Below are 68,980 nucleotides of genomic sequence, written 5' to 3'. Positions count from 1 at the left end.
TATATATATATATATATTATACACATACACACATATATGTATATATATATAAATATATGTATGTATATGTATATATATGTATGTGTGTATGTCCATCAAAAGATATATACATACACATGTGTGTATTGTGTGTGTACATATATATAATATATATACACACACAAATAAATTATATGGCCATTTGTAAACTGTACGCATCAAATGCGTATAAAAACATTTAAAAAACTGCATGTCACCAAAACATAGCCAGTTCACTTCATTTTAGCACATTGTTCAATTATCTTATTTGATTAATTATCAATTATCTTATTGTTTTGGAAAATGTATAAAAGGCATTTAGTGTGTGGTGGCATTTGATTCTGATGAGGTCTCCAGTTCCTGGAGATGAAAGCGCTAAATCCATTTGTTAATAAAGATGTTGTGACATCTTCGGAATTATTTTTTGAACTTCTGGATGTGGTGTTGGTGCAATGGTGTATTTTTTAGGAAGACAGCCTTCATTGTAGCTCGGACTACCGTGGTATGTGTGTGTTTTACTTGTCTTTGGTTCCTAACTTCAGAACGAGCCGACTCCCCACCTAAGCACCATGTTTATAGTCTCACATCAGGCTTTGTGCCCTCTGAATGGCACACAGTTATCCCACTCCACAAAGGGGGAGCCACCACTGATCCCGGGAAATATCACCCTATTAGCCTGACTAGCCTCGTCTGTAAGGCCATGAAACGTACATCATGGAACTCAGACACTGGTAACCTCCAAACTCTGGAGCCCACCCAGTTCAGGTTTGTAAAAGGCAGATCATGCCTCCTGAAACTGACAAAGACTTTTGAGACAGTCACCAAAGCCATAGACAAGGGTAATGTGGTTCACACAGCCCATCTTGACCTCGCCAAGGCTTTCAACACCATCCCCCATTCTGGAATTATAGCTAAACTCACTAAACTAGGTATAAATCCCTACTTCACAAAAAGGGTTGCCAACTGGTTCACTGACAGAACCCACACTGTAAAAGTTGCAGACTCCAAATCTGACTTCAAACCAGTGACAAGTGGAGTACAACAGGGTTCAGTCCTGGGAACTCATGTTTGGTATCTACTTCTCTGAAGTACAGGCCAACACAAAAAGCCTTTGTCTAACAAAGTTTGCAGATGACTGAAAATGGGAGTAGAGTCCCCAAATGATGTGGACATCCTACAGAAGGACCTCACTGAGATAGATGCCTGGTGTTAGAGCCATGGCCTCAAGCTCAATGCCAAAAGGTGCATGGTCATCCCCGTTGGTAAAAACTCTGTACCCATGAACTACTGCATAGCAGCAGTCTATTTAATACCAAAACGTGTGATAAGACACCTTGGAACCTAGGTGGACAGTAGTCTCCCTTTTGATGATCACATCGCCACAGCAGTCAGGAAACCCTTCTATGTGGCATACCTCATTTACAAAAGGTTCAAAATCCAGGGGGGGGGTCATTGTTCCCTCTATTCAACACTCAAACCCAGAGTAAAACACCCCTTTTGGAATGTACCTAAAGACATTTGCAGCAGCTGGAAAAGCCACAGAAGTACCTCACACAGAGGATTACTGGCCTCAAACTGATCTTAAAAAAAAAAAACACACACTACAGCTTTACTCTGTAGCATATCGCCTACTCCAAGGTGATCTCTGCCCAACAAACCCAGAGCTGTTGGACATGCTACACAAAGAAATCCCAATCCCTCCAAGCTAGACACACTTGGGACCTAAACCTTATCACCACAATAAACAGGACATGCTGGAGGGATAGATTCCGGTCCCGGAGACGCTCCATACTCTGGAACAAGCTATCCATCTATGTCAAGCAAAGTTCCTCATTAGCACTCTTCAGGAAAAATCTTAGGTGTGTATGGGAAATAGGAAATACACTCCACGGATCACTTCTGCGGCTCTGCTAGACAGGGCCACAGGAAAATAACTTTCTTGGGTGGCGTAAGCCAGGGAACCTTGTTGGCTAGACTTACTTAGGCCCTTAGCCTAGTACCTACCTATGAACCTATAAAAAAGGAAACCTATGCAGATCACCTCAAAACTCCCATTTACTCAGTACCACATAGACTTCTAAAGAGATGATCTTTGGCATAACAAGGCTTTCCTGCAACCAGTTTTGAGGAATCCTTCACCCATCCGCAAAAGAGCAAAAGTACTAGGCTAAAATCTCTTATTTTACTTGCAACATCAACCGGACACGTTAACGAGTTTCTCAGAAAATTCCCACACACTGAAACAGGCTCCTCTACCAATGTGAAGCACGGTTCCTCCCCATTCCTATTGGATCACAACTTGGGACAAATGGATAGGTAAATCAGAAATTCACCCTTGATCTAGCTTCATGTTTCTGATGGACAGATGCAGTCAAGAGAATCACCCCCTACAAATCAAATACATGACAGGGTTACATATGGACTACATGGTTAGGCTTCCAAGAGCCCGAATGGCCACTAGCCTAGTATACATACGATCCTATACAGACATGCCTTCAAAAAGAACTTTTCTTAGGCAAAGAATACCCACCTCATCTAATTTCCAAAGACATCTACACTAGATCCAAAAGTGTACAGACCCAAGATACAGGTAAGTCAGTTATTAAACCTGCAGCTTTTGGCATGTGTTTGTCAAATATATCATACAACTTGAGACCTGAAAAATTCATAACTATCAGTGGTCTGAAAAATCTTAGTATGGGAAAAGTAGTTTTGTACCTACCATAAATGTAGATGTCCGATAGGTATGCATCTGCAGTCATAACATATGGGTTGTCCTGCCTCAGGCAGCCCTTCGGTCGGCCGGATTCCAAAGTCTGGGTCTGGCCTCTGCTGATGTCGCACTTCACCCGACGTCATAGCTCCTGGGGTATAAAGGCATCAGCCGACGCCATTTTCCTCAGTGTTTCTTGCCCCAGATGCCAGGTGCCCTCTAGGAAGGCTAAATTTGGATAAATGTAGAAAATTCCAAACAGTAGTAAGCAAAATATATATATACATACAAACAAATACACCATAATAGATTCCCCCAGCTAGCTAAAAGAGGGGTAAGCACCCTAGGAATACCACAGAGGGGAAGGAGGGTGGGTAATCCTGACTGCAGATGCATACCTATCGGACATCTACATTTATGGTAGGTACAAAACTGTACTATGTCCTTCAAGGATGCATCTGCAGTCATAACATATGGGTAGAATACCATAGCCAAACTGGGGGAGGAGGCACTAAGATAATGGTGGTGTAGTTAAGATCCCCTGTAAAACTGCAGTTGCAAAACCTGCTCGGGATCTAGAGTATAAAGGAAGATTGTAATGCTTGGCAAATGTATGCACGGAGCTCCAAGCAGCAGCTTCTAAAATGTCTTTGGTAGCCACTCCTTGTAGGAAAGCTGTAGTGGTGGCTGTGGCTCTTGTGGAGTGAAGCCTGATATTTTCAGGAGTTGTCTTTCCATGAAAAGGAGTAGCAGAATCAAATGCAATTTCCTATCCATTTTGAAATTGTCCGTTTGGAAATTGCTTTTCCTTGCACTCCTGTTGCATGTGAAGATTACTGAACCTACACACATTGCCAACATACTGGCTGACAGGTTCAGTGCAAACTTCTCCCCCCCTCCCCCCCAAAAGGAGAGATTATACCAGAGGATTGTAGCCCCCCAAACATCTCCAACGCCCAGGTGAGAACTGCTCTCTCCAAAGCAAAAAACACAGCATCCATGGAACCGGATGGTGTCCCCGGCTGTGTGCTCCATGAACTCAATGAGGAATTAAACCCGCAGTTAGGACAGCTGTTTAATCTTAGCCTCACCTCAGGATACATACCCAAGGAGTGGCGCATGGCGACTGTGGTCCCACTTCACAAGGGCGGTGCCTCCACCGACCCTGGAAATTACCGTCCCATTAGCTTGACAAGCCTTATCTGCAAAGCCATGGAGAGGATCATAATGGAACCCATAAATAAAGACATAGGGAACTTGCAGACTTTGGATCCAACCCAGTTTGGCTTTGTCAAAGGCAGATCATGCCTTTTAAACTTGGTTGACTTTTTCGAGACAGTCACCAAGGCCATTGATGAGGGAAAGGCAGTCCATACAGCCTACCTTGACCTGGCAAAGGCCTTCGACACAATACCCCACTCAGGTATCATCGAAAAACTCAGCTTGAATGTAAACCCATACATCACAAGATGGGTTGCAAACTGGCTAAGTGACAGAACCCACAGGGTCAGAGTTGCTGGAGCCATGTCAGACTCAAAGCCCGTCACAAGTGGTGTCCCACAGGGCTCAGTCCTGGGTCCACTCTTGTTCGGCATCTACTTTTCTGAAGTACAAGCAAACACAGGAGGGTTATGGCTGACAAAGTTTGCAGATGACTGCAAACTGGGCGCCATAGTCGAAAACACATCTGACACAGATATCCTTCAGAAGGGACTCACAGAAACGGATAACTGGTGCCAGAGCCATGGCCTAAAGTTAAATGCCAAGAAATGCAGTCATACCCTTCGGGAAAAACAAGGTTACCCCTAGCTACCATATAGGTGGCAATCAACTGAGCACAGAAGAAGTCATCAGGGATCTGGGGACCCAGGTTGACAGTAGCCTTTCGTTTGACACTCATGTTGCTGAAGTAGTTAGGAAAACCTTCTACATTGCCCACCTGATCATGAAGGGATTCACATCTAGATCAAGGGAGGTCATCGTCCCCCTGTACTCATCACTCATTAGACCTATGATTGAGTACAATGCCCCATTCGGAATGCATCTGACCCGACACCTGCAGCAGCTGGAAAGGCCCCAAAAGTTCCTCACCAAAAGGATAAAGGGTCTCAAAAATATGTCTTATGCTGCCCGACTGAAAGAACTCCAGCTCTATTCAGTCTCATACCGCTTGCTCAGAGGTGACCTGTGCCTGACATATAAGGCCATGTCAAACCCTGACTTGATGAATATGCTTCACCTCAAAAAATCTAGATCCCTCAGAACCACAAGGGCGGGAGACTTAAACCTTGACACGGTTATTAATAGAACATGCTGGAGGGACAGATTCATCACCCAGAGACTCCCTATGCTGTGGAACAAAATCCCGGTACATGTGAGGCAGAGCACCTCGCTGGCCTTGTTCAAGAGGAATCTTGACAAATGGATGGGGGATCGCAGATATACCCCAGGGATTACTTCAGTGTCACTGCTTGACAGAGGCACAGCAAAATAATAGGCATAGTTTTATTCAAACTAAAGGGGTGGCGAAAGCTAAATAACTATGGGCTAGGCTTATAAATGCCCTTGGGCAGATAGCCTACTATGAACCTATATGCTACCAGAAGCTGGTCAGTTTTTCTGCTGGTTTTAGTTCTGTCCAGATAGTAGCGCAGTTGTCTGTGTACATCCAAGGTGTGCAGTAGTTTTTCCCCCGTTCTGTGAATTAGGGAAGAACGTAAGTAAATGAATAGCTTGGTTCAAGGATACCACCTTTGGCATGAAAGTAGGATTGGTTCTCAGAGACACTATCCTGGTGAAAGATAAGGAAAGGCTGCACTGCCATTAATGCCTGTAACTTGGATACCCTTCTTGCTGAAGTGATTGCTAGAAGGAAAGCAGTTTTCCAAGATAAGAACTGTAAGTCTGCTGATGCTGCTGGTTCAAAAGGGGGAAGTGTTAATTTTTCCAGCACAAAATTGAGATCCCATGCAGGCAGAGGTGGTTTCCTTGGAGGTTTTACATTTTTGATCCCTCTTAAAAATTGTCTGAGGAGAGGGTGAGAGAAGATAGGAGGATCCATGCTGTACTCTGCTGAAATTGCTGAAGCATGAATCTTAATGGAAGAATAGGACAGGCCATTGTGGAACAGTTCTGCTAAGTATTCTAGGATGTGTGCTAGGTTTGCCAGTGTGACATTTGTACCCTTTGATGCACTCCAAATGAGGAATATCTTCCATTTAACAGAGTATGTTTTTCTTGTGGAGGGTCTGCGAGCCTCCAGGATAATGTCCTTGACCCTCTGAGATAAACCAGTTTGGTTTTGTTTTATGCAATTTTCTAGGCAGTTAGCTGCAGCGTTTTCAAGTTTGGATGCAGGGTCTTGTAGTTGTTCTGCGTTAGAAGTAAAGGCCATAGAGGTAGAGGCCATGAGTTCGTCCGAGACATGCTTCTCAGTAGCGGGTACCAATGCTGCCTTGGCCAGTCTGGAGCTATCAGAATCACCTATGGCTGTTCCTCCCTGATCTTCAGTAGACCTTTGTACATCAATGGGAGAGGTGGAAAGGCATAAACTGTCAGGGCCTTCCAGCTGAAAGAAAGGGAGTCCACCCTCCAGGCTTGTGGGTGGTATTCTCTTGAGCAGAATTTCTTCAGTTGGTGGTTGAGTGGGGAGGCGAACAGGTCTAGCTCTGGCATTCCCCATTTCTTTGTTATGTTTTTGAAGATGTCTGGATGCAGCATCCATCCGTGAGCATCCGTGGTAGTTCTGCTTAAGCTGTCTGCTAGTGAATTCTCTTTTCCTGGTACGAATCTGGCCTGCAGTTGAATGTTGAGATTCAAGCCTAGGTTCCACAGGTCCATTGCCATCCGGCATAGAGGGTAGGAATGCGTGCCTCCCTGTTTGTTGATGTACCACATGACCGTGGTATTGTCTGTCCTTCTCAGCAGATGTTCTTGCTGCAGGAATGATTTGAATGCCTCGATTGCATGCTTCACTGCCAGCATCTCCTTTAGATTTGTGTGTAGATTCAGCTGGTCTTGAGACCATAGGCCTTGGATACACTTGTCTTCCATGTGTGCCCCCCAGCCTAGGTCTGAGGCGTCCGTGGTGATGGTCTGCCTTGGTTGTGGTTTGTGGAAAGGCAACCCTCTGTTGGTCTGGCAGGCCTGAGCCCACCACAGGAATTCTTTTTTCAGGCATGGAATGATTGGTATCATGGTTTCTAGACTGTGTCTGTGTTGAGACTATACATTCCATAGGTACCATTGTAATTTTCTCATATGCAGCCTGGCATGCGGGATCAAGATTATGCAAGATGCCATGTAACCCAGGGCCTGCAGGACTTTCCTTGCAGTAAGCAGAGTTTGTCTTGTCAAAGCCATGAAGTAGACTGGGGAGTTGCTTTTGTTTTTCTTCTGTGAGAAAAGCCGTCTGAGTTAGTGTCCAGTTCTGCACCCAAAAATGTTATCCTTTGGGATGGCACTAGTCTTGACTTCTGGATGTTGACTGTATATCCCAAGGCTTGTAACAGTTGTATGACATAGGCCAAATCCTTTATTATTTTTGTCTTGTTGTCCACTTGTATTAGGCAGTCGTCCAGGTATGGGTAGATCTGAATTCCCTGAAGCCTGCAATGTGCAATTACTGATGCCAGGCATTTCGTGAATACTCTGGGCGCAGTAGATAAGCCAAAGGGCAATGCTGAGAATTGATAATGCTCTGATCCTGCAAGAAATCTGAGGTATCTTCTGCAATCTGGTCGTATAGGGACGTGCAGGTATGCCTCCTTGAGATCTAGAGTCACCAGCCAAGACTCCTTGCCCAACATGGGAAGAAGTTGCAGTAGGGTCAGCATCTTGAATTTTGGTACAATGAGATATGTGTTTATTGCGGAGGTATGTGTTCAGTGCGGACAAATCAAGAATAGGCCTCCATTGAGTTTCTTTTCTTGGTACAAGGAATAGTCTGGAGTAAAATCCTTGGCCTTGTTCCATAGATGGTACCCTTTCTATTGCTCGCATCCTTAAGTTTATGATTTGTTTTAGAGCCTCTGGCTTGGTGGAAGGTTTGGCATTCCTCTCTTTTTTGGTAAAGTGTGGAAGTGAAACCTGTAGCCTTTGTTTATTGTTTGCAATGTCCATTTGTCTCCTGTAATGCAATGCCAGTTTTTTGAAAATAAAGCTAACTTTCCATCCAAGGGTGCTTCCAGTTGCTCCCTGGTAGGCGGAATCAGAGCCAAGTCATTGTGTCTGTCCTGTGGAAGTGGTTGTAGTCGCAGCTGTGGCGGTACTCCTCTGGTTGGCAGGTTGCCACTGACGACCCCTGTAGGCACCCCTTGATTGACCTCTGCCTCTTGGGCGTCTATTTCTGCCTCTCTGTGCTCTGGAGGTGTCTGGAAAGGACCAATTTTTTGAAGGCCAGTTTCTGCTGAACCTCGGAGGTTGGACCTGCAGAAAATCCTTGACTGTTTGCACAGATTTTAGCTTTTTCTTCCACTTTCTTTAGAATCTCCTGTGCAGGGGAGCCAAATAAACTTTGTTTCTCCATAGGGGGCATCTAGGAGTTTAGACTGGATATGGTCTGGCAAGGATTGCTCTTTTAGCCAGGCATGCCTTCGAATCACTGCTCCAGTCATAGCTGATCTAAATGAAGCCTCCAGTGCATCATAGCCACATTTTAAGAAATGATTACTGACCTGCTGAGAGTTGTGTACCAAATCCTGAAGGGACTTACGGTCTAAAGGTTCAGGAGAGGAAAGCTTTTTGTTCAGCTGATCTAACAAAAATTCCTGGTCCTGGTACTGTATCATGTGAAATTGACAGTTTAAAGCCCTGGCAGAAAGTGTAGCAGATGTATAAACCTTTTTTACCCCATCTCTCTAATGCTCTTGACTCTCTTTCAGAGGGTAGGGGGTTTTTGGCAGTGGCAGCTGAAACACCCTTTGGGCCCTGAGAAATAGTTTCTGGGTCTGCAGCATGGGCCTTACAAGTGGAAGTGAGAATCCGGGACCCTGTAATATCAGTCAGGTTTGGCAGGGGCCGGGGGAAGAGAATCAGGGGCAGAACTGGCATCATTGTATACATCAACAACTGATAGTACAGGTGGTATGTCTAAAGGCCTATGCTGTGGCAAGTGTAAGAAGGTCCTTAGCCTTTTCCGAGAATCAGAAAAATCCTGACCCTGCCATTGAAAGTGTTCCCTCATCGAGTGTAAATTCTCCCCAAAGGAAAATTCTTCTTGGGGGGGGGGGGGGGCAGAAGGAATTGAGTCTTCTGCATCAGAATCCTCATAAGGTGAGTATGGTCCTTCCTGATGGTCTGATAAATCTGATCCATCCGAGGAATAGTCAGAGAGAGGTTCAGAGGGTTCAGTCCTAGGCCTTTTTTCAGGAGGAGGTTTTGAGGCCCTGTCTGGGTGAGGTTGGGATCCCCTAATCAGAGATATAAGGTCCTCAGCAAGGCTGAGAATCTGAGAACCTGAGGAAGGTCTGAGAGAGGAAGCTTTAGTTGGTAAGGCCTTGGAAATTTTAGCTGCTGTAGCCCTGGAGAAGGCCTTAATAGACATAGAAGCAGGGGGTCTAGCTGCCCCACGTGCAGGAGTAGAGATGTCCAACGGAATGGTGTCGGACAATTCTTGTGCGCCTGCTTCTTCGGTAGGAATTTCTGTAGCCGACTCAGCCGGGGCCTCGGTGGCCTCGGTTGTCAGAGGCATGCTTTCGGCAGAAGGAAGAACCGAGGACTCTGTTTCAGCCGAAACAGAGACACTCGTGGTAGGCCTAACCGTGGTTTCAGCCGAAACCGCGGGCCGCGAGTGTCGGTCCTTTTCCTTGCATTTTTTGGCTAAATGTGTAGTCGGAGTCTCAGACGGCATTTTATATGCAAAAGCGGAACCAAAAAACTCTTCTGCAAACTCCGACCGACGTCTAAGTGTCCGTCGGTTGAAGGAAGCGCAGGCTAAACAAGCTGATACGTTGTGGTCTGGGCCTAAGCAAGGAAGGCAGTAAGAGTGGAAATCCTTACGAGGTATTTGTTTCCCACAAGTTAAATTATTATTTACGAGGTATTTGTTTCCCACAAGTTAAACAATTATTTACTTTGTCTGACATCGGCTGATGCAAGAAAGAGTCCCCAACGGGGTACTTAGCTTTTTTAGAAGTCTTCGGTAGCTGAAATCTCTGGATCTGACCGACCGGTACTTGCGAACAGCTTCTGCTTCGGGCACCGCGCGGCAAGAAAGACTGAGGAAAATGGCATCGGCTGATGCCTTTATACCCCAGGAGCTATGACGTCGGGTGAAGTGCGACATCAGCCGAGGCCAGACCCAGACTTTGGAATCCAGCCGACCGAAGGGCTGCCTGAGGCAGGACAACCCATATGTTATGACTGCAGATGCATCCTTGAAGGACATCCTACATGTAGCCTTTCAAGCCATGAAATATTCAAGCCTATTTGACCATATATTCCCTCTCAAAACCAATAGTAGCTCAAATACTGTTAAATGAAATACAACCTTCACTCATCAGCAGATAGAGGCACACTGGTTTACAGGTAATAGGCTAGCTGTTCCTGGGCCTTAAGCAGACACAATTTCAAAGGAGAGAATCAAAACTGGTCTGTACAGTAAACACTTCATCACACCATGTGGTTGGGGGGGGGGGGGGGTTAAGATTTGTATCCAGACATTCCTCAGTCCTGGAGCAAACTTCCACTATATGTCAGAGTAGTGCCCTTTCCACTCTCCAAGGTCAACCCAGATAAATTGGAAAGTCTCAAAAATTTACCCCCAGTCTATCTGGTCTTCCCCTACTTGAAGCTAAAGGGGACTAAATAGCTTTTGTTTTAACTAGGCTTGGAATAATCTGCAAACTGATTGCACTGCTATCAGAACAACTGTTTTGGGGATATAGGCAGGCTAGAAGGAACTATTGCCCATGCCTGAAATGTATGCTAAATATATCAGAAATACAGTGCTGACAGATGTGTGAAAAGTTCAGATACTGTCTCTCCTGCGTACTCTTGAAAGGTGTGAAGTCCGCTCTACCCTTTTATCACAGCCTTACCTTATTTTTGGCAGAAGTTGAGCCACTTCCAAGAGCTGACACAGCAAGAGACAACTGGTTACAAATTTTAACACCAATTTTAATGTGACAAAAAAATTAGTACTGCAGCATCACAACTTATAGTGTAACAGAAGTACCACAAAAAAAAAAGAGAACAGTAATTTTCGGAGCAAACATTAGTGATTTATACAATGGTGGGATAAGGTTAACTACATTGCCCAATGATTTAAATGTTACAGTACCTTCCCCAGACACCTGCTAAAGAGCACTCTATTGTTCCAAATTAAGCAGCGACACTGGGGCACTAGTATGAGGCAACTTAACTTTGTTTTCAATAGATAAAAACATTTATGGCTAAAACTTTTTAATCGGGTAGGTTTTGGTACTCACACCAAGAATCTTCACAAGAGTTCTACTTCAGCCAATGACTCACTTAGAAGACAAGATGGCAGGCAGTACACACCCTCCTGCCCCACATGGCAGGCAGTACACACCCTCCTGCCCCACATGGCCCAACTTATTACAACTAATTAAAAAAAAAAAAAAAAAAAAAAAAAAAAAATCAGTCTTCATAAAAAAACTTCAGGAAACGAACATGAAAACTTGGAATTACCACACCAATGGATTTCTGGGCATTACATTCAGATGTATACATCCAGAAATCTACCCACCCCTTGTGCTCAACTGCCCCTTTCCAGAAAGTACATCAAATCTACCAATTTTTCTTTGAACCCCCCCCCCCATCATCTTTACACCTACGAAAGTAGGACTTGCACAACTAAGCCTCACTACCATGAAATAAACGTTAACTCCACAATCAACCTACAACTTACCTATTCTGATGTGGAGCGTACAATCTACCTAATAATCTATACTGCATCTTCACTAACATCCGCAACCCTTCTATCTTCACACTAATTGTTTGAACCATTAACGAGTTTCCCTCCTGCTACTAACCTTGCGTGCCTTGTCACTACTCTTAACATGGCCTTGAAATTAAGACAGGCCAGAATTATTTTTTTCAGCATAGTAATCTCAAACCCGATTAAATGAGCCCTACCACATCTGCTACTTAACATTTTCTGTAATGCAAAGTCACAGCTTTACCACATGGCTGGAGTCCACAATTGAAACCAAAATAAACCCTGCACCCAGAGCAAACCTGAAATAATGGCTAAAACTGCTTACTTTAAAAGATAGATATACCCATTTTGTATAGCATTTTCATAATTCCCAGCCCCTAAATACCCATTTTGTATAGCAGTTTCATAAACCCCAGCCCCTAAAGTTAAAGGAGAACAAGAACAAGGATCAGAACCAAGTGTCATTTATTGACGTGTACAACTCAAAAAAGAAGCAACAAACTGTAACCAAAAGTTTTAATTCAATCACAAAATCTTTACAAAATGACATCTGGGAAATTTACAATGTTGAGAACCTTGGAATCATGCGAGATAAACATAATCTTAAAAGACAGTGAAGGTGTGCATCAAATAAGCTTTTACAGCACAGACAAGTATACAACCAACTGAATTATTTGATAAGCCCAGTTAAAGCAGGCACTAATGTTAAAACAAAAAAACGTGAAAATAAGCAGAGTTTATTTTAAAATTTGAGAAAATGATCTCTCTTCCAGAAAAACTTGGGGGGGGGGGGGGGGGGTTGAACGAGCAGTAAAATTCATCTTGCACTGCTTTTATTTCAAGCCGTTAAGTGCAGATGTAAAGTGAAAACTACTTGGCATAGCTTTATTTATATTACAGCTTGTATGCAGCGTTCAAAGGCAAATGATGCACGCACAACAGCAGTTTCGAAAAGTAAAGCATCCATACTCCTAAGTTACACATCCAAAAACTGGATCCCAGGTTACAGCGTTCAGTTTTAAATCTCACTTTTGTGACTTGGTTACGAAGTACAATACACAAAAAAATTAACAGCTAAAACATCTTAAAAAAGTGACCAAACTTGAGCTCAAAAAAAAAAAAAAAGTTCCAATATTGACCATCTGTACATACATCTTCTTCAAAGTCCATGTATTTTGCTTATTTTCTGTCATTCGATCTTGAGCGACTAAAAGAAAGAAAAAAAGTTTAGTATACTACAAGCCATGTTTCCAGAATGTACTCCATTAAAACCAACAGCACTAATGCTTTAAACTGCATTTCACAAATCCCAAGAGAGACATCTTTGCTACTTTATACTGCTATTATTCTCAATCCTACTCTCTCCCATCCACAAGGCAGAAATCAATTTTGTGCAACTTATCAGCTGTTGCTACACCAAGTATACATATTTTAAGCTCCACTGGCGAGCTTTACCAAAGTAATGCCATAACCACTTGACAAATACAATCACTCCCAGCCCAGGAGGCTACAAGGGCACAAATGTTCATTCATTGGGAAAAAAGGCAGCAGTAGCCCTTTCACACACGATGCTAGCTACATACAGCAACTAAAATTTTCAAAAAGCAGAATGACGAATTTGTGGTTGAAACTAAATTTAAGGTCATACTAAAAAAGAAGCTGACCAACATACCTTCTTGATAAGGTCGGAACTTGTAGTTGGAAGTGTGAAAATTGTTTTAAAGCACATTAAAAACTCAAACACCGGAGAAAATAATTACTTTTACTATGAAGGGGAGGAGACCTGTACTCATTACACCATTTACTCATTACACCATTAAGTCAAAACATTCACTACACAGCATTCAAACCTTACCCACACAACGTCTAGTAAAAGGATTAACCCCCATTTCATGGAGCAAGGTACCCTTCAAATGCAAACTGGGAGGGGAGAAAAAGAAAAAAAACTCACCAAAAGCCAAGGCTATAGGCTAGCTGTGCTGTACACGGCTGCATAAGAAAAGCCAGACCATTATCTTAGACCAAGTCACTGTACACACACAGGAAGATCATTAAGACAGGTCCATCAGTGTAAGTGTGCTGCAAATTGCGACAAGCACTCTGCATCCCTCCCCTGTAATCTTAAGAGGAGGGAACTGAATCCAAATCTAGCACTGAACAGAGTCAGAAGAGTTACAAGTTGTTATGACAATACATTGCATCAGGACTCATAAGCTTCGATGACAAACCTTCAAGTAACAGGAATTAAAACAAAGCAATGACCACAGCTACAGGCACAGCAACTACCCAATTATTCCAGATGACTGCTGCGTTTAATACAAGTTGGCTCGAGAGCTTTTTGATACAGAATTAAAAAGGCCCCAAATCTGATTAAACTTTTCATAAACGGTCAATTAACGGCTTACAAGCAATATTTGCTACCAACATCCACTAAAATAATGATAAGAGTAAAAGCCGCAACAACCGCTCAAGCGATGGAGGAAGCAATTTCAGCAGAGACCGTGGCGTGGCAGTATACTTTCACTGAATTTCAGGTTACTGCAGCAAGGCATTCCTTGCATTAGTGCCTTCTGGAAATTAAGCAAATACTCTCTCTTCCAAGACTATCACATTGTTTCAGCTCAGCTGTAAGACAGGGCAAAGCTTTGCATGTTGCTGCTGCAAAGTTACCACCACCTTAAACCACACATTGGCAACCCCTATTGCAGCCTAACACTCGTATCACACCAGAAATGGTGCTTCCACAATCTCAGCCTTGAGATGGCTCACTCCCGAAGACAACTAAGCACTTGCACAGAAACTGGCAGAGTCCAGTCCCCTGGCTGGAAATGGGATGTCAAGGGTGCTGCATGCAAATAGCTCAGCTCACCCAAACTTAAATCAGAGTGCAAAAAAGTGTGTTGAACGCTTCTTCAGCACGCATTTAAGTAAAAGCAGGAGAAACTTAAAAAAAAAAAAAAAAAAAAAACAACACCTCACCTGCGTGACCTGGAGAATGAACGAGATGGTTTGTGGTTTCTCTCTCTAGATGCAGACCTATCCCTTCTCCTGTCTCTGGAAACAGACCTAATGGATGTAACAAGTTGTCAGGTAAACAAAGAAAAAGAAACTTAAGCGCTATTAACACTTAAACAGATGCAAATTCTGTACACATCACTGAAATTCATTTGACAGCAGCAATCTTACACAACCCATAACAAAGCAAAAACATTAGTATGTATATATATAAAAAAACACCCCACACACACCCAGACTAGGAACATTTTATCAACAATTTTCCATTTCAGAAGGGTAGAAACACAAGAGAACTAGTGTGTGCCTCCAGATCAACCACTGAGCCAGCATACCAACACCTCAAACGTTCTACTATATATTCAAAGCAGTTTACACACAGCACCTCCCAAAGCTGTAAAACTCCCTGCGTGACACGTGGAAGCCAACAGATTTGAATGGTAAATCAGTTGACACTTTATTCACTTTTAAAGCCTAATTCTACGACAGTGACCAGTATCAGCAGAAACCTATAATGAAGATGTAAATTACATCTGTTAATTCATATCCAGCATCAGGTCACAAGTGGAATGGCCAAAAATTGTCAGGAATTTTAAAAACTGCCAAAATTCTCAAAACTGCAAATTAACAGCACACAGTGTCTGAAGATACCTGGGACTGGAGTAAAGCCAAGTGATAACAGAAGGAATTAAAGCAGAAACTGCAAAGCCAAATACCAATGCACACAAGTAAACAAAACGCACTGCAACTGCATAGAACACCAAAGTACTCACCAGAATAGAACAGTACATGGTCTACTCCAAACATGGACAAGTGAAAAATCTGCTGGGCACCATCCCCTTACACAACAGGAGAATGACCACCATTTCAGCTAGGGTAGAAGGGTGCATACACGTGGGAGTGCCACAAGAATAGAAGTAAAAGCCAAACCCAACCACATGCTAAATTAGTTTGTCAAAGTTTCACTAGAAAGTCCCACCCAGTTAAGGAGTCTAGATCCGGTTTTAGGAAAATCCTTACTGCAGTCATTTGGTCTCAAATAGAAATGACAATCAACCAAGGATGATTTTTTCACATTAAAGTACAACTCAAAAGGAGTTTCTGCTACACATCAAAATTAATCCAGAGTCTCTGGTAGCTCAGGTGGTTGCAAAATACTTCAGGGAAATGTTACCACTCTACATGCAGTGGTAGCCCAACATAGACACTACCCTCTGTGCTACTATACTGCAAGGGACACCAAAAACAAAGTTTAAGAGCAGAAGTTGGAATCGAATGAGCAGTAAAATATTAAACTTTACAAGAACTCCCACAAAAGCCTTGGTTTTACAAGACAAGCAAACTCACATCAGAATTCTGCGCAATATTAGCCAATATACAATATTGGTAAGCTGCAATATTGGCATTCACGGTCAAAGGAACAAAGCTTTAACAGCATCAGTTTAAAACATTTGTCATAGAATTATAAAATGTAGTAGATTAACAGCTAGTGAAGGCTGCAGAATTACGCATCTGGGGCCACAAGGCAATACAAGTGGAAAAGTGCAAAATATGTACAAGCTTACAGCAATTTTCAGACATCAAAAAGTAGAAAATGCACAGCAAGGTCTGCGTACATACAAAACTACACATGCAAATCCTGCCAATAGACAATTTTATGCCAGGTTTACTAGGTATAAAACATTCGTACTTCTAGCTGGTCTCTGCTCAAATTCAACACTATCCACACTATCCTTTAGCAGCCAGAATTGTAGAATAAAATGACCCTGGTAGAGAATTCTGATCAATTTCTATGAGACTCCAAATGCAAGCCTTCACTTGTACAGCAGCATCCCCTCAAACATGCAAGCTTAAAACTACTTTTGTCCATTACTCCTTTTCAAGTAGTGTGCAAGAGGACAGAAGTAATGACCATAGTAAGCAGCCTGCTCCTGTTATTTTAGTATATCCTATTGAAATCAGACAAGATGAATACATTTTACATTCAACTTACCTGCTCCTACTACGAGAAAAGCTTCGCCTGCGTGGAGATCTAAAAGCAATGAATAAATAAATAAGCCGTATGCTAAATAGTAAAGTTTCCGGCATAAAGCATCACCCATTTCCTTAATGCTCAAACAACAAGTAATCCTGGTCCTGTTTGGATTGCACTAGAAAATTAAACAGCAGTTCAGAACTAAAATTCTTATACCATTATTTGCATGTTGCAAATACCTGTAACTACCATGTCAATACCAAGTCAAATCTTAAAACTGATAACACTTCAAAGCCAAAATAACCAGCAGCATAACATTATATATTACAGTGAAAAACAATTGTGAACATGTGCTCAGTAAAATCAAGTCAGTGAAGCCTTTTATGGCTGCTGCTCAAGTTAGAAAATTAACTGCAGGTCTGCAATGCCAGTTTACAAGGAATGACTTGAATATTCAGCAAAATAATTATAAATTAAGTCTCCTACAGGAATATTCAAGTCAAATAGGTTGACAGTTAGCTTTTCTTCAGATACAATTTTTAAAGGTGATAGGATTCAAAATTAAGAAACTTAGCATGCCAAATAGGTGCATGCCTACTTCAGTAAAAACTGCATATGGTCTACCACATGGCAACTAGATGCAGTTTTAGTGAGATCACAACGTTACCCAACAGCAATTCCATAATACTGATAATCTGCTGCAATACCCCCTAAATATAGCTCCTATCACCCTTAAATGTTAAAAAGCAAATTAGAATATCAAATTATGCATAGCCAGCCTTTGATTCACAAATTACTTATTTATAAAGCCACTTACTCCTTAATTTTAACCAGCAGTAAACTGTATAAGCAGGAAAAACTTACTATTTTTTTCAACAAGCTAGGAAATGGTGAGGCTGCCGGACTGACGGCCAGGTAGAATTTGCTGTAAAGATTTGCCAGATGTTGCGTTGTGTTTAGATGGCTGGCGAAGGGGGTGTTGTGGCTTTCCTGCTTTTGTGTTAGCCGAAGGCTGCTGCTGCAGTTGTTGTGAAGACATTTGTAAAGTAAACTGCTGAGCTGATTGGCTGGGGATGTGTGGGCGGTCGAGGAGGCAGCTGCCGATTTGGTTAAGGTTGGAGAGAAGGCTGAGAGACACAGCATGCTCGGGAACCAAAGGGCGGTGCAACCTGATGACTGGCCATGCCTGGGTCATGTGATAAAGACACCAGCCAAGCTGAATGGGGACGCTGGTCACATGACGCTGAAAGAGGGCTAGTTGACTGGCTAATGTAGACTCAGAGGGTGGTGGTGAGAAGAGACATGATGATGACTCTGCAACGGGGTTCATTTTTATTAATACAGATGGACCAAAAAAGCATAAAAAATAAAAAAACAAGCCATCAGTGCAACCATCTAAACAAATAACTCACTAAGATAAAATGGGCAAAACCCCACAGTCTATACGATGCAAGGCTAAAAACCCATACCATCTCAAATGAAAGTATATTAAAAAATGGCTATAATTTAAGAAAACCAGTCTTGCACAGATAAATCAACTCACTAAATTAAATGGGCAAAGCCTTATACAAGGCTACAAAATACCATTCCTAAAGAACATACCAAGACTGGCTATAACTGGAAGACCACCAGTCTTGTGTGGGTACAAATCTTACTGAGGAGACACATTACTTCTGCCTCAAAATGATGCACATTCCAGAAGTAGGCATGGAGTGCAGCAATCAGAACTAGATTCTGGCCCTGTGCTGCAAAATTAGCCCACACCCCAGTTTGGAAAAGTCCAAACATCAGAAGGATAGTCAACTTTAATCATTCACATGCTAACATTCAAGTGTTATACGGTTGTACTCCAGAACAAAATTGTACCTTTACAAGAAATCAGGAAAAAAAAAAAAAAAAAAAAAAAAAACTTGGCAAGAAGCTTGCCATCCCATTTAGTTAACCCCATTCAATTACTTCAAATACTAATGGAGAAAGCAGAGAGAGGAAAAAAAGAACTGTTACCTGCGACGAGGAGGGGGACTTCTCCTACGATAATCGTCTCTAGGACGTCTGCTACCACCCCATGACATGGGTGGGCCACGGTTGCGACTACGTTTCTCACCATTGGATAACTCCACTCTGACACGACAGCCACACAACGTTCTGTAATTATATACATGACAATTACCCAAAATGCAGAATATCATTAGCAACAAAAGGACAAGTCTGCATGTGTGTGGTGAGGGATACACACATCCAGTGTTTAAACTCAACAGTTATTCATTTCATGAAGCTACGGACTGAGACAGAGAAGGGGGTGGATCCTCCGGATCCAAGGCAATTAAAGCAAAACTCCACTTTATTTGTAGCTATTAATTGAAATTGGCTTTGTGGCTTCGTCATGTTCCTCAACCACTCAGCTCTCACAGAGAGCCAATTATGCAGTACACAGCACTTCAGCACCTGGACACCTCACAGCAAATAGGCAAGACAATGAAGGCACATCAATGATTCTAATAAATCTTGATAATACACAATTACTCTTATTTTACTCAATACCTACATTCAACCACTGTTTACATTGCAAGTAATTCTGTATAGGTAAGTAAAATGTAACATTCTGCAAAACAAAAAAAAAAATTTTTTTTAATAAAGAATGTTTGAGCCGCTCTAAAAAGTGCAAAATAAGGAAGAGTGAAAACCTAACAGCAGAAGTAGCGGGAATCCGTAAAACCGACCTCATACTGGAGAGCAGCTTATATGAGTTTCTTTTGCAAAGTTTTCACTCTTCCTTACTTTTCACCTTCTAGAGTGACTCAATAAAAAGCACTATTTTCTCCTAGTTTAAAGGAAAACTTCACCTTAGAACTCAAAAAAAACTTTCATTGTATCTTTGTTTTTGAGCTATTTTACAATTTTAATGCGTTTCTCTCAAAATGGCAGATGGGGCTTGCCTTGGTAATGTGATCTTACTTTCTTGCTTTCCTTCCTTCTTCCCAGAATACATTTAGTCATTTTATAGGACTCATGCCAGTCATAAGGAAGTGGTGATGTTTTCTCATGCCATTAAAATATAATGGCAAGACTGAAGCACTGTCAACTCAACACATTTGCTGTAAAAGAGATGCTTCTGTTTACCCGACAGAGCCTCATTTACCTGTCTGCCAGAGCTTGCTCTATACTATAAATAGAAGTTAGCTACTTGCTGTAAAAGAAAGTAGATACACATTTTTTTGTAAGAGGACTCTTTTGTAGTCCTAACAAACTTGATAAACCCTCCCTCATACAGAGATGTGAAAACTCACTGCAGTAAATAACCCTTGCTGTACAGTTAAGTGACAAGCAGTAAGACTCTAAACAGTGTCTGCTACGTCCCAAAGCCTTCAGTGAGAGGATTTCTCTCATGAATGATGCAGACTTATTACTAGTTCCTCAATTATTTCTGTCATGTACACCCCCCCCCCCCATTTCATATTTATACTTTGGTAACCAGTAAAAGTGAACTGGTCCCAAGACCCTTTTCAGGCACAACATAAGGTACACTGGCAAAGAATTAAATGCACTCATCAATACATAAAAAAAAAAATACTGACAGACATTGATCAAAACTGCATTTGGAACACATGATCAAAGTAAATCACTGATCAACAATTCTAGTAAAACTATACTAGGTTGATTATACATAATTCATTGTATGCACACAATTCCTGTCTTTCAGCTGATATAATTTAGCTAGTGCTGTGTCTCCTTTTAAATAACCTGTATTCAAACTGGAACCTTAGTTTGAGAGACAGCCTTACAGAACTATCTTCAAGTTTATAGAGCTGAGTATATTTTCTGTGTTATTCTGTATTAGAGCGCTAAATTGTCTGCTTGATATCTGTGTCTTACTGCTCTGCAAATATATAGAAAATAGTATATATTTTTTTATAATTTGCAAATTCCTTAAATCTGTGTTGAAACTGTTCCCCCACCCCCCTCATTTCCTGCCTTGTCTTTCAGCTGATATAATTTAGCTAGTGATGCGTCTCCTTTTAATCAACAGCCTGTATTCAAACTGGAACCTTAGTTTGAGAGACAACCTTACAGAACTAACTTCAAGTTTATAGAGCTGAGTATATTTTCTGTGTTATTCTGTATTATAGAGCTAAATTGTCTGCTTGATATCAGTGTCGTACTGCTCTGCAAATATATAGAAAACAGTATATATATTTTTTTTATAATTTGTACATTCCTTACATCCGTGTTGAAACTGTTCCCCCACCCTATTCTTGGTTGTAGTTTAAATTTGGCGGCTGTTGCAGTGCCCGCCCCACTGTAGATTTGATCTAAGACACTCCCCCAGGACATCTCTTTACCACATTCTACCTAATAAACCCTTTCTGCACTTGCTTTTAGTCCATTTTAATTTAATTACATTTTTTCAAACTGTGTGTGGACTAATATTGCTACATATTCAAGTGTGCCAGCTTGCACTGCATGAGAATTGTATTTACTACTGCTTTTGCTACTTTTCTTAAAAAAAAGAAAAAAAAAAATTTTTTCTGCTTTTACTGTACTTGTGTTTCTTCCTACTTTATTTTGCTTTTGCGTCATCTTAAAAGTTCTCAATTGTATTTATTACTGCTTGGTGTAACTCATTCTAAGCCTTTTAGTTTAAACACTTGGGCTTCAGACCAGTTGTTTTACATTGAGAGGGTTTGTGGTCTGCACTGTAGTGGCAGAACAGGTAGCTTACATCCTTCTAAGTTGGGAACTGCTGATTGAGGGCCCAGTGTCTGTTATTCTAAAAGTATATTAATTCTGGTTTAAGCACTTGGGCTTTCAGGCCAGTTATTTTACATTAAGAAGGTTCGTGGTCTGCACTCTTGTGGGAGGAGAGGCTGGACTCTGCCCTTCTGAGCTGGGAATTTCTGGTTAAAGGTTTATAGTGCCTGAATATTTGAACTGCTTACTGAAATTGGTACACCTTGTTTGCTGTAGCATAGACTAGATCCAGGCCTGCTGAATCTAGCTTTGTTTGTATGCTTGTTATTTCCCTGGAACGCTAATTCCACCTAAAACGCGGCTTCTCAGCGCTTCTGTGGATCCCTAGTGATATCTGCATTGCTTACTGTACTTATTTCCTTGCTTCGCTTGAAAGAAAGTTACTGTGTCGTTTTTGCATTTAAGTTACCTGTAACACATTGCACTTGTTACCTGGCACTTGCTCACTAAAGCAATTATAAAAGTCAGCGCTAAAAATTAAAAGCACTACACCCTCGCTCCCCATTGGCCCTGGTTTTCAATTATAAAGGAATTCCCAATATTATTCTAGCATGTCCAAAGGTCAGTTTGTCAATCTCCTCTCCGGTCCAGCTGGTGAATATGGGAATCTTGAGGCAATGTTACAACTGCCTCATGTACACAGACAACCCTCTCCTCCTCCCAACAAATTCCAACACATGAGAGATGCAACCATATAGCCAAACTGGAGGCTAAGCTCTCTCAACTCAGTACTGGCATAACCAGTCAGGAGGAGAAGGAAACCACACTCACTACAATTCCAGTCTCACACAGACCTACCACGACAGCAAACCAAACACATAATCACACAAAAACATACTCTGAGGCTCTAAATAAAGATCTGCCTAAACAGCAGAGACCTCTAAAGCAGACACCCAAGCAACCGCTACCCCAAAACAAAACACGTGCAACACATACCTCACAAAGCCAGTGTGCCGAACAGTCACAGCCCTTAAGGCTAAACAACACACCTGATACACTTGTAATAGACGACTATAGTCAGGCACACTGACGTCTGAACAAGGAGAAGGTCACGGTGAGCAGCCTGTCTGGCGCTAGGATCCGCCACAACACAAGCACTCAGGTCACTCCAAGGCAAGTACAAATATGACTCTGTCATTGTCCATGCTGGTGTGAATGACCCGAGACGTACCTCCCTGGACTACATGAAAAGAGACATAGAGGAGCTCTCTGAGCATGTAGCCCAGGCTGGTATGACCCTGACCTTGAGTAGCATCTTACCCTCACCAAGAATGATGCCACAATATGAAGACAAAATGATCAATTTCAACAATTGGCTTAAGTATTGGTGGCATTCAAAGGGGATCCAATGCCTGTCAGCTTGGGATGATATGCACGACAAGCCACGATGCTTTGCTAGGGACGGCTTGCACCTGTCACCCCTGGGCTTTCAGATATTGGCAAAGGCTCTTGCTACCCCCCATAGTGCCTTTTTTAGGCAAGGCTCAAAAGACAAACCCACCTCCATAGGTGTCACAAGGGATGCTACTCAACGCCAGAAGTCTAAACCTCAAGATGCACGCACTCGAAACTCTCCTTAGCATGGAGAACATCGATATCTGTGCAGTAACAGAAACTTGGTTCAGGACTCCCGAGAGCACCCCAGCACTACCAGGTTATACCTCATACCATGCTTTTCGGCCCCAAAACATGGACCGAACCACAAAATGAGGGGGAGTATCGATATTCAAAGATACCCACACCTCCAGGTTGGTGGCAAAGCACGAAGCATCAGAGACTATCCATGTGCAACTAACAGTGGGTAAAACTGCCTTGCAGTTTATAGCCTGCTACAGACCACCCTCCCAAACCCAGGAACCCCACTCGGCCTTCCTGAGAACACTGGAAAATATGAAGGTCACTCCGAACACCATTATATTGGGCGACTTCAACTACCCAAACATAGATTGGGAGCATTTCTCTAGCTCCAAAACCCTTGCCCAAAGGTTCCTAGAATTCCTAAACTCAAATGCTATGGAACAACTTGTTACCACTCCCACAAGAGGGGAAAACATACTGGACCTGATCATCACCAACATGGGGACTCTATGCTCCAGACCAGAAGTGTATCCCTCACTGGTAAGATCAGACCATAAACTGATCTCACTGGATATTCACATCCCGACCCCACCCCCTGCCCAGAAAACCACAGTGAAAATGTTCTCTAAAGCAAATTTCACACTCCTCAAAACCGAGGTGGAATCCTTCAAAGCCCCCGGGCCTGTGGAAAAAAAAAAGCCCAGACCGCAGAATCCTTTATAAATGCATTCTATGAACACCTTCAGGAATGCATGGATCATGCAATCCCAAATAAAACCAAGACCCAATCCTCCAAAGGCAGACGACCTGTCTGGTGGACCCCAGCCATAAACAAACTATACAATAGAAGGAGGAAGCTACTACATGGAGCAAAATCCCAAAAAGGGAAGGCATCGCTGATCAGTATTAGCAAAAAACTAAGGGCACTCATAAAATCGTCAAAGGCCAGCTTAGACAGAAAAATTGCACAGGACACTAAGGATAACCACAAGGCGTTCTTTAGTTATGTTTGGAACCTGGGTGGGAATTCCCAGATATGCTCAGAATTAGCCCAAAATGACAAAAAATACACTGATCCCACAGACATTGACAACATCCTAGCTGACAGGTTCAGCGCAACCCCCCCCTCCCCACCAAAAGGGCAAATATCTATCCCAGCAGAGTGCTGCCCCCCTGACATCTCAGATGCTCAGGTGGGAGCCACCCTCTCCAAAGCAAAAAACACAGCATCAATGGGACTAGAAGAGCTAAACCCAAACATAAAACTACTGTTCAATCTCAGCCTTACTACAGGATATGTACCCAAAAGAGTGGCGTACAGCAACAGTGGTCCCTCTCCACAAAGGTGGTGCCTCAACGGACCCTGGAAACTATCGCCCCATAAGCCTGACTAGCTTGGTCTGCAAAGCTATGGAAAGGATCAAGGACCTCATAAATAAAAATATTGGGGACCTACAGACACTGGATCCTACCCAGTTCGGCTTTGTTAAGGGCAGATCCTGCCTCTTAAACCTGGTTGACTTCTTTGAAACAGTCACCAAGGCCATTGACGAAGGGAAGGTGGTCCACACAGTCTATCTGGACCTCGCAAAAGCCTTCGATACAATACCCCACTCGGGCATTATAGATAAGCTCACCAGCTTAAATATAAACCCCTATGTCACTAGATGGGTTGCAAACTGGCTCAAGGACAGAACCCACATGGTTAGAATTGCTGGAGCCATGTCAGACTCCAAACCAGTTACAAGTGGCGTCCCACAAGGCTCAGTCCTGGGACCTCTCTTGTTTGGTACATATTTCTCGGAGGTACAGGCCAACACGGAAGGACTGTGGCTGACCAAGTTCGCAGATGACTGCAAACTGGGCGCCACAATCGACTCTCCAGCCGACACAAGCATCCCCCAAAAGGGCCTCATAGAAACAAACAACTGGTGCCAGAGCTATGGCCTCAAGCTAAACGCCAAAAAGTGTATAGTCATCCCCTTTGGCAAAAACAAAGTGCCCACAAATTACCACATAGGTGGTAATCCATTAAGTACAGAAGTAATTAGGGACCTGGGGACCCAAGTTGATAGCAATCTCTCATTTGACAACCACGCGGCCAAAGTGGTTAGAAAACATTTTATATAGCCCACCTAATCATGAAGGGATTCACATCTAGATTAGGGGAGGTCATCGTGCCTCTTTACTCATCCCTCATCAGGCCCATAATAGAGTACAATGCCCCTTTTGGGATGTACCTTACCAAACACCTGCAGCAACTGTAAAGACCCCCAGAAGTACCTCACCAAGAGTATCAAAGGGCTCAAACAGATGCCATATGCTGCCCGGTTAAAGAAATTCCATCTCTACTCAGTTGCATACCGCCTGCTCAGAGGTGACCTGTGCCTGACGTATAAGGCCATGTCCAACCCGGAATTAAGGGACATGCTGCACCTCAAAAAATCCAAATCCCATCGAGCTATACGCTCGAGAGACTTGAACCTCAGCACTGAAATAAATAGGACATGCTGGATGGACAGATTCATAACCCAGAGGCTCCCTTCACTCTGGAAAAAAATCCCAGTCCAGGTTAGGCAGAGTCCCTCATGGACTCTCTTCAAGAGGAATCTTGATGAGTAGATGGGAGATTGTAGGTTTACCCCGGGTATCACTTCTGTGTCACTGTTAGACAGAGGCACAGTATACTAACCTCTAAAAGGGGCATAGCAAAATTCATTTAAAATGGGTGGCGAAAGCCAAACATACCCTGGCTAGGCTTATAAATGCCCTAGGGCAGATAGCCTAGTATGAACCTATGTGCACAAAAGCGTGTGTGCATGCATTTAAACAGCCAAGTACTTCCAATTTCCTTTTCTTAGGGTTCTTAATGCAAGGGCACACAGTAAATGATATGTTAAAGTAAATTCAGCTGTATATTATGGCTGCTCTGTGGCAATGCAAGGACCGACTCAAAACGTCAGTGGGAATCTCTTACAATGGATCTGCATGCACCAGATATGAACCCCCCTCTGGAAGGATGTCGCACAAAGCATTAGACTTTTTATGAACAGTATCAATGAATCTAGTTAAGTGTTGCCACCTGACTTTCTGCAGTTCTGGCCTGTGTGTGTGTGTGGGGGGGGGCATGCATTTATACTTTAAAAGAAAAAATTATTTACAGACTTCTCCAAAATGCCACAGAAATCTTTTGCTACTACTCTTAGTCTTAACACAAATTAAACACAAAGTGTAGAATCTCAATACAGCGTTGCTGCTTATATAAGTTTGTCAGAAGAGTTGACAATTGCCTTTAAACTCGACTGATCTAATTGCTTTGTTTTGCTAAGCAAGGGGAGTGTTAAGTTAGCCGCCCCCTCTGCAAAACAGTGGAAAATTCCACAGCTTTGTCTTTTTTTTTATATCAGCTGCTATGCTCCTGACATTAGCAGGATTAATTACCCATCCAAGATTGACAGCAGTTCCTGACAGTAAACTACACATTTAACTGTCTATGATACGTCATGCATTTGGAGACATCTCTGCAAAGTGAAAAGTTGTGTATAAAAAAAAAAAAAAAAAAAAAAAAAGTAGGTGGGGAGTTTTCTTTTAACTCAACCCTGGGGTCACATTCTCGCTCTCTCTCCAAAGTATAGTTCCAGTATTGTGCAAGTACCAGAAACCTGCTCGCACTTCCCCTTTCATTTTCTTGCCTTGGAATTAAAAAGAAAGCCCACCCACTCTTAAGATTAATTCCTCTGCAAAGTACGCAAGTTAGTCTCCCCCTACAAGACATGCCACAGACAAATCTATAGTTTGCCCAGTAGAGTACTGCTGACAATCTTAGATCCGCAATTCGTCCCAATATCAGGAGCTCAGCAACTGGGGGGGGGGGGGGGGGGACCGTGAAACTATTCTACTGTCTTACTGCAGAGAGAGAACTTACACAGATTCACACTTGCTTCCAATGTATCCACGCCTCTCGCATCAAAAACAAAGTACTTTGAACAGCTAAAGGTTCAATGGCAGCTGTCGACACTGCTAATGTACATTTGTCAGGAGATTATCACAGTATTGAAGTGAACTTTAAAAATGCAGACTTACAAAACAGTAAGATGATTTAATGGAGTATCAAAGTCTGAAACTTCACAAGAAAAATTCATACTCAACATGCCCCCCACCGACAGGCAGGAGGCAACCGAATCAAACAGGTGCCCAGACCCATAGGAAGATGCATCTTCTACTCACTGAGCAATTTCCTGCATGAGCATTTTCTACAAAGAAAATGTAACCATTGATAGCGAACACGACATACAGCTGTTACATTTGCCATGTACCCTTTTTTGTGTCATATACCCCTTCATAAAAAAAAAAATAATAAAACTATGGAGAAAACAGTCTGTAAAACATACCAATGGCAGCCCCCTTTCAGACTTGAGGAACAAAAGAAAGAAAAACAAACAAACAAACAAAAACTTTTAGATAAAGACATGCCAAAACTATGTTTTCCCAGTTTCTCCTTTAACAGAGGCATAACACACCAACACACTCCTGAGATTGGGCAGTAGGTTTCTTTTGAAGAGTGTTAGTGAGGGGCTCTGCCCAATGTAGCTTGGAAATGTGTTCCAAAACATGGGGAGTCTGTGACAGGAATTTATCCCTCCAGCATGTTCTATTTATTGCTGTGGCAAGGTTTAGCACACTAGAGCGCGTGGCTCTCAGTGACTTTAGGTGGAGCATGTCCATCAATTCTGAGTTGGATATGGCTTTATAAGTCAGGCAGAGATCACCACAGAGTAAGCGATATGCCACTGAGTACAGCCAGAGTTTTCAGCCGGGATTCATGGGACATATGTTTGAGGCGAGGTAGTTATGTAGTCTTTCCAGCTGCTGGAAGTGTCTTGTGAGGTACATCCCAAATGGGGCACTGTACTCTATGATGGGTCCAATGAGGGACGGGGTGAGGAGCACTATAACCTATTTCTAGATGCAAACCCTTTAGTAGTTAGATGGGCCACATAGGATTTCCCAACTACTTTGGCAATATGATTGTCAAAGGAGAGATTACCATCTACCCGGGTCCCCAGATCTATTACATCTTCTGTATTAAGGGGGCTACCACCTATGTGGTAATTCGTGGGGGTTTTGTTTTTCCCCAAACGGGATGACTGCATTTTTTGGCATTTAGCTTGAAGCCATGACTTTGATACCAGGCGTCCGCCTCAGTAGGGCCCTTTTGGAGGATGTCCGTGTCAGCCAGAGAGTCAATTATGGCTCCCAGTCATCAGCGAACTTGGTTAGCCATAGTCCTCCTGCTGTACTTCCGAGACGTATATATCGAACAGTAGGGTAAGAGGACCGAGCCTTGAGGGACACCAGTTGTTACTGATTTAGAGTCAGACCTAGAGCCTGCTATTCTTACCGTGCGTGTTCTGTCTGTAAGCCAGTTGGCAACCCATCTCGTGATGTACAGGTTTATGTTCAGGCTGGTGAGTTTTTCTGCAACACCAGAGTGGGGAATGGTGTTCATACCAAGCCGTTATACATACAGTCCAGGATATAGTCAGGGAGTCTAGCCAAAATTCCCCAATTGCCTTAAAGCACTGTCTGGTTGTGTGACTTGCTCATGATCAAAAAGCAGGATGATAAAAGATTCAAACCATGTACTCTTAGCACTGGAAATTACCACCACCCACAACTCTCAGAACTTGCTTTAAAGTTAGTCATTCAGAAGATGTTAAATTCCAGCAAAACACACCACCACACACAAAACCCACACCACAGCAGCCAAGCTCCAGACCGATACAAACATGTAGCCCTGAAAGTACTGAGACTACTCCACCACAACTTCCTGAGATGGAAAGAAGCCAATGCAATCCAGTAGCCGCCAGACAATTCAACAAAACCTTTTCTGCAATCCACAAGTTCAAGCACCAAGATGGAATTAAGTGTTCCATAACACACAAAATACTTTTCAAAAGGAGTACAATCTTCAATCCTTGAAACATCAACTGTGCTATATAGTACTAAAAACACTGTAGGAATTTGTTTTCTGTACGCATGCTTAGTTGGAATACAGGGATGGAAGAACAATAAGAAAAACATGCAGTTTGGATTTAATTACCCTTTAAGGTACCACACACACCATGCAAACGTAAATACTAGACAGAAGAGAAAAACTGAAGGACATGGAAAAACACGCAGTAAACAAAGCGCACACTTTAGGCGGTACAAAATGTATGCTCCTGTTCTCTCAAATGCTTGCCATTTTCTCCCAGGAAACACAAGCTGCTTGTATGACTCGTACCCCCCCCCTTCAAAAAATGACATACGCCTGACCCAATGGACCAAGAGGCTGCCACAGCCTTAAACTTGGACCTTAAGTATATTGATATACTTACGGATTGGGCTGCAGCTAGTTCAAGTAGTTGGCATAACAAATCCAAACACCTTCACAGGACACTATCGCCCCCTAGTCTCCCGGGAGGAAGGCAAGGTGCATATTCAGATCACTGCCATGAAAGGGATAGTCTTTTGAAGCCTAAGCATTAATGTTTTTTAATAAAATGTAAACAATTGCGATCTAAAGTGATGCACTTATTTGGTGGAGACATTCTTGTTCTGGCATTCAAACAGGATTAGCAAGATCACACATTCAAAAAGGCTAAGTAACTTGAAGATTTATGGGGTGGGGTGAATGCTACAACACATCATATGCACAAACTAGAAAAAAAATTAGCTTCATTAATAGTAATAATGACTCACCTTCCATCTAGTTCTCTGACTGCATCAGCTGCATCACGAGGATCTTCAAACTCTACAAATGCAAAACCAGGAGGATTTCTTGCGACCCATACACTGCGAAGGGGTCCATAATACCCAAATGCTCTTTCCAGATCCGTTTTATTCCCATTGTTTCCAAGATTACCCACATAGACCTTGCAGTCCAATGGACAAGAATCACGATGCATGACTAGAGAAAAAATTAAACGAGAACAACCGATTTACCTGTATCACAAGTTTAAGACATTACCTATAATCCATCAAGTTAACATAAGGATGCAAAAAAATCTAAAAGTAGTCCGTCCTAAAACTGGTGCAGAACACGCAATTGCTTCCTTTTACAAAGTTACAGAAAATACATTTACTGAAAGCTAAAAGTCAAGACACATTTACTTCAAAGAAACAACTTCCATATCTGTAAAGAAAATCCTTCAGATTTTATAAAATAGTCTATTCAAAAGAACTGGATAAATACACCCAAGACTACTTACGGAGTTACACTTTCAGGTGGGAAGATTGGCTCAACAGTCAAGGTGTTCACCTCACAAACAAGGTGCATGGTTTGATTTGCATATGGGTAATTGACCTTGTGGGTCATTTTAAGCCTAGGCAGTTAGCCTAGTACTTTCCTATGAACCTATAAACTCTCACTGCTAAATGTGAGCAAGTAAAATAAACTGAACACTGGTCCATCGGAGCAACCCATCTCCTGCCAGATCCAATACTCCCCCAATTTTTTAAAATGTGTAGAACCAACAATGCAGTACACCCGCATTCGGATGTCACTGCATTTAAGAGTGCACATTTTAAGAGCTAAACTGTCCACATAATGCCTATTTTGAACACATTACCTACCAATGTCTGAATCATCTGCTCACACAACCCTGACACTTTACATACACCATCCTGAAATCCAGTTATATTGTGTCCATCACATACCCACAAACACCTCTCGCACATCTACAGGTCCAGGCATATAAACACCGCTCAAACATGCCCCCACCCACCCCAGAATTCAACAAAAATAATGCAGATGTCCCTTCGTGCTGTAGACTGGTACCACACCATGTCCGATTTAAGCATCTTAGAGAGTCTGTACATCCCAAAACTATGAACATTGGGAGGATTGGTCTCCTGGTAATTACCAACTCAGAAAAGATGATTTTGGTGAAGAGCACAGCATTCCCAGAGTTAACATGTTCATCCCAAAATGCAAAAGAGCCCACTTAGAAACCCAGGAGAGGCGAGAAAATCCTGACCCTATGGTGAAAGGAGGAAATCTAAACCTGTTGCTGATGAACTTTCAAGTTGGAAAGCTCCCTTGAAGTCTTAAGCTGAAGCGGCAACGGAGGTGACAGTTGCACCTTACAAGAAAAAGAACAGCAAAAGGGGCCAAGGAGCTGCAGAACACTCGACTGAAAGAGAAGAGAATTAAGAACCTAGACAGAGACCCTTGAGCCAGAAGAGGAAGAGGAACCCAAAGGCTGAAGACACAAGGGAGAATGCAATCTAAAAAGCATGGATAAGTTTAATACAAAATGTCAAATGCCAAATAAAACAGAACTATTGGAAAAGAAAGTGATGCTAGTGTGCAAACTGCAGAAAAACTCCAGGCATTGCTTTAGTCAAAAGTCCTTTACACCCCTGATGACAGTCAGCCAAGGGGGGAGCTATAAGGGCCACCACTAACTTCACTGTCCACTTGCCTATTATTCTACAGACCAATGACGACAACCAAAGAGCATTTAAAACAAAACATGCACTAACCTAAAGGGCAAAATGAAAAGACTGGGAACAAACAAATGGCAACAGAAGCCAGCAATACCAAATGTTGCTCTGTCCTCCGTTTAAAAACAAAGGTCTTTCAGCAGAAAGAAAAAGCTTGCAACAGTTGCATTACAACCAGAAACGCAAGAAAATTAGCTGCATAATGAATAGCCAAGATATGCAAATTCCACGCAGTTAACTTTTAGACTGCTGAAACGTGAAAACTAGCACACAAGACTTAAATACTGTTGTGTGTGATTATCCCAGTTTGCCTCAAGTAGTCACTGAAAAGCAAGAAATAGTAATTAAGCCAGACATATCTAAAGTCAATATACTAAAAGCTTAGGCACCACAATACAATATTTTAAAGCCAGACACTGCAATGTGGCACACCTAGAGCAGCGGTACACTAAAAATCAAAATGGACCCCATGTGGGAAAACTCTGGAGTTACACATTTAGGAATATACAAAAAAAGGTACTTTTCCATTAAACCCCTACCCACATCTTCGGCTACCGTGTTTTGCCAGTATTTACTCATTGATGCAGGACTGACAAATGTTTGTCCATTTTGTTGGGCTTTGTCCAAATTTCATGCAGTAAGAGGTTGAGTGGTATGACGTAGGACTCATGTGTAAGCATACCAGAAGCACTGGATAGTCAAAATAAACAGATTTACGAATAAACTGCGGATTACGTTGGAGAATGGAAAGTGAAACTTAACCCTAGAATAGAAAAGCAGAAGATGCAACGACTACGAGGCTGCTCTTCACTTGTAGGCAGGATTCAAGACTGATGACTGACAATCAAGCCAGGCTTTTTAAAACCACTACGTTGACAAAGCATTGAGAATGCACCCACTTCCCTGTCATGCAGTGTTAGTACAACTCCGCCAGTGCCTGTTACGGGAAGTACTTGAGAACTGCTGGAATGATCAGCAAGAAAAGATCAGCTTCCTCAAAACTCTTAAGTGAATCTAATCTGAGTTAATACTGCCAAAAAACAAAAAAAACGAAAAGAAGGGCACAGAGAAGTACCACCTCTGGCAGGATGCTACAGGTAATAGCTTAGCATTTTAATGGAGCAGGAGGCCATCTCTTTTAAAGAGAAAAAGAGCAAGAATAATTTACTGAACATTACCTGGTGTACAGAAATTAGTTGATCCGATTTGTCAGTTGCCTTGTTTAAGTTTTTAGCGTTTCTGTGAAGCCACATGCTTATGATAAACCGCAGCTGTGCTCAAAGTTGCCAACTGACGGCCTTGGGCTCACATTTTCAGATGTTTTATACATTTTGTAGCACTTTTATAAAGATGAAAGGGCAGCATGATTTATATGATCAAGTCACGACACCTGTAGTGTGAAAATACATACAGTTTGCGATTATACAAGTTAACATTACAACACTCGAAGATGTGGTATGGGGTTTAATGAAAAAGTACAAAAAGGGTCCAAAAATTGGTGCTAAAATGTAGGGAACAAACACGTGTGGGTGCAGCTCCTTTAATGTTCACAGAGCATTTCATTTAAAGCCTTTTGTAAATTTTAAACTTGATATGAATTCTCCAATTCAGACATAACATGCCCATCCATGGTATTTACATATGCATTTTTGGCTACAATACTACAGTCATTCGATTTCGATCTCTGCTCACATCCAGAAGAACCAGCCTAAAGCCATTATACAGCAGTAACACTCCCACGTAGTGTCAACACTAACTGCAACCCAACTTACTGAAGTGAGCAGTATGCTAACTCAAGACACAGAATGCCATAAAAAAGGTGCAGTTACCAAGCATTAGAAGACTGCACTCTTCTGGCACTATGTTGGATTACAAAAAGCCTGTCAAGATGTCACATGTAGTTTAGACCACAGAGGCAACCTCTGACAGTGCCGTGAAGTGGTATGTTGAACACAGTTTGACTACAGTCAACATTTTTTTTTGCAAAACATAAAGCAATGTGCTAGGCATTAACATACCATACAGAAAAGTGGCACTCTCGCTTACAAACCAGCATTTAGAAACCACATCAGCTGACTACAAAAACGTGCAACTAGGCATGCACAAAACTTGTAAAGGATTGCAGTAGACTAACTTCATAGAAACTATGACCAGTGTTTAATGCCTGCATATAAAATACAGTTCGCCACTGTGGTTATGACTGCACAAAACCCGATCAGTTAAATTATCATCCTGCCACACGTTCTTGCAGATGGTGAGAGTTTATCAATGAAATTCACCTAGGGATTATCACTGCCGTTTTCTGCACTGCAGTGGCAGCTATATGCCAAATGAAGTCTCCTAACCAGTACTACTTCCTGTATTTAAAGTAGTTTAACCCAATTTCTAGTCCTGCACAGAGAAATTAACACTGGAAACCTTCCCAAACTGTACTGAACGGGCTGCAGTAGTTTAAATATGTATTTCTTCTACCATCAGGTAAACTATCCCATGTGCAACAGCAATACTGCTCTTAGCCTGAGAGTGACTACTGGCAGTTATGCCGCTTCAGCAACGTAGGAAGGCGATTAAATATATATATATATATATATATATATATATATATATATATATATATATAAAACTTTCTTCTCTGCTACTCAAAACAGGTTACAAGACTGTGCACCATAGTCATTAACAATTATTAATGAGGTGCCCTGACTGAGAAAAGGACAGCCGATAAAAATCAAATGGGGATCATCTTACTATTCAGGGACATTTGCCAATGCATCAGCAATACCTACAGAAACGGGTGACGCAAAGAAATATTTTAAATTATTCATTACAATTTGTATCATAATAGCCATCACCATTACAAACATGCTCTTCAGATTCAGAATGCAAGTGAATGAAAACTAGAAATAATCCTGTAACTATTAACACTTGTATTGAAAACCCACCCCCAAATGTACTGCAGCAACTTTAGGTCAAACTTGCATCACATTACCAGGCATGCAAGAGAATGACCAAACAATACTCAATATTAGAAGAGTATAGCTGATGTAATCTGATTACAAAAGTAATTACTTTGGTGGAGAAATGCACAGCGATGGCCATTCCACCCCATCACATACTGCTGCATTCCACCCCATCACATACTGCTGCAACTACACACATCCAATTCAAAAGTGTGTACACAGTGATAATTTAAGCACTTTGTGTACATGTGCTTAAATTACGTGCACAGGACTGGGTGTTGCTTTGCTCGAGTGCTATAGGCTCATAGATGTATACTAGGCTAACCACCACCAGGGCCCCTTATAAGCCTAGCAATGCAACCCAAACGTGGCCCACAATTTGATTTGTACAGGGACGATTTTCTGACTGCATCTAACCACCAAAAACAGCCCCCCCCCCCCCAGTAGGTGCTATTTCCCATTACCCATCAATTGGTCCAAGCTACACTTAAATAGGGATGGAGATCTACTTTAAATTGCTGTGGAGCCTATTCCAAAGAAAGGAAAAATGTTATCTGCATCTCCAACATGTGCTACTTTGTCTGGTCAGGCAAACACTGAAAGCATTATTATACTCTGATGGGTGTGATGAAGGCAGAGTAGTGGCACGATGACCTCTAGACATGGAAGCCATACCAGTTTGGAAGTTGAGTAGACAAGGATTTTCTTACTACACTGGACATGATCAAAAGCCAAGTTATCTACGCCCAGTCCAGATCCCTGGCTAATAAAAATCAACTTTTAGGAGTGTTTTATACACTTGTATAAAAGACATTCCTGAAAGGGTGTTCTCATTTTGGGGGATTCCATGACTGCTCCCAGTTTGCAATCATCTGAAACTTCGTTAGCTAGAGGCCTAACAATCTGAAGTAGCCGCCCAAAATGAGTGGGCCTAACACCAATTCTAACCATCTGGGTCCCATCAGTGAACAAGTTTGCTACCCAACGTATTATAAAAGGTATAAATAAACGTTCCAGGGTTCTGTAAGTTTAACACCAACCAAGTGGGGTGTAACAAATGCTTAGCCAGACCTAGGTAGGCAAAAAACAAAACTTCCCCTAATCCACTGCCTTACTGACCTTTTCCAAGCCCACCAGATTCAATTAACATGACCTTCCTTTGACAAAGGAACTGGGATGGATGGGATGCAGAGCTTTCCCATTAGCAGATATATAACTTTATGTGCTATTACATAGCTTACATATGACTAATGCAAGACAAAAACTTCACACACATGCAGCAAGTCATAGATGGCCAGTGCAATGATGGTATGGAGGAGGAGGGAACACACAAGGCTAAGTACCTGCTCACAACGGTCTACTAGCTAGTGATCCACTCCCCTGGGCTTAATTTGGTGTAATGGGAGGGAGTGTTCACAGAACAAAACATGTGGGGTCTCCCTGTTTGGGGGGGGGGGGGTATTTTTATGGCCATTTTCAATCACCCTCACCACTGCAGCTCCCTTTTCTTTACCCTGGGAGGAAGACCATGCAACAGAGATCCAACAATTCACCTCAACTCTACAGCAGATCAGCATCATCTCCAACTTTTGTAGGGGCACCAATTTCTGGGACGCTCCCCAGCCATAGTCACCTCACCGCAGGTGTCCATGGATATCCACCCCCAGGATGGTAACATCCTTTCCTGCCACTCTTGTCACCAAAACCGCTAAATGAACCCAGCTACATGAAATTGTAGCTTTAAATTTACATTGGAAGAGTTAACTGCACCACGTTAATTGCATGCATGATGTCACTGCCCAATATGAAGCACATCAAATCATGCCTCATTTCATATGCAACTTTTCACGCCAATCACCGGAGCCACACCCACTCCTGCACAGAACTGAAGATGAGCCAGTACACTGCACTATCACCAAACCTAGGTCGGCTGGGACATGGTTAGGCTCTCTCACTTTAAGCCACTTGAATGGTGACAAATGTAATCTTGTACTGCACTTTGCTTGGCAATGCTAATATTCTACTTCGCCTTTTCCATTCCTGCGACTCGCTTTATGCCCTAGTATCAACAATATTTTGGTTTACAAGTCACTGCAAAGAAAGGGGCTACGTGTCACTGCGAAGAGGGGCTACAAGTCACTGGTCAGTGCCCCTCGGGCAGTTACCACAGCCTAAATGCGCTCACATGGGCGACGTAAGTAATAATACTCGCCACTAAAATAGTTAAATGAAATACTATTTTGAATAAGTCTGAAAAAAACTTGTCATTATTTGATTGGCCAGACTTTTCAAACTGGTTTATCAACTTAAACAAGGGTCACGGGTGGGCTTACGCCCTCCCACCCCCGCAAAAAGAACAAGGCATGTTAACTGCGTATAGACAAGAGGCAGCAGGCGCCTATTTGGACGTGCGTGGCCCTATTTCACTGACATTTAAGTTTGTAATACGGAACATTATGAGTTTCAATTTTCTATAATTCACTCAAGTAACCGATACAAACGTACCCATTATCCCAGTAAACCTCGAATATTCTCTTTAAATGTAAATATGTAGATGGCTACATCATAGACAAAACATATAAAATTACCTATATGACAAAAGCAACAACCGACAAAGACTTGCGGTATACCTAGAGTGCGTCAGTAAATGAATCAACGGCCCTTACTGCACGTAAAGCACGGGAATGCACAAACTTCGGGTGATAATTAAGAATAACGTGCACTGTCCGCAAGATGCGACGAATGCAGACGCCAAATTAACTTACGGCAGTAAAGTACCAATATTAAAGAGTGAGGTTTCAACCTCCCCAACAGGTTTTTCACCAATACGCCTACATCCGGGATAATTACTAGCTAATCCTTACCAGGAAAAAGCATCATACGAAACAGAACGTGCTTTGCAGCAGGCATTTTTTGACTGGACAACTGACAATCTCAAAAATAAAATACATACAAGGGCAAATCAAAAATAAGGTACGTCCTGCAAAACAGCTATAGAGTCCAGTACTCTCAATTACGGACACATTACAAATAAAGTCTACATATTCGTTTTAATAACGTTTAATATTGTTAAAGCTGTGAATTTCGAGAATCAATATAAAACGTCACAAGAAAATCCGCGACTAACTATAAAGATTTCTTAAATCTCGTTTGTGTTATTTAAACTTGATGTAAATTTAGGAATCAGCGCAACACTGTTTTAAAGAACAATTTTAGACGTCCGCAGGAAAGTAACAGAAGACAAGTGATCGTAATTTAAAACGTTAGAACAGTTAAAAAAAAAAAGTTTAGATTGCCAGGGAAAATGCGCATTGGTACAACTATTGCCGTAACATTATAAAGCGGACATTACAAGTATTACTATGCAACAGCTGCCCATGCCCTATAATTAATAAATGTACACGCCCACCCAAATAAAATTGTGGGCATCAGAAAAACTTCCGCACATTTAAAATACAAAAATAATTATATTAGGGGACTAGAGCTATACACATCCGCCATTAAATACACGAAGCCCCCCCCCCCAGACACACACTTGCGATTCCAGTTGTACATAACGCTGCAACTAAGCTAACGGACAATACAAAGAGTCTTACACCTTACAGAAAAAATAAATACCACCAGTAGAGAGATTATGCCGACATAAGACTTTGTATGCATCTCATCCACTAGTACTTGCGTACTTAACTATTTGACTGTAGTGGGATAGGACGTTTCCCGGGCCTTCATTTTGAAGTCATTGAACATGCGTATCAAACAACGTTAATTAACGAAGCGGGAACGACAAATATTCTACAAACTATTAACGTGGTTATCGCTGCTGCGTAAAGTGGTACACCAGGTTTCCCGTCGTTTATACAAGTCACACCTACACGGTAGGTTCAATGGTGCTGGTAAGACACAGGGGGAAAAAAATCGGCCTACTTTCCAATCCATAGTAGGCCCTTAGTACATGCCGCCACTTAGTAATAAAACGCATGCTCAAAAGCTAACTATTTATACTGACGAGTTACTGAATCAAACTCTTGCACAAAGCCAACTCATTGAACCTGGGCCGTTCAGAAAACTCGCTGCAATCTGAAACCCACATGGATGCTTACCCACACGAGGCCTAAACTGGCTTGCCTCGTCTGCAAACTGACTGCAACCTAAACACAATTTTTACCATCTCCCATCACTGACATTATCTCGCAGACTACCCCATATACAGTAAACGGCATTCAAAGCCGAAACAAAAATACACATGGATCGAGTCTTCTACAATACATTCCATACAGTACTGTATTATAAACATTCGTACTAAGCAACACTCAAGAGACGACTCCAACCATGCATGACTAGTAATAACCCCGCTTTTTTTGTTTCTTTTTTTTTTTCCACATCCCCACACTCCACATTCACGCTGACTGCACAAAATGGCGGCCCAAGTATCACACTTCATGATTCTCCCAAAAAAATCAGTATTCATCTTCCATTTTTCAAAAAATGCTTAACTACGTAATCATTCTCACCGGACTATGACGAGATTCAGATAGTACAATTAACCGCTGCTATTTTACTCGGTGTTCGCATACAATGCAGTAGCTATCCCGACGGTCCCTGCCTTACTAAACGTTGACACTAATATTGGTGAAACCTCGAAATGGCGGATTGAACAGACAGGAACAAAGAATTTAATAGAAAACTTGTCACGTGGGAGATGATGACCAACCACAAGAAAAACACAAAGAGCATAGGCGTGGTTGTAAGTAACAACCGCCTACTTCAAAGTTTACATACGTAACTATATGTCACGGTTTAGGGGCAGCCTGTATAAAATTTGGATGCTATGCTTGCGTCGTTTAATTTGTGTTTCTTAAGTAGACTAGTGGAAATTATACACTATATCATTAGCGGACTGGAGTTACGCTGCCCGAAAGTGAAACAATTGTAGTTTTCATACCTGTATACATTAAATACGCGTCACTACTATTTATAATCCTAAAGAGGGTTAGCAAATAAGAAACATTTACTCATTTTTTTAAAAAATAGACCTCCGAATACAACACTTCATACAGTTAATTATAAGATGTTTAACTTGTATAACTGCTGCTCAATGTGTCTTAAACCTGAATGTAATGTTATGTATACATAACTTTAAAAATAATGCTTTGTAAAGTGTTTAAGTGAGCCCTTTCTTATTTGCAGTGGTGATAGACAGGTTGACAGATGAGATTAGACAGGAGGCCCCGCGGACTATGATGTTTGCAGATGACATTGTGATATGTAGTGAGAGTAGGGGCCAGGTTGAGGAGACCCTGGACAGGTGGAGATATGCTTTAGAGAGGAGAGGAATGAAGGTCAGCAGGCAAGGGAGCCCGCAGGATTTTTTGCAGGGGGGTGCAAACCCAAGCCCCGCCCATGCAGCCCCACCCCCTCTGTTGCCCCACCCACTCAGCCCCACCCACCCACGGAGCCATTCCAGTGTCCCATTGCTTGGCTATTTCTCCCCATTTGTCATAGACACTGTTCAAATCTCTCAGTGTGCATACTGTTTTATGCTTTACTTCTACAATGATTACAGATATTTGGATTTCATTTACAACTTTTATAGCACAAACACTGATAGACATTTACTAAACCTAAACAAAGCAATAGTCCTACAATGAAAACAGACTTAGCATTAAAACTTCTCTACCTTTGAAACCCACATTCACTGAAACATTGGAACCCACATTCAAAGAAAATGCATCTGGCCAGTGGCAGGGTAAGTTTGCCTTTGGACTGTTTTTCAAATCATAGGCTCCTTGCACACATTTTTAGAACCATGGAAAAGTTATTTGATTCACCTTCCTGACTGTATTAATTATACTATATAATAATTGAATTATATCCCTTGTATATAGTACAGCACCACTAGTTGAAGCGTGTTTTAAATTTATAGTTCTGAACATTTTTCCTTTAAACAATGAAACAAATCATATGAACCAATAATGATAACCTGCCCAATTCAGAACATTTCAACCATAAAGGGCCACTCTACTCAAACTTCTGTCATACAATCCACCAATATCAATTAATATGCAGAATCTTTGCAGAAGTAAAAGTCATCTGAATAATTCCACATTAAAGAGATCTGAAACCAGTGAAGAGGTTGTTGCTAGAAAACAACTTTATATTTCAGTGTTTAATCTACAAATTCAATGCCTGCCGCCCTTGAAGAATAAATTGCCTACATTATATTAAAAATGGTAAGCTGGTATATTGCAATAGGGAATAGGTGGCAAGCTGAAAAACAGGTTCATAGTTATTAGCATCTCATCCAAAGGAGGACACACTCAGGACTATAGCACTCCACCTCCTTAAAATACACATCTACATGTTGTGGGAGTAGAACCTATAACCTTCTGTATCAAGATGCAAGTATGCTACCTGCTGTGCTGCTTTAAAAATTCCATACTACAATAGTGATACCATTTTCTAAACAAAACAGTTGCACATTTTAAGTAGGCTTAGCATGAGGAGCAGTAAATTTCTCTTCCCTTAAAACTCACAATTCCTTGAAAATGCACATTTTCTAAACAAAACAGTTGCACATTTTAAGTAGGCTTAGCATGAGGAGCAGTAAATTTCTCCTCCCTTAAAACTCACAATTCCTTGAAAATGCACATTTTCTAAACAAAACAGTTGCACATTTTAAGTAGGCTTAGCATGAGGAGCAGTAAATTTCTCTTCCTTAAAACTCACAATTCCTTGAAAATGCACATTTTCTAAACAAAACAGTTGCACATTTTAAGTAGGCTTAGCATGAGGAGCAGTAAATTTCTCTTCCCTTAAAACTCACAATTCCTTGAAAATGCACTTGAAAATAAAATCCACCTGCTAACTCTAACTAGGGCATTTCACTCTCTCTCTCTCACACACACACCTCAACCTCTTAGTGCAAGAAATCTGGACAAAGCCTAAAATAAATAGGAACAGATTATAAATATTTCTGTCATGAACCAAGAACATTGCTAGAATCTGATAAAATTAACTTTATCAGAGGCTGAGGAATCAAACCACAGAGTACAGGAAGCAGTTTATCACCAGCTCTTAGCTTTAATCTCCTCGCTAACTGCCAGACTAAATGAAGCTAAGCACCTTGTGTGGGAATAGAACCGACAGTCTTATGAAACATCTCATTTTAGGCATAGTGATTTATAAAGCTGTATTGTCATATTACAAATGCTACAATTAATACTCACAGAAAAATGTGCTAACTCAGCCTTTCACAGCAAATTCAAAGGTTTGCAAACCCATTTCACAATACATGCAAAAGATCACAAACAGCTTTGTCCACTTAATATAAGAGAAATGAGAAACATAATTGTTGCAGTGCAACAGATATTCTATTACTTGCAAATACATTACACTAATCTCTATTACAACCTACTTGATATTGGAAGACTGCTCTTTTGTAGTGTGTGTAGGTTTCAGTAATTATTCTTAAACTGACTCTGAATACATTTATTTTCTCTGCTATAATCTGTCATATTTCATCAATTTCTGTACTTTTGGCATACACTTTGAAACAGACAGAACAGACTTCCCTGCTGGTGTGTCTGAAACTGTGAAGTCATACTGACTGGCTAATATAAAGGTATGCTTTTGTAGACTAGGGATTATTTCAATTGCAAACACATTTGTGACCACCATATTTTTTTTAAAATAATCAAATTAGGAAGTTCTCTGACAACACAGTTCTGATAACAAATATATTTTATTTTATTACTACAACTGAGTAAATTAGCATATTATTAATGCCCTGTGCTTGCCAGATAGTTATAGGTTCATAGGTTCATACTAGGCTATCTGCCCCAAGGCATTTATAAGCCTAGCCCAAATTATTGTGGCTTACGCCACCCCTTATATGAAAAAATACTGTGCCCATTAGTTTGTTATGCCTCTGTCCAGCAGTGACCCAGAGATGATTCCCGGGTAAACCTACGATCTCCCATCCACAGGTCTAGATTTCTCTTGAACAGAGTCAGCGAGGTGCTCTGCCTCACATGGACCGGGATTTTATTCCACAGCATAGGGAGTCTCTGAGTGATAAATCTATCCCTCCAGCACGTCCTATTTATATCCGTGCTAAGGTTTAAGTCGCTTGCTCTAGTGGTTTTGGTGGATTTGGATTTTTTGAGGTGGAGCATGTCCATTAATTCTGGGTTGGACATGGCCTTGTATGTCAGGCACATGTCACCTCTGAGCAGGCGGTATGCGACTGAATAGAGCTGGAGTTTCTTCAATCTGGCAGCATATGACAGATTTTGGAGTCCCTTTATCCTTTTGGTGAGGAACTTTTGGGGTCTCTCCAATTGCTGCAGATGTCGGGTGAGATACATCCCGAATGGGGCATTGTACTCGATCATTGGTCTGATAAGTGAAGAGTACAGGGAACAATGACCTCACTAGATCTGGATGTGAATCCCTTCATGATCAGGTGGGCAATGTAGAAGGTCTTTCCAACCACTTTAGCAATGTGAGTGTCAAAGAAAGGCCACTGTCAACCTGGGTCCCCAGGTCCCTGATAACCTCTTCTGTGCTTAGTGGATTGCCACCTATATGGTAGCTTGGGGTTACCTTGTTTTTCCCGAAGGGTATGACTATACATTTTTGGCGTTTAACTTCAGGCCATGGCTCTAGCACCAGCTATCTGTTTCCGTGAGTCCCTTCTGAAGGATATCCGTGTCCGATGCACTTTCCACTATGGCGCCCAGTTTGCAGTCATCTGCAAACTTTGTCAGCCAAAGTCCTCCCATGTTGGCCTGTACTTCTGAGAAGTAGATGCCAAACAATAGGGGCCAAGGACCGAGCCCTGTGGGACACCACTTGTGACCGGCTTGGAGTCTGACACAGCGCCAGCAACTCTAACCCTGTGGGTTCTGTCCTTAAGCCAGTTTGCAACCCATCTTGTGACATATGGGTTTACATTTAAGCTGGTAAGTTTTTCTACAATACCCGAGTGGGGTATTGTGTCGAAAGCCTTTGCAAGGTCAAGGTAGGCTGTATGGACTGCCTTTCCCTCATCAATGGCCTTGGTGACTATTTCAAGAAGTCGACCAAGTTCAAAAGGCATGATCTTCCCTTGACAAAGCCAAACTGGGTCGGGTCCAATGTCTGCAAGTCCCCTATATCTTTGTTTATGAGCTCCATTATGATCCTCTCCATAGCTTTGCAGACTAGACTTGTTAAGCTTATGGGCGGTAATTACCAGGGTCCGTAGAGGCCACCTTTGTGGAGTGGGACCACAGTTGCCGTCACGCCACTCCTTGGGCACGTATCCTGTGGTAAGGCTGAGATTAAACAGCTGCCTTATGTGCGGGTTTAATTCCTCATTTAGCTCGTGTAGCACACAGCCGGGGACACCATCCGGTCCCATTGATGCTGTGTTTTAGCTTTAGAGAGAGCAGCTTTCACCTGCGCATTTGAGATGTCCGGGAGGCTACACTCGGCTGGGATAGTTATCTCTCCTTTAGGGGAGAGGGGGTGAAGTTTGCACTGAACCTGTCTGCCAGTATGTTGGCAATGTCTGTGGGTTCAGTGATTTTTGTATCATTTTGGACTAATTCTGAGCATATCTGTGAGTTTCCACCCAGGTTCCTAACATAGCTGAAAAAGGCCTTATGATTGTCCTTTGAATCCATGGCAATTTTTCTCTCAAAATTGGCCTTAGTTGATTTTATGAGTGCTCGTATTTTTTACTAATAATGATCAGGGGTGACTTCCCTTTTATGGATTTTGTTCTATCATGTAATAGCTTTCTCCTCTTATTGTAAAGTTTGTTAATGGCTGGGGTCCACCAGACTGGACGTTTGCCCTTTGTGGAAAGAGTCTTGGTTTTATTTGGGATTGCCTGATCCATGCAGTCCTGGAGTTGTTCATAGAAGGCATTTGTAAGGGCTTCCGCAGCTTGGGTTGTGGTTTCCTCTGACTCAGGGGCCTTGAAGGATACCACACCAGTCTTGAGTAGTGTGAAGTTTGCTTTAGAGAAGTTCTTCACTATGGTCTTTTTTGTTTGGGGGGGGGGCGGGATGTGGATTTCCAGTGAGATTAGTTTATGATCAGATCTCACCAATGAGGGATATACTTCCGGTGTGGAGCATTTTGTCCCCGTGTTTGTGACAATGAGATCTAGTATATTTTCTCCTCTCGTGGGAACAGTGACTAGCTGTTCCATGGCATTTGAATTTATGAACTCCAGGAACCGTTGGGCTAGAAAGTTAGGGCTTGAGTAATGTTCCCAGTCTATATTCGGGTAGTTGAAGTCACCCAATATGATGGTGTTTGGAGATACATTTATACCCTCCAGTGTCTTCAGGAAGGCTGTGTGGGGTTCCTGAGTTTGAGAGGGTGGCCTGTAGCATGCTACAATTTGTAGAGCAGTTTTGCCTATGGTTAGTTGCACCTGGATGGTTTCCGAGCTTCATGCGTTGCCACCAACCTGGAGGTGTGAGTATCCTTTATGAATATGGATACACCCCTCCTTTTGTGGAGTGGTCCGGGTTTTGGGGCGGAACGCATGATATGAGGTAAAACCTAATAGTGCCGGGTGCTCTCAGGAGCCTTGAACCAGGTTTCAGTTACAGCACAGACATCGATGTTCTCCATACTGAGAAGGGCCTCGAGTCGTGCATTTTGAGATTTAGACTTCTGGCATTGAGCAGCATTACCCTCAATTTCTTCCCATTTTTGTTTTCTAGGGTGGCAGGTTTAGAATTTGAGCCTTGCCTAAAAAAGGCACTATGGGAGTGGCAAGAGCCTTAGCCAATATCCGGAATCCCAGGGGTGACAGGTGCAAGCCGTCCCTTGCGAAGCAGCGTGGCTTGTCAAGCATGTCATCCCAGGCAGACAGACACTGGATCCCCTTTGAATGACACCAGACATTAAGCCAATTGTTAAAGCTGATCATCTTGTCTCTATATTGTGGCATCATTCTTGTTTGAGGAAGGATACTGCTCAGGGTTAGGGTCATACCTGCCTGGGCTACATAATCAGAGAGCTCCTCTATGTCTCTTTTCATGTAGTCCAGGGAGGTGCGTCTCAGGTCGTTCACACCAGCATGGACAATGACTGTGTCATATTTGTACTTGCCGTGGAGTGACCCGAGTGCTTGTGTTATGTGGCGGATTCTAGCGCCCGATAGGCAGCTTACTGTGACCCTCTCCTTGTTCAGCCTGGTGAGTGGGACATCAGTGTGTCTGACTATGGAGTCACCTATGACAAGTATGTTTGGTGTTGTATTTGGCCTTAAGGGCTGTGACTGCTTTGCACACTGCTTTTGTGGTTTATGTGTTGCTTGTGGGGTGTCTTGAGGTAGCAGTTGTTTGGGTGTCTGCTTTGGAGGCCTCTGCTGTTTAGGTAAATTTTTACTCAGAGCCTCCAGTATGTCTTTGTGTGTTTATGTGTTTGATTCAGTGGAGTGGTAGCATTATGTGAGGCTGGTTTTGTGGTGTGTGTAGTTGCCTTCTCCTCCTGTCTGGTCTTGCCAGTCCTGAGTTGAGAGAGCTCAGCCTCCAGTTTGGCTAAATAGCTGCATCTCTCAAGTATTTGTGTTATGTGGGAGGAGGAGAGGGTTGTCTGTGTACATGAGGCAGTTATAACATTGCCTCAAGATTCCCAGATTCACCAGCTGGACCGGAGAGGAGATTGACAACTGACCTTTGGACATGCTAGAATAATATTGGGAAATCCTTAATTGAAAACAAGGGCCAGTGGGGAGTGAGGGTGTAGTGCTTTTAATTTTTAGTGCTGACTTATATAATTGCTTTAGTGAGCAAGTGCCAGGTAACTTGAGTGCAATGTGTTACAAGTAACTAAATGCAAAACGACAAACAGTAACTTTCTTTCAAGTGAAACAAGGAAATAAGTACAGTAAGCAATGCAGATATCACTAGTGATCCACAGAAGCGCTGAGAAGTTGCGTATTAGGTGGAATTAGCTTCCAGGAAATAACAAGCAAACAAACAACAATCATATAAACAAAGCTAGATTCAGTAGGCCTGGATCTAGTCTATGCTAGAGCAAACAAGGTGAACCAATTTCAGTAAGATACAGTTCAAATATTCAGGCACTATAAACCTTTAACCAGAAAATTCCCAGCTCAGAAGGGCAGAGTCCAGCCTCTTCTCCCACAAGAGTGCAGACCACGAACCTTCTTAATGTAAAATAACTGGCCTGAAGCCCAAGTGCCTAAACCAGAACTAATACACTTGGACACTGGGCTCTCAATCAGCAGTTCCCAACTTAGAAGGATGAAAGCTACCTGTCCTGCCACCACAGTGCTTGCCACAAACCTTCCTAATGTAAAACTGGTCTGAAGCCCAAGTGCTTAATCCAAAAGACTTGAATGATAGCTACACTTTAATCAAGTTACAACCAAGCAGTAATAAATACCATTGAATACTTTAGAGAATGTCTGGATTAGTGCTCAAGTTACACAAACAAAGCTAGATCCAGCAGGCCCGAATCCAGTCTATGCCACAGCAAACAAGGCGCACCAACTTCAGTAAGAAACAGTTCAGATATGCATGCACTATAAGCCTTTAACCAGAAATTCCCAGCTCAGAAGGGCAGAGTCCAGCCTCTCCTCCCACAAGAGTGCAGACCACGAACCCTCTTAATGTAAAATAACTGGCTTGAAAGCCCAAGTGCTTAAACCAGAATTAATACACTTTTAGAATAACAGACACTGAGCCCTCAATCAGCAGTTCTCAACCTAGAAGGATGTAAGCTACCTGTTCTGCCACAACAGTGCAGACCACAAACCCTCTCAGTGCAAAACAACTAACTGGTCCGAAGCCCAAGTGTTTAAACCAAAAGGCTTAGAATGAGTTACACCAAGCAGTAATAAATACAATTATGCCATAAAGTATATGAACTAAGGTAACTGCTTTAGTTATTTTATTACAGAAATTATGTAAAATAACACTTTAAAACTACACTTACTACTAAATGGCATTCCATTCCCTCCCAACAATTCTACTCAGCATCTGAGTCTTATGAATACTTAATATGCATTTAGATATACCTGGTATTTGTGCAGTTGAGATGTAAAAATAAAACAGGTTGCTACATTTAATTAAAAAAAGTATGGCATAACCACAACAATAGTGAAGGGATTGTATGTTATGATTTATCTCCTCCAGGCATATAGTTGTTATTTATAACCTTCTGGTTAAGCTTTTGATCAAGAAAGTTTTACCAGGCAGCTGTGTTATTTAAAATTCAAAAACTAACTCTTTATAATGAAATTAAACAGCCTGCTTAATTCATATGGAAGTTTACTTTTCTGTTTATTCCTTATTAAGCCTTTGCCAGTTTTCCTTTGGACATCTGAGCAAATTGTATTGACAGAAAAGGGTGACTTTATTTGGCCAAATGTTGGCAGGAAGTCATTCAGAGCTTATGATTTTGTACTGTAATAGAATTCTTATTTAGAGTATCAAAACACAGTAGGAAGGCAGGCACCAGAATGTGCCTGCTTTTAGAAATGAAAGCTTACATCCTTTAAATGAAACGGAGCACAGCTCTGCATAAGGAAATGAAACGGCAAACGGAGCACAGCTCTGCATAAGGAAATGAAACGGCAAACGGAGCATAGCTCAGTCTGCAACTGCATACAGAAATTAAATGAAATGGAGCTTACTTACCGACCTGTGGGAGTTGACAGTGTGGCTACCACTACCAGGAACCGATCCGATCGTTTTTTTCCCGCGCACTTTTGTAATTTAAATTACGTAGCGTGCGGCACATTGAGTCAGGTCTTGCAGCTGTAAAAGTGGGAGGGTGCTTCCCTCCTCCTCGCCCTATGGTTCCGGTGCGTAAAACTGGGATGCAAAGGCGTTCTTAAAAAGGAATGCCCTTTCTTTGAAAAAAAAAAAAAAAAAACTTTTTTTTTTTTTAAATTAAAGTAAAATTAATTTCTCGGCCAGACGATTTCCAGGGGGGTGCAAGTGCACCCCCTTGCACCTGCCTGCGGGCGCCCTTGTCAGCAGGGCTAAAACAGAATATATGTGTGTAAATGAGAGGGAGGGTAGAGGAATGGTGAGGATGCAGGGAGTAGAGTTGGTAAAGGTGGATGAGTTTAAGTACTTGGGAATCAACAGTTCAGAGTAATAGTGAGTGTGGAAGAGAGGTGAAGAAGCGATTACAGGCAGGGTGGAAAGGGTGGAGAAGAGTGTCAGGAGTGATTTGTGACAGACGGGTACCAATAAGAGTGAAAGGGAAGGTCTACAATAGGGTAGTGAGCCCAGCTATGTTATATGGGTTGGAGACGGTAGCATTGTCGAAAAGGCAGGAGTCAGAGCTGGATGTGGCAGAGTTAAAGATGTTAAGATTTGCACTGGGTGTGACTAGGATGGACAGGATTAGGAATCAGTATATTAGAGGGTCAGCTCAGGTTGGACAGTTTGGAGACAAAGCAAGAGAGGCGAGATTGCGTTGGTTTGGACATGTGCTGAGGAGGGATGCTGGGTATATTGGGAAAAGGATGCTAAGGATGGAGCTGCCAGGTAAGAGGAAGGCCTAAGATTAGGTTTATGGATGTGGTGAGAGAGGACATGCAGGCGGTTGGTGTGAAAGAGCATGATGCAGAGGACAGGAAGAAATGGAAACAGATGATCCGCTGTGGCGACCCCTAATGGTGTCCTCCAATAGCAGCAAGTTTACAGTCATCTGCAAACTTGGTCAGTCATAAAACCTTAACATTTGCTTTAACCTCCAAGAAGTAACTGCCAAAGAGGAGTGGTCCAAGGAGTGAACCTTGGGATACACTGCTAGTGATACATCTTTTGGAGAAGGTAGAGCTGTCCACCTTAATTTTCTTGGTTTTACTTGTGAGTCAGTTTGCTATCCAATGACTTACATATGGCTTTGCAATTAGATGAGAGAATTTTCCTACGATTCCTGAGTGTGGGATGATGTTGAGTGTTTTTGTAAGGTTAAGCTATGCAATACATCCTGATTTGCCCCCTCCATTGCTTCAGTAATTTTCTCAAAGTCAACTTGTTTAAGTAAGCAGAATCGGCCCTTGACTACTATTAATAGGCATGGGCTGAGAGTTTTGTAGGTTATATGTGTCTTTATTTATTAATTCCATAATATTCCTCTTCATAGCTTTACAAATCAGGATGGTCAGGCTTATGGGTCTATAATTACCGCAGTCCATTGATGCCCCATCTTTGTGCAAGGAAATGACTGTTGCTGTCCTCAATTAATCTGACACAAAGCCTCTTTGGAGGCTGACATTCAATAACTTCTGTAGGGTGTCTGACAAGCCATATTTCAGACTGACCAGTAGGCAGCCCAGTATATTATCTGGCTCCATAGAAGTATTGTTCTTAGCCTTGGATAGCACTTGAAGGACTTGTTCTTGGGAAATCTGAAGTGGGGTAAAGATACAGGTATGTGATCTAAGAATATAGGGGGTAAAGTTTGAGCTAAATTTGCCTGCTAGCAGATTGGCTATGTTCTCTGAGTCCAAGTATGTGATATCTTTTACTACTAGCTCTGCACATTACTGGGCATTGTTTCTGAGGTTCCTAACAAAATTAAAGAAGGTTTTGTAGTTATCCTTCACCTAGGTGACTATTTTCACTTCATATCTGATAAGACACAAAATCACCAAACTGATACGAAAACACACAAGGCTGAAGTCCAAGCACCTCTGGAGCAATGTTCAAATGTTGAAATGGAAGGAACCACAAGTTGAGAAGTATAAAAGCCAGTATAAAAACACCAAGTATTTAATGATTCCAGTAACAAAAAAAAAACGGTTAGCGTTTTCATTTGAACAAGTTTCAAACTTCATCAGACAAACTATTCTACATGCATTCACCTTAAATACCATAGCATTTACTTCTATTGGTTAAAAACAGTGTCAATCATTATGATATACAGTTGAACATGAAACTGTTGCCTCATATAAACCAAAAACTATCAACGCTACATTAAAAACAATTTAATACAACTAATATTCAGAAAGAGTATATATTTAAATATGTGTATGAATGTATACATTAATATATAAGACTATGTATTGTTACCAGTTGTTACCTTATTTTTGTTGTTTTAAAACCTTTTTTCTTTCAAGTGCTTTTAGTTTCAATATGGCCGAGATAGAACTGCGATCATTGATGCCAGGCCAACTGTCTGCTTGGAAGCAGATTTGCCATTTTAAGTCATTTATTTCTAACTGTAAACCCCAAGGCTTCTTTTCATCAATAGTGACTTGATCAATTACTACAAAGGAAAATTTATGGTTCACATTATCAGAAATGTGTTTGGCCAATGCATTATTCAGGTCGTTTTTCCTAATAGCATAGTCATGCTCATAGATTCTTTCACTTAGCTTGCACTCAGTCTTTCCTATATAGAAACCAGAGCATGAATTGCACGTGGCCAAATAAACCACTGTTCTGGAATTACAATAATATTTCCCTTTTATCTGATGTCTAATGTTTCTAATAGTTATATTATCAGTTACTTTTACCATATGACACCATGAACAGGCTCCGCATCTGAAAGTTCCTTGTTTATTTACATGAGAGGAAACTTGTCTGTTCTTGAATAAATCCTTAAAAATTATTACCTCTTCTATATACATTAGCTGGTTTAACCCCTAGGTGCTTCCTGATGTTAGCATCCTCTAACAATTGGCCAGTTGTTTCAAAAATAGAAGTTAAAAACTTAGCATCCTAGCTAAAAGTTATGGTTAAGGCTTTTTGAAAGTCTGGAGGTTGTTGTGTAGTGTCATTACACAGTTCAACCATGATACTGCATTCTATAGTACTTAATGTTCCCTGATACCCGCCATTGGCTGATGTAAGTGGAATGGTGCTTAGAATAGGTTGAAAATAACCATTTAGTCTCTTAGTAATCACTTCCATACTTAGTTCTTCCACTAATTTTACCGGGTAACCCCTTTTCAGGAACATACCACGTAGAAACTGACATTCTTTCAAAAACTCTTCATGTGTTGTAACCATGTGAGCGGCCGTGACCAATTGGCCTTTTATAACAGACTTTTTTTGATGAAATGGGTGTGAGCTTGTGTAATGTAGAAAAGTGTTAGAATATGCAGCTTTTCTATGAATTTTAGGCACCTATCTGCCACCTTCATCATCTTTCATCAAATTCACATCCATATAATCTTTGCTAACTGAATCAAGTTGCCATGTAAACTTTCAGATTCATCACCCAGAGACTCCCTATGCTGTTGAACAAAATCCCGGTACATGTGAGGCAAAGCACCTCGCTGGCCTTGTTCAAGAGGAATCTTGACCAATGGATGGGAGATCGCAGATATACCCCAGGGATTACTTTAGTGTCACTGCTTGACAGAGGCACAGCAAAATAATAGGCATAGTTTTATTCAAACTAAAGGGGTGGCGAAAGCCAAATAACTATGGGCTAGGCTTATAAATGCCCTTGGGCAGATAGCCTAGTATGAACCTATGAACCTATAAGAAACTAGCAGTTTCATTAATGTATGACAAAAATTCAAATAACTCAGCCTGCGTTCCTTTCCAAATAATACAAATGTCATCTTGAAACCTTTGATATAGTTTAATGTAGTTATTAAATCTTGACTGGAAGACAAACTGTCTTTCCCAGTATGCCATAACTAGGTTTGCATAGGCTCCACCACACGGTGAGCCCATGGCTATTCCTTTTTCTTGCAAGTAATACTTATGGTTGGTTGTGCACTTGGGGGTTTAGGGTAAGCCTACTAAGGAAGAATTAAGTATGGAAGTGATTACTAAGAGACTAAATGGTTATTTTCAACCTATTTTAAGAACCATTCCACTTACATCAGCCAATGGCAGGTATCCAGGAATATTAAGTAGGGTCTATATTAGAACAATGAAGTTTCAAAACTTCGAATGTTCTAATATCGACCCCTATTCAGCGAAAGCTGAAAACATCGAACATACAGAACAGCAAATTTTTTTGCAAAACACATACACACAACACAAGCAATCCACACACATACACCTAAAATCTTACACCTAACCCTACACTAAACTATACACACACCACTATCCACTTACCTTAACCCTAACCCTAAACCTAAGGTCCGTCACTATCGCACACTCACCTCACCTGTGCCCTAACCCTAACTCACCTACCCCGCCCTAACCCTCACATCCACACAATCACACACCTACCTGACCCGCACCCTAACCCTAACTCATCTTACCCACCCTAACCCACATGTCCACACAATCACACACATACCTAACCAGCACCCTAACCCTAACTAACCTAACCCGCACTCAATCGCACACTTACCTGAACCCAACCCGTAACTTTCCACCACAGCGCTGAAAATACTGAAGCAACAGAAATGGATAACCAAATTCTTTCCCTAGGAAGAAATTCGGTTTTCTGTTGCTTCAATATTTTCAGCTTTTGCTGAATAGGGGTCAATATTAGAACATTCGAAGTTTTGAAACTTCGATGTTCTAATATAGATCCCATTAAGTACTACAGAATGTAGTTCCATGGTTGAACTATGTAATGACACTACACAACAGCCTCCACACTTTCAAAAAGCCTTAACAATAACTTTTAGCCAGGACGCTAAGTTTTTAACTTCTATTTTTGAAAAAAAAACTGGCCAATTTTGTTAGAGGATGCTAACATCAGGAAGCACCTAGGGGTTAAACCAGCTAATGTATATAGAAGAGGTAATAATTTTAAGGATTTATTCAAGAACAGACAAGTTTCCTCTCATGTAAATAAACAAGGAACTTTTAGATGCAGAGCTTGTTCATGGTGTCATATGGTAAAAGTAACTGATAATATAACTATTAGAAACATTAGACATCAGATAAAAGGGAAATATTCTTGTAATTCCAGAACAGTGGTTTATTTGGCCACATGCAATTCATGCTCTGGTTTCTATATAGGAAAGACCGACTGCAAGCTAAGTCAAAGAATCTATGAGCATGACTACGCTATTAGGAAAAACAATCTGAATAATGCATTGGCCAAACACATTTCTGATAATGTGAACCATAAATTTTCCTTTGTAGTAATTGATCAAGTCACTATTGATGAAAAGAAGTCTTGGAGTTTACAGTTAGAAATAAATGAGTTAAAATGACAACTCCGCTTCCAAGTAGACAGTTGGCCTGACATCACTGATCACACTTCTATCTCGGCCATATTGAAACTAAAAGCACTTGAAAGAAAAAAGGTTTTAAAACAACACAAATAAGGTTGTTTAACAACTGGTAACAATACATAGTTTTATATATTAATTTATGCATTCATACACATATTTAAATATATACTCTTTCTGAATATTAGTTGTATTTAATTGTTTTTAATGTAGGGTTGACAGTTTTTGGTTTATATGAGGCAACAGTTTCATGTTCAGCTGTATATCATGATGACTGACACTGTTTTTAACCAATAGAAGAAAATGTTATGGTATTTAAGGTGAATGCATGTAGAATAGTTTGTCTGATGAAGTTTGAAACTTGTTCAAACAAAAGCGCTAACTGTATTTTTGTTACTGGAATCATTAAATACTTGGTGTTTTTATACTTCTCAGCTTGTGGTTCCTTCCATTTCAACATTTGAACATTGCTCCAGAGGTGCTTGGACTTCAGCATTGTGTGTTTTCGTATCACCTCATATCTGCCTTTGGTTGTTTTGATCAAGTTTAGAAAGAGTATTATTAGCATCTCAAAATTTAAATTTGTTTTTGTGTGCAATGAGTTTTTCTTTTATTGTAGAGCCTGTTTATACTGAAATTTATTTTTAAATTTGCCATTGTATTTACTTCTGAGGGAGACAGATGCATCTATGCAGCTACTTACATGTGCCTGAATTTGGTAGTAAAGGATTCTGCATTAGCAGGGAAGTTAGCAACATGGTAAGGACATTTGAATTTAGCCAGGCCTAGAAGAATGATGTTTGGCTTAATGCATTTGGATTCATACTTGTTAGGAAGGAGGAATGGGCAGAGAGGGGCATAGAAGGGGTCCTGTATTATAAGTATGATATGGTAAGAGGTTTTGTTAAAAGTAAGCTGGACTTTGAGAAGTTCCAGGTCATTATCTTGTCTAACATGTCTGGAGGTGAATTATTTTTAAGAATATGGAGACACTGTCACCTTTAGTGCCTTCATCTAATGCAGTGGGCATGAACATGCGGAAGGCATTGAAACCCTACACAGATTGAGTGCTGTCATTTATCTTGAACCAGGTCTCCATGGCAATGTATATATCAAAGTCATTTAATGTAAGGAGTGTTTGTAGGGAGTAGAGTTTTTTTGTTAAGGATCCTAGCAATGAGCAGCAATACCTTTATGTTATCTGTATTCTCTTTTGTTATGTTTAGGTAAACTGTATAGCATTTGAAGGTATTTACATAATATAGTTTAGGCACATAAGCATGGTTTATTTTGACAGCTTAAGAAAAATACTGAGAGTAAAAGCCCTAGGGGATATTGGAAGGAAAAGGACTATACAGGTTATAGAGTGACAGGGTGTAGAAAATAGATTGCTGTATTGATATCACACTGAACTGTCAGATATGAAAAAAAAATGTTGGGAAAGCTATGAATTTAATTCTGATAAGGTACCAAAAAAATCCCCAGACAATGCAGTTCAGCAGAGAAGAGTAGTCTCATTTATTGCAGAGAATACATAAAACACGAGAAACAAAGTGATCATGGTCCTGTCTCCAGCAGCATGAAAAAAGCTTTATTCTTTTATATTATTTTTGGCTCAAATCACTTATATTGTTATGTTTATTTTGCAGCTCCTGACCAAGTAGAAATGAAGACCTTTGCATTATTTTTGCTAATTAAGAGTCTCCTGACTGTCTGTCTGTGCTTTCCATATCAGGCACAGCACAAGTTCCAAATCTATAATCAAACTGCCTGTACTTACTACCATGCTGACATTTTTGTGCTGGCAGGAAATAAATCTTCAAAAGCAGATTAAAACTACCAGGAATCCATTCTGAAATAAAAAGAACTTCAAAACAAAATATTCATTAAACATTTGATGTTGCTGAAGTGGAAGTATATGCATTGTGCCTGTTTTAACAGGTAGTTTGCCATACCTCTTTTTACACGACAAAGCCTGTTCTGCACAGTTATGTCTTAAGAAGGAAAAAGCTGACGTTTAATGTCTCGATATTTTAACAAATTAAAAAAAAAACTAATGACTAATTACTTCAAAAAACTAGGAAACTGGGATTAAGAAAGCAAATCTGGTGATATTGAGTACAAACATGAATTACACTGATGGAATACTTGCAATCAGGAGAGATTTAGACATGGGGCAGACAAACTCAAAGAGGCATTCCATACTGCAAGCCAGTTGGGTATACAGTCAGTGCACTTCAGTCTGAAATGAATGGTGTACTGAGCAGTAGTTCAGACTGTTCATTTCATTTACATGTTAACTATCACAAGGAAAGAAGCTGCACTTAAAGGTGTGGCAGCATGTACAGTGCATAGTAGGATGTCATTGTGCCACTTGGAGATGTAGAGCTGGAAATGCCAGGAGAAGGGCTACATTATTTGAAAGGGTTACAGAGGTCATAAATAAAGTGTATACAGTCCATGTTGCCTACCCAGACCTTGCCAAGACCTACAGAGATTACTGGCAAACTCTTCCAAATCAATGTTGTTAGTTACAGTGATCATAGGAGAGTTTATTATTAGTATAGATAGTATAGGTAGTGATTCATACAAGATGCTAGTTATTGGGTCAGATTTGAGTGAAATGCTATCTGACTCACTCTACTCTTGCTATGTCTCTAAACTCTGGAATTCTTTGCCATTTCCACTGAAACAAATCCACAATCACAGTTATTTCAAAACTCAATCAAAACAATACTTGAGTAACCCCTGGCTATGCTCTTGCTTAATCCCTGGATAAGTTCATAACAATTCCACACACCACAGTACTAATGTTCTAACAAACTGAAATACCTCTCCAGCTCAGAACTTATAGCTAACTCCCTTTCTCCCAACTAGCATCAAAACCATACCTTTTTATATTAAAAATCTTACCAATATCAACACTATGACAGTATAAATTAATTCTTAAATTATTGTAATTATTAACAAAAATATACATGCTTCATATATGTACATAGGTTCATAAGTTCATAGGTGTGTACTAGGCTAATGACCATAAGGGCTTTTTTAAGCCTAGACATGCATCTCAAATCTCTAACAAGTTCAAATACCCTGGATAAGTATAAGAAGGGGTTTGGGAGATGAAACTTTTATAAGCAGGGGTCTGGGAGATGAACCATTTGCAGGTCACCTGTGTCCATTAGAGACATAGGTGCCAAACCAGGGATGGATTTCCTGTTCCCCATCCAATTGTCAACATTGCAACTAAACTGGGTTAGGGAAGAACTTTGCTTCACATGGATGAGGAGCCTGTTCCATAGACAGGGTAGTCTCTGGGATATGTACCTGTCTGTCCAGCAGATCCTATTTATATCACAGGCAAGGTTTAAGTCTTTAGAATGGATAATTCTGGTGCTGTTTGTTTTGTGGATATGCAGGAGGTCCATCAGAGTGGGGTCTGACAATGCCCTGTATGCCAGGCATAGATCTCCCCTCAAAAGCATGTAGGAGACAGACTAGAGGGATAGGGTCTTGAGACACTCTGCACAGGACATTTTACTTACACGCTGCATTCTTTTAGTGAGGAACCTCTGTGGATGTTCCAATTTTTGGATGTGTCTGGTTAGCTACATACCAAAGGGGGCATTGTACTCAATGATAGATCTAATGAATGTCAAATACAGTAGAACAATGGCTTCCTTGGACTGAGATGCCATACCTTTGTTTATAAGTTGTGCAACACAGCATGATGTTCGCACTACTGTAGATACATGATGGTCAAAGGCTAGATTACAATCTATGTGTGTACCTAAGTCCGCGACTACTGGGTCATCTCCAAGTGGTGTGTTGTCAATATTATAGTTACCAGGGGTGGATGACTTCCCAAAGGATACCATTATGCATTTCTTGGCATTTAGTTTTAGTCCCTGGCTCTGACACCAGTTGTTTATCTGTGTTAGCCCCTCCTGGAGAACATTTGTGTTAGTGTGGGATTCAATGACAGCTCCTAATTTGTAATCATCTGCAACTTTAGTCAGTCAGAGACCACTGACATTGGCCTTGACTTCATAGAAGTAAATTCCAAAAAGGAGTGGTCCAAGGACTGAACCCTGAGGGACTCCACTTGTGAGTGGTGTAACAAAAGGAGATACTGTCATCACAGCTAGCTGGAATTTTGTAAATAATTATATGTCATTGGTGAAAATCAAAATTATTTATACAAGATGCTTGTGTTACAAATGTATTAGAACTGTATGTCGTGTATATCAAACTGCTTGTACAGACGTGTGTGCTGAAAAGGTATCTGTAGAGTGCTGTGTTTGAAATGTAACCACAGTGTGCCCTACTGAAAGAGAACAGAAATGTGCCTAAACTATTATAACTGTTTAAATGTATATACTTAACAGAGGAAACTGGAAGGTTAACCTCAGTCCAGCAAACTTTAGAAAAATATCTGAAATTAAATTACTTTATAGGCTACGCAATAAAGAGGTTATCTCTCAAGTTCTCAATGCAGCTAGAGACACAAAGTCTGCACTAGGAAGCTTTATGTATTGTCCTTGGAGTGAACTAATTGCTACTTTTGAGGCATGAAGAAATGCAATTGTTTTATGACTTCCAGTATCTGCCAAAGATTTGAGCAAAAGTCCTTGTCTATATATTTTTGCAGTAGATGCTAAATGCTGCCAGCTTCTAGCAATAGGTGTTTTGGCCTGGGAACTAGAAGTCAGATGACCAGAAATGATGTCATTCTGCAAGCTATCCCAGCAGTAATATTTTAGATATTCATTTGAGAAGTCTCTTACTGAGACAGAGCATTCTGTATTTGGTCTTTGACCTGACAAAAAACATTCACTGCAATATCTGCCTGCTCTAATAAAGTAAGTTTTAGGGGAACAGTATAATTCTCTTAGATACAGCCAGGAATATAGTGAAGTTTAGTTTAGATGTTTTTCTTTGTTTATGTGAGCCCATACTGCAATGTTATTTTAAATATTTCCTGTGGTTTTGAACTCTGATGCCACTGTCAATATATATTTAGTATTGTCTTGTTCTTTTATTATTAAATATATTTAAACCTTTCATTGTGGCTGATCTGTACAGAGATATTTAAGTTTTAAGCATACTTGGATATTTATTTGGTGACACTGTGTGGGCCACTCCTAATAGCCTTGCTCTTAGTCAAACTACCATTTGTATTAATATTACACAGTAAAATTGGACTCCCTTTGTTAAGGACCCTAAAGTAGCTGATAAGGTGTGACTGGTGGCAGTGAAAACTACCTTATAGTCTGGGCAGAAGGGTACATAGCTAGCAAACCTGTGCCAGCCTTTCCCAGGTGTGTGTGTGTGTGTGTGTGTGTGTGTGTGTGTGTGTGTGTGTGTGTGTGTGTGTGTGAGCTACTTGGGTAGGGACACAAAGCACTGGTTGGACAGAGAGGGTGTTTGAGGTCTTGGCTTGGTCACTCAGACAAGATCTCAACTCTATAGCTGTGCCAATGGGGAGTCCTATTGAGAATCTGGAGAAAGAGGGAGAAACCAGCCCCAGACTGACTGGGGTCTCTGTGTGCTCTTAAGGGAAATTGAATTTGATGCAGGGAGCTGCATCTGAAAATACTGTGTGTGTACTTGTCATTCTCTCAGTAAACGTTCCCAACAGGTGCCACTGGTGAGTATTGAGGCTCCTTGATTACTGGTCCAGTGGAGGGTCATCACAACTGGACTCTTTGTAGAGGTGGACTCCCCAAGTCTAACTTCCTGGGTCCTCTCTGTGAGCCAGTTGACTATCCACAGAGTGATATATGAGTTTATACCTAACCTCTTGAGCTTGTCAACGATGCCGAGTGGGGTATTGTGTCAAATGCCTTTGCCAGGTCAAGGTAGGCAGTGTGAACTATTTTTCCTGCATTCATTGATTTGGTTACCTTCTCAATTAAGTCCACCAAGTTGACCAAGCATGATCTGCCCTTGACGAAACCAAACTGGGTTGAGTCCAGTGTCTTGAGGTTTATTATATGTCTTTTTATCATTTCCATGATATTTCTTTCCATGGCTTTACATATAGGACTAATGAGACTTTGGGTCTTTAGTTTCCAGGGTCTATAGATGGTCCACCTTTGTGCAGAGAGATGACTGTTACTGTTCTCCATTTATGAGGCACAAAGTCTTTTTGGAGGCTACAGTTAAATAGTAATTCCAGAGGCCCTTATAGGTCATGTTTCATGCTATTTAGAAGGCATCCTGGGATATTGTTTGGGCCCATTGATGCACTGTTCTTGGTCTTAGAGAGAGCATTAAGGACCTGTTCCCTAGTGATAGTAGGGGGAGTTATATTTGACGGTATTTCCTGAGGGAAGGTTGAAGGGGAAAGAGGGGTAAATTTGGAGATTAATTTATCAGCCAGGAGGTTTGCTATATCTTCTGGCTAATTATAGGAGGCTCCATTTACAATGAGCTCTGCACACAAGTGTGTATTGCCTTTGAGGTTGCAGACATAGTTAAAGAATGCTTTGTGGTTGTCCTCTGCATGGGAGGCTAGACTTACTTCAAATTTGGATTTGGTAGACTTTATTTGTCCTCTGAGTTGTTTGTTTAGTTTGATGAGAGTGCTTTTACCCTGCTGGGTGCTGCACCTCCTAATTTTTGCCATGATTTTTTTCATTCTGTTATACAGGCTATTGATTTTGTGATTCCACAGGGTGGCTTGTTTTTTGAGTTAGTTCTGTACTTCCTGGTGGGTACAGCTGCCTCTATGCAGCTATTAATATGCTTGTACAAGGTTTCTGTGAACAGTTCTGCATAGGCAGCAGTGTTCTCAGGATTTTGGGTGGCTTGAAATTTTGCCAGGTTATCACTTAATAGCAGGAGGTTAGCCTTAGTGTATTGAATATTCCAGGTTTTGCTGGACATTTTGAGGTCTGACCTTACCAGGGAAGACATTACAGTAGGGGGTGTGCAGCACTCTCCCATATTAATGAGGACCAGACCAATTGTGGTTGCACCCCTGGTTGGTGTACTGACTATCTTGTCCGGGGAATTTGTGTTTACAAAATCCAGGAATCTCTGTGCATGTACGTTTGGTGTCGTATATGATTCCCAGTTAATAGTGAGTTAATTAAAGTCACCCATGAATATGGTATTGGGTTGGATGGTTAGTGTTGCTAACAAATGTAAATACATGGTATGGGTTTCCTGGGTCATAGGGGGCGGTCTATAGCTTGCAAGGAAATTGTATTGCATTTTTCCTATGAGGATTTGAACATGGAGCAACTCAGGTACATTGTTCTGTTTGACCAGCCTTGAAGTATATTTATTTTTGATGCAAGTAGAGACACCTCCACCTTTAGTCCCTGCCTGCAAAGCAGCTGGTCTAAATGTGTGGAAGGCATTATAACCTTACAGTATTGGTGTGCTCTCCACAGCTTTAAAACATGTCTCAGTGACAGCACAGATGTCAGCATTCTCTAGGGTGAAGAGAGCTACTAGTGAGTGGAGGTTTTTGTTTAGACTCCTAGCATTGAGCAGTAATACCTTTAGATTTTTTGCTATGTTGGACATACTTTCAGTTTGGCATTGCCTAAAAAAGGCACTATGGGGGAAGACAATGTTTTAGCTAATATTCAAAGCCTAGAGGGGAGAGGTGCAGACCATCCTTAGTAAAGCAGCATGATCTGTTGATCATCTCCTTCCTTCTTCTTCTTTCAGCTTTTCCCAGTTAGGGGTTGCCACAGTGGATCACCTGTCCGCTCATGATTGGCAGTGGAGTTTTACGGTGTCGAGTTGCCAGCCCGGCACCCAACCTTCCACAGAAGGCACACACATGCACGTACACCTAGGGCCAATTTAGAGTGTCCAGTCTGCCTACAGCATGTCTTTAGGATGTGGGAGGAAACCAGAGCACCCGGAGGAAACCCATGCGACCACAGGGAGGACATGCAGACTCCGCACAGAAGGCACCCCAGCCAAGGATTGAACCGGAGAACCTCTTGCTGTGCATGCTGACAAATATTGCACCCCATTAAAATTACACCAGTAATTAAGGCAATTATTCAAGTCAATTATCTTTACATTGTTACAAATTTCTATGTCTAGTACATTTGTAAACATATATGGCATGTATGCTATTTAATAGTGTCTATTGCTTTGTTTTAATGTATGTGGGGATCATTTTATTTGTACAATATTATTTGTATTTATTGCTTTGTTTAATTTCTATGTGGAACTTTTCTTTTGGGCCTCCTCTGAAAAGGGGTTTTTGCCTAGGTGGACTATCCCAGTCAACAAAAGGAAAATAATGGAAAATAAAACATTACCTATTCATAGTTCACTGGATAGCTAATTGTATATTTAATTGAACACACATTGTTAAGGTCAAGGGTATTTGCTCTATACAGAAAAAAAACATCACCAGTGGTATCCCATGGGGTTCTAGCATGAGTCACCTCCTCTTTGGTATATACTATTCTGACATGAAAGCTGATATCAATGAACTCTGTCTAACCTAAGTGCAAGTTAGGGGCAGTTATCAAATTCCATTCTGATACTCAAATTCTCTAGGAAGGACTGGACCAAACAATTCATAGTGTGTTATTCCTGGATTTATCCTCATTACCAAGAAATGCAGCATTGTTTGCTTCAGTAATTCAAGCATTCCCACTGTATAGCATAGAGATAACATTTCACTCACATTTGACCCAGTCAACAGGACTTGACTACTTGTACTGAAAACAAACTTTCTTGTGACCACTGTGAATGTCATGGTTAGAAACCCCCCGGTCTTGCACAACTTATCATTTGTGGTATCTCCTTAAGGTACAAAAAGTTATACTCCCAGTTTATGTCTCCCTTATTAGGGTTATCATTGACTATAATGCCCCATTTGGCATGTGCTTTGCTAAGCATCTAAAATAATTCCAGAGACCTTAATGTTTCCTCACTGAAGGAATCTGAGGTCTTAGTACCCTTAGCTACTCAGACAGACTAAAAGTACTGTAGCTCTACTCAGTCTCATATTCCTAGGTAAGCACTAGGGAAGCTGCACTTGCAGGTAATTGTAAGCCTAGCAAATGCCCCTTCAAATGTGTAAATCAAACCCTGTACTTTGTGTCTGTAAGGTAAACATCTTAACCATTAAGCCAACCCCAGTCTGAAGGAAGTGGCTGCTGCTTAGTCTTCCATGTTATCAATGACCCTGCACTCTTTGAATTCTTTCACCTAAATAAAACCAATGGTGAAACAAACACTCTCTCTAGAGAACTAAGCCTGTACTGCCACATTAATAATACCATTTCCCAAAATCAATGTATCCCTTTATTTGGAAAAGGCTTTCTTTACATATCAAGCAAAGTACTTCAAAATCAAATCAATGAAGGAACAATATTAATCTCTCAGCAACATTGGCTGATATGACAGATTCTTAATGATACCTGTAAGCTCAGTTAGAAAGTATGAAGAGTGCACAGTGCTCATGTGCTATATAGTGCAGGGGCACTCAGTAGGGGGTATATTATTTAAAGTGTACAACATGTTGTAGGCTGTGCACCTACATATTAGAACAGAGAGTTCGTGGAGAGACATCAGTATGCATACAGTGAACACCGCTGCATCAGGAAGCCATCCAGACAGTGCCTATAACTCCTACATTTGGCACATATGCAACATATGCCACTGGTTTGTGTGGGGTGATATGCCCTGGTCCAATGACTTATGATTCCAATTAAAAATCTACTAACCATGGCAGAGAATGTGTACAGTACTGACCTGCCACAGACCAGAGTTATTGTTGAGTGTGTGTTTTGATCACCAAAGGTTTACTCCTACTGCCTAGATGTCTCTAGCAGTGGACTTACAGTATGACCAAGGAACATGCAGTAAACTCTTTGCAGTGTGTGCAACATTACACAACATGGTGATAGACAGTTGCAGCAAGGAGAGAACTTTAGGAGGAGGTAATTCTGGAGTCAGCAGCAGATGAGATGTCTGATGAGGAGCCTGTGAAGCAGCCTGCTGCAGGTGATTACTATGCAAGGTGGAGGCAGGCACGTTATGTATTTACTAATTTATTTGACATTTGTTTACCAGGAAAGTCCAACTGGGTGTGTGCCCATTTTCCACGGAGGCCCAGGGAGAAAACCTTCACAGACAATTGGCATATTACCTTAGCTTACATTAACTTATTGCAGCGCAACAATGAACAATTTCATATACAAGAAGGAATATACAATAATGGATAGCACATTGTTTTTTACATATATTAGGTGAAACATACTTGCACATTAATTACAGACATTAGATATTACTAAGGAAACTATATATATATATATATATATATATATATATATATATATATATATACATGAGAGAAGTGGTCTTTACAATTATATGATTCAGATCAGTATGATTTTGCTTGATAGTTAAATATTTTTTGTTTATTATAATGTACTTAGTATACATATTTTATAGTACAGGGTTGAGAAAGGAGGGGAATTACAGGAGGGGGAAGTAGGGGACAGAAACATATGTGTTTATTAGAAAAGTGTGGGGTATGGATAGGGAAGAAGCAAAAGGGACAAATAAGACTTAGGGGACTGTATATTGATAATAGTAGTGTAAGGTAGGTAAAAAAAGGCAAGAAATTATTAATTGCATGAAATACAATAGCAAGATGGAGGGTAATGCTGTTACAGTTACAAATGAAGGAACTATTTAACCTGGTGTACAATATGAACTAAGCCATGTATTTTTAGATAGTTTTTAAGAGAGTGTGTGAAGGATAAGAGAGGTGTGTCTGTCCTTATAGATGTGGGCATAGTGTTCCATATTTTAGCTATGGAGTGAGAATACAGAGAAAATTCCCTGCTAATTTAGATAGTTTATGAACAGTGAGTTGAACTTGGTTATTTCACTGCAGGGACCTTTTGGGGAGTGTTTTCGTGGTATAGAGTTTAAGGCTGGGCAGATGACTGGGCAATGAATGATTTTATGTGTGGTGATTTGCTAAATATATTTTAGGGACTTGGGTAGTTCTAGCCAGTTAAGTGTTTGCAATGCATTGCAATGCTGGGTACGGCAGTGAGAATTTGATGCAAATCTGCTTATTTTATTGTAACATTGTTCAAGTTTTTGAGTAAGTGAGATTTGAAGATTAGTGAAGGTGGGGGCTCCGTAAAAAAAGAAGGCAGACGATAACTATTTGTAAAGGTGTATCTGCATGTGTAGTTGAGGAAGTGTCTAGCTCTGTAGAGTAAGCCTAGTTTTTGGCATGTTTTTTTGATGGCATTTTGTATGTGTAAATCAGATTTAAGGTTGTCATCCAAATAATTTTCTTGGGTGGCGAAAGCCAGGGTACATTTTTGGCTAGGCTTATATAGGCCCTAGGACCAAAAGCCTAGTACCTACCTATGAACCTATGGTCGTGCCTAATAGTTTTGTATTGATTACTGCTTCTATAGTGGCATTATTGAGATAGTATATTTAAAGTTGGGTTTTTCATGAGACAGAGACTTGGGATTAAAAAGTAAAAGTTTGGTTTTCTTTGGGTTAAGCAGGAGTTGGGAGTTTTGTAACCATTTTCTGTGGAAGTGAGGGATTCTTGTGTAATTTGGTTGAGGTGTGCATGGTTGTTGGAAGTACACATACATGTTGAGTTATCAGCATACTGTATGAGAGAAGCATGTTGTATGCCAGTGTAAAGAGAATTTGTAAGGACATTAAAGAGGAGACGACCAAGGACTGATCCTTGTGGGACACCAGTGTTGACAGAGAGAAAAGGTGAGAGCACTGACTGCTATTTTACTGATTGGCATCTATCAGTGAGATAACTCTTGAATCAGTTTAGGGTGTTTGATGTTAGACCTAGGGCTAAAACCAAAATAAATCCACTGGCATCCAGGCTACGAAACAAAGACAAAAATAATTCCAATGAAGCCAGTTAGTAAAGCATACCACAGTTTTCTTATGATGTCTGAACTAACAGACAAAAGTATTTAACCATGTGGATTTTTGTTACTGAAGATTAAAACTGTGGTTTGCTTTTCTGACTGGCTTCGTTGAAATTATTTTAGACCTAAGGCTGACATTTGGCCTAGTAGTTTAGTACGGCTGACTGTATCAAAGGCCTTTGATAAGGTCAAGGAATTATGCTGTGGTACTGCTTAAGAAGCAGCCTCTGGTTCATAACCATGGGCTGGAACAAGCATAACATAGAACATTAAAAAAGATATATATCCAGGCTGTGCCATACCAATGTACAGACTGGCCACACTGGGCATCAGGCACAGGTAAAACAGTACTGACAGTAGGGCACAGTAGTCATCATATATTCAGATGGGGAGGGCAACAGTGGGAAGTGTCGACAAATGGCACAGTGTGTGTGTGGGGGGGGGGAGTGGTGAGAATTAATGTTCTGTGCACAACTGTGTGTGTGGTATGAGTCTGGTGATCGTGGGGAGCTGAGAAGAATGGTCAGGGAGAAGGTGTGTCTCAACTGTCTTGTGTTTGGGCAGTGGAAGGTGGAGCAGATGTGTGCATACAGGTGTGCATACATACAAATCCAGCAGCTGATGCAGCACTGTACTTTAGTGGTCAGGACTAGGGCATCCACAAAAGATGTATGCTCTGACTTTGCATGTCCTCATCCACATTAGCGCCCTCTTCTGGGAAGGTCACAGATACAATCCATAACACACACACACACACACACATACACACACACACACACACACACACACACACACACACACACACACACACACACACTAGAATGCCCTGTGTCAGCAAACAGTGGGGCATGCTATGGGTGGTCTCTGCACAAACACCCTATCTGTGTGTATGACCATGATGCCCCTCACTCCCCTCAACAGTGGATGCTGCCATATAGGTAGTGGTGCTAAAGGTATGAGACTGTGTTCTTCCCCTCCCAGTGAGGGCTTCCCCACAAGAGGAACAGGTGGACTGGCCACAGGAAGAGTGGTGGCCATGATGACCAGCCACACAGGGACACCTGCAGCATACAGAAAACATATAGCACCTGTGCATAATGGTGTATATTTGGTGCAGGCACTCCTACAGGTCTTCACATACAGTAGCTCTAGCTCTGCAATGGCTATATTGGTCTCTGCTTGTCCCTATATTATGGCCCTACACAAACATTGAGTATTATCCTTAGAGACACACCCTGGAGATTGTCATGTCACTCAGTGAAGCTGGCAGCAACTAAGCATGACTCTACCACTGGAGATATGCCATCACATTGCTTGAGTGTACTGCTGGGAAACTGGCAATTCATCCCTGATTTGGCACCTATGTCTCTAATAGACAGACGTAACCTGTAAATGGTTCATCTCCCAGGCCCATGCTTACACTTATCAAGGGTATCAGAACTTGTCAGAGATTTGGGATGCATGGCTAGGCTTAAAAAGGCCCTTGTGGTCATTAGCCTAGTAAACAACTATGAACCTATGGCACCCTGATTCTTATCTATGCCACAATTTGTCTGTTGTCATCACCAGGCCAAGACAGTTTCCCCAACATCAGGCAGGCCAATATCCAAGGTGGAGAAGCCAGGTGGCACAAAAGCTATGAAAACAACAAAACTTTACTCAGTCTAAGAATGACTCCTTCACCAGTACCAGCAGCCCAGTGAAGCTATTCATAAAAAAATGACTATTATGGAAAGTTAATATTTAACTATTATGGGAAGTTAATATTTAACTATTATGGAAAGTTAATATTTAACATATCTCAAGCAGATGGCCTTTGCACTTAAAGTTTCTATGTGCCTGTAAAAGCAAAGAAGTCATTCTTGTATGTTCTATGACCCAGACTTGGAGAAGTACTATGGATAGTGCCACATGTTTGGGCATATCCCCTTGGGCATCACAACTGGATATCTGTGATGCAATGTGCAATTCAGCACAGATGTCCAGGATTCCTGAACTGTCTCTTCCCCCAGACAGAGATGCCAGGTACACCTCCATCTCTGTCATTGGTGACTGACAGCAGACACCCAACTGTGACTCTAAACTCCTGTGCCAGGTGGGCTGCCTTAACATGTGCCTGCATGATCATGTTGGTGACACTCCTTTGGGCATGCCCCAAATCTAATTTTGTCCACCAGCAGCACTGATGTCCTCGAAAAGATTTCACCAGATATGCTTATGGAAGGCCCAGCCAGATCTCTTATGCTAGACCATCTGCCGACTATGCCTGTAGAAGGCCTGCAGCAGAAAGTCATTCTCTGCCTGGAAGAACTTATTCTTCTGGTGCAGATCACCTTCAGGATTGAACACCAACACCTGAAACAGCCTGAGTTGGCAAAACACCTGTTCCACTGCAGCAATGATGGGGGACTACTCAAGTGTACAGCTGGCATCTGTCTGCAATGTTATATATATTGTTTTTTGCCTAGCAATGTATCACCATTTTAGGGACATTTCAGTGTGCTGTATGCAGTTATTCACAAAGTGCAATTACTTTGAAAGGTTATTGAGTTTAAGGCAACATATGTTCAATTTATTCATATTGTGCAGTTACTTGGCATGTTTTTTGCACTGATAAGAGGTATTTTCTTGCAAAAGACAACATTACAAGAGTATTATAGTGTTTGTGAGTTATTCAGTTTTTATTTTGATTATTTATTTGTTTTATTTTTATTTTTAAATAAAAATAAATAAAAAATAAATAAAATTACAAGAGTATTATAGTGTTTGTGAGTTATTCAGTTGCATTGTAAAGTTCTCAAATGTTTCTTAAAATGATGGTAAATGACTTTAGCATTTTCATCCTTACCATGACATTACAAAAGTACCAATGCACCCAAAAAGTTTATTTTGCAAAGTTCAGTTATTCAAAAGTACTACAGGTTTGTTTATTCACATAATTCCAAAATGCCCAACAAAGTTATAAGTTCAGAGTACAAAGGCATTGGACAATTACTGGCATTAGTTCTGGCATATGTGCATGTGTGTATGTTTATGCTTATTTGCAAAACCCTTCATTGGTATGTATTAATATGGCAGACGGATTTCGAAGACCCCCTACCACTTGTATTTGATCAGAATATTGCAGAGAACTGGAGAATATTTGAGCAAGAGTATGATATTTTTATACAAGCAGCTTATGCAGATAGAGATGCATGCACACGGGCATTCATTTTGCTAAACCTAGCATGGTCAGAATTCATAGAAAGAGAGCGTTCATTTGTGTATGCACCAGCAGTATATAAAGGAGAAGTTATGGACTGCCATATTGTTGTACAAGCTGAATTAAGGGAAGACCCCGAGTGTATGAAGTGCAAGTTCAGAGAAATGTGTAACCCTCAGACGAATATTACATTAGAGAGGCATTTGTTTCACACAAGGAATCCGAAACCAGGGGAAACATTTGCAGCTTATATAAGTGACTTGAAAAACAGAGCTAAAATGCTAAAATTTGATGATTTAAAAGATGAGCTGAT

The 68,980-nt window shown here is 41.2% G+C and overlaps 1 protein-coding gene across 2 annotated transcripts; it reads right to left on the bottom strand.

Annotated features, from left to right (window-relative positions):
• Positions 1 to 12,135: 12,135 nt before the first annotated feature.
• SRSF3 (serine and arginine rich splicing factor 3) lies at positions 12,136 to 39,061 on the bottom strand. Of its 2 annotated transcripts, none has more exons than XM_044076625.1 (6): positions 38,906 to 39,061; positions 29,692 to 29,899; positions 18,625 to 18,765; positions 16,639 to 16,677; positions 14,613 to 14,699; positions 12,136 to 12,840 (listed from the first exon to the last, which is right to left on the bottom strand). In XM_044076625.1, the coding sequence occupies exons 2-6, from the start codon at positions 29,895 to 29,897 to the stop codon at positions 12,813 to 12,815; spliced, it is 501 nt and encodes a 166-aa protein (XP_043932560.1). In that variant the 5' UTR covers positions 29,898 to 29,899; positions 38,906 to 39,061; the 3' UTR covers positions 12,136 to 12,812. The 2 variants fall into 2 exon arrangements, with proteins under 2 accessions (XP_043932560.1, XP_043932562.1); XM_044076627.1 differs by lacking the exon at positions 38,906 to 39,061 and adding an exon at positions 30,201 to 30,321.
• Positions 39,062 to 68,980: the final 29,919 nt, after the last annotated feature.

This window comes from Protopterus annectens, chromosome 7.part0 (genome assembly GCF_019279795.1).
Source record: "Protopterus annectens isolate FY-2018-M chromosome 7.part0, PAN1.0, whole genome shotgun sequence".
NCBI classification, from domain to species: Eukaryota; Metazoa; Chordata; order Ceratodontiformes; family Protopteridae; genus Protopterus; species Protopterus annectens.
The sequence above is the reverse complement of the archived record's forward strand: the minus strand, read 5'-3'. Positions and strand labels throughout refer to the sequence as shown.

What these genes read in the sequence shown, in the direction of transcription:
- SRSF3 (XM_044076625.1), bottom strand. Translation starts at nt 29,897, where the DNA reads ATGCATCGTGATTCTTGTCCATTGGACTGCAAGGTCTATGTGGGTAAT. An exon ending in AGTCCCCCTCCTCGTCGCAG is followed by an intron (nt 16,678 to 18,624) that starts GTAACAGTTCTT and finishes CATTGCTTTTAG; the next exon opens with ATCTCCACGCAGGCGAAGCT. An exon ending in TTTTCTCGTAGTAGGAGCAG is followed by an intron (nt 14,700 to 16,638) that starts GTAAGTTGAATG and finishes TACATCCATTAG; the next exon opens with GTCTGTTTCCAGAGACAGGA.